Source organism: Lethenteron reissneri, chromosome 61, assembly GCF_015708825.2.
Source record: "Lethenteron reissneri isolate LAM-NWPU_2019-01 chromosome 61, ASM1570882v1, whole genome shotgun sequence".
Lineage (NCBI taxonomy): Eukaryota > Metazoa > Chordata > Hyperoartia > Petromyzontiformes > Petromyzontidae > Lethenteron > Lethenteron reissneri.
This window is the reverse complement of record NC_083839.1, coordinates 9,495,903-9,567,292: the sequence shown is the minus strand read 5'-3', so window position 1 is coordinate 9,567,292 and position 71,390 is coordinate 9,495,903. Positions and strand designations below refer to the sequence as shown.

The 71,390-nt window shown below is 48.2% G+C and overlaps 3 protein-coding genes across 4 annotated transcripts; 2 read left to right on the top strand and 1 right to left on the bottom strand.

Annotated features, from left to right (window-relative positions):
* Positions 1-11,291: 11,291 nt before the first annotated feature.
* MYD88 (MYD88 innate immune signal transduction adaptor) lies at positions 11,292-23,703 on the bottom strand. The gene is made up of 6 exons (XM_061576440.1): positions 23,545-23,703; positions 20,418-20,779; positions 19,265-19,378; positions 17,954-18,131; positions 14,187-14,278; positions 11,292-13,671 (listed from the first exon to the last, which is right to left on the bottom strand). Exons 2-6 carry the CDS (start codon positions 20,731-20,733, stop codon positions 13,520-13,522), a joined length of 852 nt encoding a protein of 283 aa, XP_061432424.1. The 5' UTR covers positions 20,734-20,779; positions 23,545-23,703; the 3' UTR covers positions 11,292-13,519.
* Positions 23,704-27,122: 3,419 nt separating this feature from the next.
* Positions 27,123-47,193, top strand: METTL1 (methyltransferase 1, tRNA methylguanosine). The gene is made up of 6 exons (XM_061576422.1): positions 27,123-27,380; positions 30,381-30,559; positions 32,367-32,551; positions 35,407-35,520; positions 36,616-36,717; positions 46,367-47,193. The coding sequence occupies exons 1-6, from the start codon at positions 27,301-27,303 to the stop codon at positions 46,493-46,495; spliced, it is 789 nt and encodes a 262-aa protein (XP_061432406.1). The 5' UTR covers positions 27,123-27,300; the 3' UTR covers positions 46,496-47,193.
* A 6,744-nt stretch (positions 47,194-53,937) lies between these two features.
* LOC133358193 (ORM1-like protein 3) lies at positions 53,938-70,348 on the top strand. Of its 2 annotated transcripts, none has more exons than XM_061576413.1 (4): positions 53,938-54,036; positions 60,184-60,445; positions 65,411-65,562; positions 66,876-70,348. In XM_061576413.1, the coding sequence occupies exons 2-4, from the start codon at positions 60,272-60,274 to the stop codon at positions 67,009-67,011; spliced, it is 462 nt and encodes a 153-aa protein (XP_061432397.1). In that variant the 5' UTR covers positions 53,938-54,036; positions 60,184-60,271; the 3' UTR covers positions 67,012-70,348. The 2 variants fall into 2 exon arrangements, with proteins under 2 accessions (XP_061432397.1, XP_061432396.1); XM_061576412.1 differs by having other exon boundaries at positions 53,938-54,225.
* Positions 70,349-71,390: the final 1,042 nt, after the last annotated feature.

Genomic DNA, 71,390 nt, shown 5'->3' with positions numbered 1-71,390 from the left:
GTGAGAGACAGAATAACAACAACACAATTCAGAAAAAGGCATGTCAAAAATGTTATAAGTTGATTTGCATTTTAATGAGGGAAATGACTTAGTACTTGGTGGCAAAACCCTTGTTGGCAATCACAGAGGTCAGACGTTTCTTGTAGTTGGCCACCAAGTTTGCACACATCTCAGGAGGGATTTTGTCCCACTCCTCTTTGCAGATCTTCTCCAAGTCATTAAGATTTCGAGGCTGACGTTTGGCAACTCGAACCTTCAGCTCCCTCCACAGATTTTCTATGGGAGTAAGGTCTGGAGACTGGCTAGGCCACTCCAGGACCTTAATGTGCTTCTTCTTGAGCCACTCCTTTGTTGCCTTGGCCGTGTGTTTTGGGTCATTGTCATGCTGGAATACCCATCCACGACCCATTTTCAATGCCCTGGCTGAGTGAAGGAGTTCTCACCCAAGATTTGACGGTACTTGGCCCCGTCCATCGTCCCTTTGATGCGGTGAAGTTGTCCTGTCCCCTTAGCAGAAAAACACCCCCAAAGCATAATGTTTCCATCTCCATGTTTGACGGTGGGGATGGTGTTCTTGGGGTCATAGGCAGCATTCCTCCTCCTCCAAACACGGCGAGTTGAGTTGATGCCAAAGAGCTCCATTTTGGTCTCATCTGACCACAACACTTTCACCCAGTTGTCCTCTGAATCATTCAGATGTTCATTGGCAAACTTCAGACGGGCATGTATATGTGCTTTCTTGAGCAGGGGGACCTTGCGGGCGCTGCAGGATTTCAGTCCTTCACGGCGTAGTGTGTTACCAACTGTTTTCTTGGTGACTATGGTCCCAGCTGCCTTGAGATCATTGACAAGATCCTCCCGTGTAGTTCTGGGCTGATTCCTCACCGTTCTCATTATCATTGCAACTCCACGAGGTGAGATCTTCCATGGAGCCCCAGGCCGAGGGAGATTGACAGTTCTTTTGTGTTTCTTACATTTGCGAATAATCGCACCAACTGTTGTCACCTTCTCATCAAGCTGCTTGGCGATGGTCTTGTAGCCCATTCCAGCCTTGTGTAGGTCTACAATCTTGTCCCTGACATCCTTGGAGAGCTCTTTGGTCTTGGCCATGGTGGAGAGTTTGGAATCTGATTGATTGATTGCTTCTGTGAAAAGGTGTCTTTTGTACAGTTAAAAGCTGAGATTAGGAGCACTCCCTTTAAGAGTGTGCTCCTAATCTCGGCTCCTTACCTGTATAAAAGACACCTGGGAGCCAGATATCTTTCTGATTGAGAGGGGTTCAAATACTTATTTCCCTCATTAAAATGCCAATAAATTTATAACATTTTTGACATGCCTTTTTCTGAATTGTGTTGTTGTTATTCTGTCTCTCACTGTTCAAATAAACCTACCATTAAAATTATAGACTGATAATTTCTTTGTCAGTGGGCAAACGTACAAAATCAGCAGGGGATCAAATACTTTTTTCCCTCACTGTACGTACATCATACCTATGTACAGGGGCTCACTTGCTCGCTTGCTGGCCCGAGTCCATGCGGCGGCGATCTGGACCCCAGTGCCCTGCTGGATCTGGCGCTGCCACATGGGTGCACGAGCGACCCCGTGGTCTCCTCCATCGTGGCGATGGAATTCCACGACACAGCTTCAGCAGCGCGCGTGTGTGTTGTGTGTTTCTGTGTGTGTCTGTGTGTTTTTTTTTCTCTAGCACGGGCTAGAGAAGAGATGGAGTGATGTGGTACACGAGGATGTGGAGCTGAGTGGACTTGCCGATGACTGGTACCAGCGGTGTCAAGATCTGCCTCTGTGGAGGAGACTCGAGAAGGACGCTACTGGGCAGTTGGAGGCAGTCGCCCTCCAACAACAACGGAGGGGGGAGGAGCAATGCCGACAACAACGAGCGGAGTGCTGCATGCTAAAGCACAGCAAGTTGGCACAGTAGGGGGCACAGGTGGTGCATCAGCCATTCATCTCAGTCATCTCAGTCAGTCGACCCGTGGCACCTGGGTCTGCCCCATGACCTCCTGCCAGCGGGCGTTCGACACTTCACGTGGCCTCAACGTGCACATAGCCTGGCACAAGCGTAGTGGTGACGTCACCGCCACTTCGTGGCGAATGGCGGTTGTTATTGTTGTTTGTGTTTCTGTGTATGTTGTATATCCTAGGTGCTCGCTAACAGCACTTGCCCCTACAGTCTGCTAAGGCTATATGGGGGATCTTCATCTTTGTTGTATATCCGTATATGTTGTGTGTCTGTGTGTGTTGTGTGTCTGTGTGTGTATCTTGTGTCTGGCAAAAACAACCCCCTACCTCCTCGCTGGTGCCGGACGGCAATGCTGTGGTGGATGTGAGCAATGGAGGGTAGGTCATTCCAAAATCGGCTATACCCCTTCATGGTGCTTGTAGCCAGCTCAGCTGCCAAATGGGGGCTCTGGACGGGTGCGAGGGGCTGGTAACCCCTCCACCTTCAATTAATTGCAACAAAATCATGGAAAAGACATCTAGCTAAGCTTGGCCCCGGGGGACAGGAGACTCGGGGTTCCTCCAGAAACAGCAAAAAGCGGGTGACCACGTGGAATGTTTGAACGTTCACTGCGGAGGAGAGGCTGCCACTCTTCTGTTGGGCCCTGGAGCAGTACTGCCTGTATCTCTGCGGTATTCAGTTGGTCCGATGGACTGGCTCTGGCTCCTGCCACCATGAGGAGTGGGCAGTCCTCGACTCGGGGCAGGAGACTTCCAGACAAAAGGGAGTGGTTCTTCTGAACAAAGGAATAAAGGAGGTGCAGGAGCATGGCAGTAAGGTGTGGGAAGCTGTACGCTCCAGGCTACCTTGGACTCGCCTTCCCATCAACTAGAGGAGAAGAGTTGTGGTGGTTACTTATGCCTCCACCGAAGACGAACATTGGTGGAGGGATGCAGGCAAAGCCGATGAGCCAGATGCCTTCTATGACCTCCTGTCACAGGTGCTGGCGAAAGTGGCCACTCGGGATAGTCATCCTGTTGGGTGACTTTAATGCCCAAGTGGGTCATGATGCTGCCATCTGGGCTGTAGTGATTGGAAGGCATGGGCCAGATCAGCTCAATAACAACGGTAGGAGATTGTTATACTTCTGTGCAGCCCGTGGGCTTGTAATTAACAACACGCTGTTCCTGCATCGGCGCATTCACACAACATCATGGATGCACGCCTGGCCCAAGCAACAACATCTGCTGGACTATATAGTGATGGAACAGCGGATGCGGGCCCATGTCCTTGACACCAGGACCTACCGTGGAGCTGATCTGCCCATTGACCATTGGCTTGTCATCTGCAAGATGCGCCTGCCATTCTTCCACTCCGGTGGTGGGTGGACATCCAGGACCCCATTCGAACCCACAGTGGCCTGATCTCAGCTAGCTGATGAAAGTTGTAAGCAATAATTGCATCATCGCTTGCAGTTGGGGTTGGCATCCTCCCTCCCTCCCCCTGATGCCGAGGGGAAATGTACGAGATTTAGGACTGTAGCTCAAGCAGCTGAAATGGCTGCTTTGGGCACATGGTCCAAACCTCTCCAGAAACCCTGGCTGACAGAGGAGGTGTTCTGGCTGTTTGAGAAAAAGCGACAGTCCTACTCCCACCATATACAGCATCCCAGATCAGAGAATGAGGAGGCTTTCCGCAGCCTTCGCTTGGAGGTTCGGAGAGCCATGCAGTGTTGCAAGGATGGGTGGTGGTCGCAGGTTGCTGAGGAGATGGAGTTTGTCTTTGTAGCCCGCGATCACAAAACACTCTTTAACTCCATCATAAAAAGTAACTTGCAGTGCCACACCAATTACCATCATTAGGGGAAAGAAAGATGATCTGATCTATAACCCCCAAGAACAGGTTTGTAGATTTACTGAGCATTTCTGAGGTCTTGGGGAAGGGGACATCTCTCAGCCTGGAAAACAAAATGGGGCAAATTGGGGATGACCGTGCTGAGGCTGCGGTGCCTCAAATATTGGAAGTAGTCACCCGCTGTGTCTGGCTGATGTGCCATCTGTTGAAGAAGTACATAAGGTGATCCAGAGTGTGAGACCAGGAAAAGCACGGGCAGAGATGATCTCCCAAGCGAAATGCTGAGGGAGGGAGGTTTATGCACAGACTGCCCTATATGACATCATAATAACAGTCTGGACCACTGGACGGCTTCTGCGTAATTGGGAGGATGCCCTGGTGGTCCCCCTCTTTAAAAAGGACTGCACAGACTATAACAACTACAGGGGCATCTCTTTCCTCAGTGTGCCGAGAAAGGTCCTGGCAAAGATTATTCAACATCGCCTTGCCAGGCACTCTGAGGAGAGGCTTGCAGAGCCCCATATGGTTTCAGGAAAGGGTGGTCCTGCACAGATGCCATATTTTCTGTCCATCTGCTACAGCAGAGGTATAGGGAATTCCTACCGGACCTACAATTCTGCTTTATTGACCTGGTCAAGGCCCGGGTAATACTACGTTGCTGGGAGTCAGAGCCATTATCTGTTCACATTGGGGTGTGACAGGGATGTCCTCTGGCTCCCACATTATTGAATATATATTTCAACCACATCATTCATGAAGCCTTTGATGGCTGTACCGGAGGAATTTCAATATGGTACAGGTACAATGGCAGACTGATCGATACCTGGGTGTGGCCAACCATGTCATGTATGGCAATGATCTGGTGATTGCTGCTCAATCAAAGGAGGAGTTGGAGGCGCTGCTGCTGAACCTGGAGCATGCCACTAAGAGATGGGCCTTACCATCAGCCCCATCTAAACTAAGCACCTGCCTGGGTATTATGGTGAATCAAACACTCCTACACCACTACTCCCAATTGGTGATGTGACAGTTGTGGAGAGAGTAGAGAGTTTACATATCTAGGCAGTGTGCTCATGACCAGCTCTGGTTTGACAGCAGAATTCTCACTCCGAATCAGCCGAGCAGCATTATCTTTTCATCGGATGTGTAACGCTGTGTGGAAGATACTTGATCTGTCGCTCCACATTAAGCTTTAGGTCTTCTCGGCCACGGCCAAACCCTTCCCTTATCTATGCTTGCGAACCGTGGACCCTCCTAATGGAAGATCTTCGCTGGTTAAAAACATGTAGGCTGGCCTGCCTATAGTCCATCCTGGGTTTAACCAGGCTGGATTGTGTGAGGAGCTCACAAATCCTTGAAAGATCTGGACAAAGTCCCATCGGCGAGCTCCTCCGGCAGGCAAGGCTGCATTGGCTGGGTCATGTAGCCCGCATGCCCGGCCACCGCATGCCTAACCAGCTTTTGTTTGGCCGCATAAAGGGGGCTAAATGGGCGCGGCATGGGCTAGATAAGAGATGGAGTGATGTGGTACAGGAAGATGTGGATCTGAGTGGACATGCCGATGACTGGTACCAGCGGTGTCAAGGTCGGCTGTTGTGGAGGAGGCTCGTGTAGGACGCTACTTGGCTTTTGGAGGCAGTCGCTCTCCAGCAACAACGGATGGCAGAAGAGCGACGATCGTAACAACTAGCGGAGTGGCGGGTAGCTAAATCACAGAAAGTTGGCACAGTAGGGGGCACAAGTTGTGGATCAGCCAGTCATATCAGTCAGGCAACCCATGGCACCTGGGTCTGCCCCATGACCTACTGGCAGCGGGCGTTTGAAACTTCACATGTCCTTAACGTGCACAAGCGCCATGGTGACGTCACCACCACTTATTGGCAAATTGCGGTTGTTGTTGTCATCGGGAGCGGGGTATAGCAGTTAGCGCGCTGTGCTATGAACCTGACAACCCAGGTTCAATCCCCATTCACGGCCAACACCAGTCACGATTATCTGAACCGGTCCTGGGCCTCCCCTAGATCGACTCAGCCTCAAACGAGTACCTAGTGTGGTGTAAATGTATCCATTAGGGAGACAAAGCAGCTGGGCGTAATGCTGGCCACGCACCGCCTTGTGTGCTGTATCGGCCTTTATAGGTGCTATTTGCTAACAGCCCACCACCCCTCAACCCCAACTCCATGCCCCACACTGCCGGTGATTGTATCGCGGCGCGACCGGGCTTTAAATGTTTAATGCGAGCGTGGATTTATGTGGTCGGCATGGTGGGGCCACGCAGTCGCAGCTGCTGTGGTGGCGGTGGTGGCGGTGGTGGCGGTGGTGGCGGTGGTGGCCTTCAGCTTCGGCAGGCCATGAACGTCGTCGAGCTGTCACAGTTTGAACCAAGCGGGCCGCCTTGACTATTTACTGAGGGTGGAATAATTATAAATTCTGATACTACTACCACGCGCAGTCTGCTACACATTGAAGATCCCTTAGCGTAGCTAGAGGACACAATCTCCAGACCTACCAACCCTACTTGCATGTATGTATGTATGTTGAACTTCTTTCGCACCGTACTTAGCCAACTGCGCTAATCGGAAGAGCAGTGTATGTATGTGTGTATGTTGAACTTCTTTTCCACCATACGAAGCCAACCACGCTAATCGGAGGTGCGGTCTTTGTATGTGTAGTGTTGTGGATTCAGGAGATGCCGGAGACAGTTCTTGGAGGCAACACTATTTATTACACCACACTCGGCAGTACAGTCCCAGAACACTCTAACTCCACTGTCTGGGGAGGTACTGCCTCCGGGCTAACTTGCCCGAACACAGGACTACACTCAGGGACCTCCGGCTATGGGTGCCTAGGGGGAGGCTATTCTAACTCGCCCTAGCCAGGGTGCGAGTTCCGACCTCTGACACACTCGACCCGGCCCTTACAAGGACGTCGGGCCAAGGGTTCCCAGGGTCGCACCACTGAGCCGCACAGAGTCCCGGCCCTGATAAGGACAGCGGGGCTAGGGGTCTCAGGGTCCTATCTAGCTGGTCTTCGGCTTCAGTCTTTAACTGGTCCCGGTCGGCTGGGGAGGTGCCCTTTTATGCCCCTTGCCCATCGAGGGGTGGGGTTGCGTGGGATCCTAGATCCTCCACAGCCCCCCCCCCCCCCCCCGTTGGTAGCGCCGAGGGGCTTAGCTGTCTGGGATCCTGAGCCCCCAGCAGCCCCTCCCCTCTTGGGCTGGTACTGCAGCCCCTCCCCTGGCGGTACGAGGTACCGCCTGCAGATGGGCCCGTCTACCACTGCCGGTAAGTGCGGCCCATCTACGGCACTACATATGTATGTTGAACGTCTGCACGCACGCAGTACCCACCGTGGAGGCCACAACTCCCGCAGGGGCGACTCCAGGGACACACGCATGCGTTCGTCTGCCTACCTAAGGGAGCCCCTCCCTCCTCCCGCAAGCACGAGATGGAAAGCACGGTCTGTATTCAAATCCAGCGAATACACACATTTTCCGTGAAACATGATGACAAGCATGGCGAGATGCAAGAACCCAGCGCCGATGCGGTGGTAGCGCTATACCACAGCCGTGACTTGCGAGCTGCAACTGCACGTGTTGGTTGTTTGCATGTGCGCCAACAAAACTGTCTTTTTTACACTTTCATTAGCCCCTATATCGTTTCCCAGATGTCTTCTGAAAGTTGCAGGGTGGGTGGGTTGTCCTGCTCACCGCCGAATCTCGGGAACTCGCAAAGCATGTTCGGCGTTAATTTTATTTAGAGACGCGCAGTAGTCGCGCCGTTGCTTTGTAAAGATATTGTTACTCACCGCAGAAAACCATAGCAACACGACCACCGCCACTCTATGACAGCTGGGGCCAGACTGCGTAGCACGCCCTCCTGCATGGCCTTATGAGAGCCTCGGTACCGATAACGTTACTGTATTTAAGTGTTTCTTCCAGTTCCTTTTCGAAGATGTACGTGTACATCATTGGAATGGAATTAGAATAAAAACTGATAACGTATGCGTACGTCATCGAAAAATGGGAAGGGTTTAATTTGACGTGAGCATTGTATACCGTCCGTTGTCTTGGGGAAATTTGACCACAAGGGATCAATTCCATCTCGGAACTGGAGGTGTTCTCAGCCAACAGAAAAGGAAACAAACCCATGGTGAAATGTCTCACAATGGTCTACATCTGTATAACGGCGTCGTGCGAGGATCATCGTTGGCTAAAAATGTAACCCGATGTCCCATACTGGTCACCGAAGCTTCTGAATGTTTGAGCTCGGATGTCTACAACACAGACGGCTCGAGGTCACCTGTAATCATGGCCTAGACAGAGGATTGAAAACTCCCATCATTTGCAAGAGGTTGAACAATTTGTGTGTTCATGGGCATCACGGCCCAAATCCCACACGTAAAATGAAAAATATGTATAGTTAGGTACATTATAGTAAAAAAAAAACGACGTCATATTACTCCACAACTGAAAGGCCTCCACAAGCTCCCTCACAAAAAGGAAATGCATCTGGATAAACGGATCCCCAGGTTAAAGTCGCTGAAGTGAATTGAGGTTCATCGCACGAAACCAGAACAAAGCTGGGCCGTGGAGTTCACAAGGGGTCACAAAAAACCTCATCATTGTGAAAGTTCCAACGAAACATAATGGTGTCCTCCTGGCTTCCATCTCTCCACCCTGAAGCTTCTGGGCAACAACCATCCTCTGAACCGCATCCACTGCACAACGCCATGGAAGCAGCAGCTGGTAGAACTTCTGTCGTGCACCGTATATATCCAACTGTGCTACACCACTGGTGGTGGGTGACTCGCCTGATGATGATGCAAAGCATGTTCGGCCGCCAAGGCCCACTCCCTGCCGTCCTACCTCCTCGAGCCGCTCGCAGCATCCGTGTGATGCCAGCGAGTACTGCAACGAGGCAGTGATAGGTAAAGTTTTCTCTCGTCCTTTTCCCTCCGACTCTCACAGCATCCGTGCGATGCCGTGAGTAGAGCTTCGAGGTATGTGGTAGGACGTGTGAGTGACTGGGCACTTAGGCAGCAGTAGGCTAGGCTCTTCTTGCAACATATTCCCCCAGGTATTGTATATTTGCGCCGCGAATAAAAGTGAGCACAGAGCCTCGATGTGGTGTCTCTGATTTATGTGTGGAGCGGCTGCGTGGGCGGACACGTGGCGAGAGTGAGGGCTGAGCCGTAGCACGAGTGCGCCTTGAAGTAATCGCTCGCAGGTGTGGCCACTCGTGTGCCGCTGCGGACTGCGTTAACGTTAGCTGTGGTGTGGGTGCGTGTTAGGATATAATCACCTGCAGGTGCGAGCGCGCTCACGCCTCTGCGTTAGCGTTAGCTGTGGTGTACGCGGGCGTGTGTGGGTTAACTCCGTGCGGCTGTAAGCCAGAAGAATGTCCCTCAGAGAGGGCGCTAGCGCGGGGGCCCCCATCATGCGGTCGGCGGGGGCCCGGCGGGAGCCGACCGACACGGTAGAGGAGGGAATGGAAGGGGCGGACGTCGCGCCCCACCTGCCCGGCGAGGGTGGTGGGGTGGACGTCGGCCCCCACAATCGTTCATTGAAACAATGGGAGACCCTATGGGAGGGCGGATCGTTTAATCGAAAAATTGTTAATCGATGGCATCGTAAACTGAGGGACCAGTGTCCTGCTATTTAAGAGAGAGGAGTGAATGTGTTTTGTCACCAGAAATGTGGGGTCAGGGAGGGGTGCTGCGGTGGTCCACGGAAATGTTTTGGCATCCACTGTCTCTGTGGGAGGTGTTGTGTCTCTGTGTTGTGTCTCTGTGGGGAGGTGTTGTGTCTCTGTGTTGTGTCTGTGTTGTGTCTCTGTGGGGTGGTGTTGTGTCTGTGGGGAGGTGTTGTGTCTCTGTGGGAGGTGTTGTGTCTCTGTGGGGAGGTGTTGTGTCTCTGTGTCTCTGTGGGGAGGTGTTGTGTCTCTGTGGGGTGGTGTTGTGTCTCTGTGGGGTGGTGTTGTGTCTGTGTCTCTGTGGGAGGTGTTGTCTCTGTGGGGAGGTGTTGTGTCTCTGTCTCTGTGGGAGGTGTTGTGTCTCTGTGGGGTGGTGTTGTGTCTCTGTGGGGAGGTGCTGTGTCTCTGTGGGGAGGTGTTGTGTCTCTGTGGGGTGGTGTTGTGTCTCTGTGGGGTGGTGTTGTGTCTCTGTGGGGAGGTGTTGTGTCTCTGTGGGGAGGTGTTGTGTCTGTGTTGTGTCTGTGGGGTGGTGTTGTGTCTCTGTGGGGTGGTGTTGTGTCTGTGGGGTGGTGTTGTGTCTCTGTGGGGTGGTGTTGTGTCTCTGTGGGGTGGTGTTGTGTCTCTGTGGAGTGGTGTTGTGTCTGTGGGGTGGTGTTGTGTCTCTGTGGGGTGGTGTTGTGTCTCTGTGGGGTGGTGTTGTGTCTCTGTGGGAGGTGTTGTGTCTCTGTGGGGTGGTGTTGTGTCTCTGTGGGGTGGTGTTGTGTCTCTGTGGGAGGTGTTGTGTCTCTGTGGGAGGTGTTGTGTCTCTGTGGGGTGGTGTTGTGTCTCTGTGGGTGGTGTTGTCTCTGTGGGGTGGTGTTGTCTGTGGGGTGGTGTTGTGTCTCTGTGGGGAGGTGTTGTGTCTCTGGGGGGTGGTGTTGTGTCTCTGTGGGGAGGTGTTGTGTCTCTGTGGGGTGGTGTTGTGTCTCTGTGGAGAGGTGTTGTGTCTCTGTGGGGTGGTGTTGTGTCTCTGGGGAGGTGTTGTGTCTCTGTGGGGTGGTGTTGTGTCTGTGACGAGGTGTTGTGTCTGTGGGGAGGTGTTGTGTCTCTGTGGGGAGGTGTGTCTCTGTGGGGTGGTGTTGTGTCTCTGGGGAGGTGCTGTCGGTGGGGGTATGCTATGAAAGACTTAGCATAGCATGTTGTTACGAGCGCTATGGCTTGAAATTTCAGAAACACATTGCTAAATAGGAAATGTGCGTGATCGTATTCTCCGATGCCTGTTACATATTTGGAGTTTGCATGTCTCTCGCTCTCTCTCCCTATGGTCGTGGATTTTTCTCCGGGTCCTCCAGTTTTTCCCTCCTCATTTCGAACCAACGTGCATTCAAGGGTATTTGGCTACTGCTAGAAATTTCCACATGAGGATGAGCCACTTCGTTGAGCTATCACTTATGCCAGGTCGCTTCTAAAAAAGAGCAATATAGCAACTCAGTAGGGCCTTACTTTGTAAAATAAGAAATTCTTTAAATAGTTTTTCAATTTCAAGCCAGGCGAATAAATGAAATTGATGCATTGACACTATTTTTCACTGTCTGTTTTAAAATAAAGTCAAGGGAATGTCTTATTATGCGGTAGCTCCATGTTTGAGAGAGGCCAGATGTGTGACTCCACAAGTTTTGGAGTGCGTCTCACTTTTTGGGAGTGCCTTCCCATCCAGAGAACGCGGTAATGAGCGTGCACACGACATCACTACAACACTCGCAGAGCATATCCCCAGCAGTAACCAAGTCAAAAGTGCTATAAGCTGAACATTTTCCCTTTATTTCATCAATAAAAAAAGAGGGCATATTTTACAGTGAACGTTTTTCCCCAATGTTCCCCACATCATGCACAACGTTTGGTCAGGTTCGCAGCGCTGGCGACGGAAAAACGATAATCCCCTACTGCAGAGGTATGCTTGTGTATTAGACACAAAGATTCCCCCCCCCCCCCCATAGCCTCACTTTTGGTGCAAGTGGTGTTAAACGAGCAACTACAAAGGGTTGGCACTGTGGCACACGAGGGGGATGGGATGCCAGAACCACTCCCCGGCCACCTTTGTCTCCCCCCAGTGGCAATGTTTACTACACACCACCACACCGGGTACTCATTTGAGGCCGAGTCGACCTAGGGGGAAAGTCCCAGGACCGACTTAGATATTCGTCACCAATGTTGTGGCCGAGGGGGGAAAACGAACTCGGATGGCCGGGGTTCGTTAGCACAGCGTGGCGTTGACTGGCTGTGCCCTACCGGCTCCCCACACGCGACACACAAGCACACACGTTCACACATTCGTACGTTGCATTCGTGAACACAATCGATAACATTCCCACGGTAGTCGAGTTTTTTTTTGGGTTAGAGCACGTCCATATAAAATGCGTTGACCTAGGGGAGTCCCAGGTCGACACGCTCTAACACACACAAAAAGTCTTATTAATAATATTGGTCGCAAAAAAGCCTCCTATGTGTTAAAAACTAGCATTCTCACGAGAACGCAGGGAACGGTACGCGATAATACGGGGAACGACTCACAAAAGTGCTTAGTTCAAAACTCCCACTGCAACACGTGCGCCCCCCCTAAACCCTCTCCGCTGCCAGACGCAGAAGTGCATGCAGACGGCTCGTGCGAATCTGTGGTGCACCGGATGAACGGTTCAACCCAGGAGGCTGCTTTGTACCTAGGTATGCAGGAATGTCGAACTACTTTCGCACTGTACGTAGCCAACAGAGCCGTTATTTTTACGGAACCTTTGATCATGCGCGCAACTCCATTGCGATTAAGACGAGTAAAGGAGCATCAACCATCATCATGGGAGCTCCGCTCATCCTCGCAGCAGCAGCGTTTGGCTGGCGATCAAACACAGACGGTCACCGCAGCGTGCACATATCATATGGGCTTCCACGGCCGATATTAGGAAGCCATTAGAATTGCAAACTTATTTTATTTAGAACTTCTTACCTCCGATTACCATGGTTGGCTAAGTACAGTGTGAAAGTAAAAAATACATACATACGTGTTTGATGAAAACAAAATATGCGTTGTGAATGACATTTTTCACCTAGTTTTTTTTTGTGAATTGAGCAGAATAACCGCTGACAGCGGCGGGTAAATGGAGAAATTTTAATTCTGCAAATCTTAAGGGGTGCAGATGCAAAGCAATCCAAAGCTAATCAACTTAATCCAAGCACTGTGCTGTTACGAGCTATTGGAAACACTACATTGGGGCAAATATTTATTTTATACATTTGAAAAAATCATCATCATTGTAAGAATATAAATTTACTCCATTTAAGAGTATGATCCTACAATACACCAACTCGTTTAGAAAATGTTATCTTAAAAAAATAACGACCCAATTCCACGCAGTAAATATCCATCAAGTCCTTGAAACAGCACGTCGCATTTGCCGATGGCATATTCTTTGGAGCGCGTGCCGACACGCATTTAACCGCCATACGGGCAGGGCAAAGCGACGAACCCCACACCACAAGCCCTAACGAGGATTATTTACACGTGGTGCCACGCTCACGGATATTTATATATTTCTTTATAAACGGGTAACAACCGAATCGTATCCAATCACCAATTCCGACAAGTTCTGACCGTGTAGCACCGCAGAACAGAGGACGCCCGACGACCTTGCAACAACGGCCCCTCTCGGCGGCTCGATCTAGAGGCTGCGACGACAGCAGCCAGAGCCTCCGTGGGCCGATCGATGCGAGGGCACCCGCGCACGTTGTGTAAATTGCGAGGGCCCACTATCCCTGCTCATTCCAACGAGGATGGAATCATCGCACGGCCGCTCACGCCCACACACACACCACCACTTCCATGCCGTGCTGCTGATGAGCTCTAAACGCAAGCCGAACGGACACCCAGGACGTGTGGAAAGTCATCGGGAGCATGGGAACATCTCACCTCCGTTACACACCTTGGGAACCCCCCCCTTCCCTTCACCCCTCGTCCTCCCCTGGCCCGAGGGGAAACCGTGGATCAGTACTTGATGGCTTTGGCCAGCCGATCCCAGAACCACTCCTTTGTGCTGATCTTGGTGTAGTCGGACATGGTAATGTGACGCAGGATTCCTGGGTAGGTCTTGGAAATCGCCTTGTACTTGACGGGAATGAGGCGCCGGCTTCGAGCGCCTGCGGAAGTAAAAAAAAAAACGGTCGAATTTTGTGAGCCGCGGGAAGATGGAAGTCTCCACTCTGGGAGAGTTGAATTTAAATTGTGCAGGAATGTTGCGTGAATCCTCGTCATTCTTCTGCACCCTCCCAGTTCCTCCCCCTCCCCCCCCATTTGCTTCTCAGCAGGGCTAGAATATTGCCGCTCGTCACGACACTGGGTTGTGGTTTAGACAAATTTCAGCACCAGCGGCCACCGATAATCGCAATAAGAACCAAACCGACTGCGAGACACCAACAGATGACTCGAGGTATGCCCCGCCTAACATTCAGAAGAGTGTGGGTACACCCGTTTCATTCTGTCCATTACGACCACAGAGCGTACAAGACCGTATGAAAGAGTCTCGAGGCCTTGACAAAACAAGCGATGGCGGATTAGCGTTCGAAATCGATGGGAGCCGTCAACTAACCCATTACCAGTGTTCCATCATCATCATCATCATCGTGCAATGCAATGTCCACATCACTGAACTCACCTGGAGCGATGCTGAGCGCGAGCTTGGTCTGGAAGTCGCACTCGCTGCTCTCAAGGAAATCATCGGAGATGATCACGACAATTTTGTTGCACCTGCAAGCAAGAGAGAGGAGCAACAGCAGCAGCGGCGCCGATGTTTAACATCACGAGCTTTCGACCCCCTGTGCCGCTGGAGGGAACTAATGGGAGGGGGGGGGCATCGTAAGACCCGATTAAAACTAATAACTAACTCTTTTACTAAACTATTTTTATTTGACCAGGTAAGGCCTGGCCACAAATGGTAGTTCAAACGAAGAGAGCTTGGATATCATCACATGGAAATTTATAGCGGCCAAATACTCGAAACACGTGATATAAAATGTGGAGGGGAAAAAAACGGAGGACTCGGAGAAAAATCCACGCGACCACAGGGAGAGAGAGACACACAAACTACAAATATACAGCAGGCGTCAGGATCGGGTCCGAACCCACAACCTCCTGCATACCGAGTCAAGTGGTTAACATCTCCTAGAAACCGTGGGGGGAAGACGCTGCCTTGCACTGCCGCTACAAACCACCACTACCCAGCCGTGGCGTTGCCCTCCCATCGCCTCGAACGCTTGGAGTAGATTGTGCGCGATCCGAGCTTAACTCTGCCACTGATCATTTTCCTACCGCGTCGTAAAACAAAACCCATGTGGACGCGTGGCTTTGCGCCAGCCAGCGGTGCCGATATGTTAACTCCCTCGTCTGGTATATAGGAGGTTGTGGGTTCAATCCTGACCCTGATGCCTGCTGTATATTTGGAGTTTGTGGTGTTTCTCTCTCTCCGTGGTCGCGTGGATGTGTCTCCAGGCACCTCCGATTTTTCCTTCCACATTTAGAATCAACATGATGCGTTTTAAGAGTATTTTTCCTGTTAGAAATGTACACACGATGATAAGCCACTTCATTGAGCTATCATTTGTGATGGCCAGGTCGCTTCTGAAAAAGAGCTACCTAGCTGCTCAGTGGGCCTTACCTGGCACAATAAATAAAATGTGTTTCGTTTATATTTTATAGCGTGCGTGGCCGTGGGGGGGACAGCGGAGTGAAACGCATGTCCAGTACGGGAGACACTGGCCGGCACCGTGGGAAAAATTTACCGATCCACCATCTCATCCTCCCTAATGCCAACATACTGGTGATGTTGTGGGGGGGTCACTTGTGAAGTCTTCCCCACACGTCTCCATGTATAGTGCATCGATGACGGGGGAGGGGTGCAGCAGAAGTGTCTACTACTAGCAGTACTATTACTAGTACCGTGTTTTCCCGCATATAACCCGCGGGGAATACCACTTTTTACAAACAAAATAAGACCCTGCGGGGTATATGGAGGTGCGGGCTATCCCAAAAATATTTTACACGTGTGACATGTCATAACTAGTTAAATTTTTTCATGGTAGGACTATCCACTAAGCAACACTTACCTTTGACTAAAGCACTGCTGAATAAACCACTCACACTAAAATTGCACATGCTATCACGTTTTAAATGGTTCGAATTGTTTGTACAATGAAACGACAATGTTTGAAGTGGGCGCACTTTGTTTACCGTAATACCTTCAGTGGCTGTAGGGGGGTGCGAAAGTTTCAGCTGAGGCTATGGATTGCAGTGGGAAGGGCCTTAACAAGCATCTGCCAGACGCGGAATCATAATTGCCGAGTCCCTTAGCCTGCTGCTATTGGCTGAGCACTATACAGTCGCGACCATGAGCTTTGTTTCAAACTTCCAATGGCTTTGTTGCCAGGAGCCAAGTGCGTTACCGTAGTGCTGTTATTGTCTGCGCAGTGCGCAATCTACCAGTGCTAAAACTGTACAGGGGTAACTACCGGTCCAGTAGCTGTAATATGATGAGGTCGAATGCTGGTAAGCCTAACAGTACGCTTACTTACTTGTCCACCAGTTATGTGTTATTTATGTATTGGATATTTACTTTTGTTACTTATTTACTGTTTTAAGTTCACTCGGGTTAGTTTGTTTTCTTTGTGCACATTATGATTTTAATGTTAACAATTGATAGTGGAATGTATTACAAAAGTAAACTTTGTATTAATGAGGGAATTAAGCTGCGGTAACGACGTTAAAGAAATGAATGTATGCGGGGTATATGGAGGTGCGGGCTATCTGAAATTTGTTTTATACAAAACGCTATTTTTGCGGAGTATATGCGTCTGCGGGTTATATGCGTATGCGGGCTATATGCGGAAAAATATCGTAGTAGGTGAGATTTCTAGTAGTAGGTACTCTACGATGCTATGATTCACCATCCCAGTAGTAGTACTTGTGTAGTGGTGATACGCGCTGGGGTAGGGATCGTGTGCCAGCGCGTAGTGATTGGCTGTGTATGTGGTGACGCGCGCTGACGGTGGAGGATCAGGGGTCAGCGCGGGGTCGTGGGTTACGTGGTGCTGATTGGCTGTGTGCCGGTGACGCGCTGAGAGGGAGTGATCGGGTGGCAGCGCGGTGTGATTGGTTGAGTAGTGTTAACACGCGCTGGGGAAAACGGATCGTAGAGATAGCGCGTCGTCATTGGTTAACTAAGGAGCGATGCTCACGTCGACGTCCGCATCAGCTCCGTCTCCCGTGAGCAGGGGCTATAAAAGGGGATGCACACAGGCGTAAAGGCAGTATGTAACCAGCGAAGAATGAAGACGGGGATCGAAGAGATAGGGCCCTGCGGTACCTAGTCCCGCTGTCCTAACGGGACCGGGACTCTGTGTAACCCAGAGGCGAATGCATTGTGTGTAGCCATAGGCATAGGGTCTACACGAGTTGAATGCATGGTGTGTAGCCAGAGGCATAGGGTCTACACGAGTCAAGTGCATTGTGTGTAGCCAGAGGCATAGAGTCTACACGAGTTATGTGGAGTGTATAGTCAAAAGAATAGAGACCACACGTTGTATTGTGACACGACAAGATTTAATAAAAGTGTGTTACCCGTCAAGAAGTTCCTGCCGTCATTTCCAATACTTCACTTGTACCTACTAGTAATACTACTATGACTAGTAGGAGGTACTGTGCCACGTCATGATCCACCATCCCATCTTTAGTAGTAGGTACTACGACTACTAGCATCGTCCGTACTACTAGTAGTAGCACCTACCATCTCACCTCTTTTCTTCGATTCAAGTACTTTAGATTTACATTCTGGTTTTCAGGAAGCAAGCCTGGGCGTGAACCAGGCTGTGCCTGCATGAGATGATTGCACTGAAGCTGCAGACGTGTGGGTCTGGCAGCTGTGTGCATGTTGAACTCCTTTTGCACAGTACATAGCCAACCGTGCTAAGAGGAGGTGCGGGGGAAGAACAAACTAACCAACAAAAATCAGTTAAAAAAATGAGTTTTCAATCGAGATGATGATTTAAAAGTGCATAGCTCTGGGGAATTCCTAATATCGGAAGGGAGAGCGTTCCAGATGGCCGCAGAAGTGCATCTGAAAGCACGCGATGAAGTGACCACCGTCTTTGTTCGATGGTTAGCCAAAAGCGGCTGCTGCTGCCGCAGCGAGTATGACCGGAGTTCGCGTGATGGTTTATGCTCCTTGACAAGATGAGTAGCAAGGTATCTTGGTTCATTGGTGGCAAGAACTTTGTGTGTACAATGAGCGTGACATTACAACATATTTGTTTGGCAACCGGAAGCCAACGCAGCTCAGCAAGCACGAGGACGGACACGACGCGTAGCCAGAGAAGTTTGTACACGCTGCCGAGAGAGCAAGCGGGTGAGCAAGCGAGGAGCGAATGGTACCGGTTCTCGATGAGCTCGCTGGAGATGGTGTAGACACACTGGCCCGGCAGCACGTCGCGGTCCATCACGCACAACTTGAGGGAGTAGGAGCTGCGCTCCAGGTGTTGAATCATCTCCTTGACGAAATCGATGTCGGCGTAGCAGTAGCAGACGAAGGCGTCGAACTTCTCCACGTACACTGAAGGCACAGAGGGCGGCGAGGCGTTGTCTCATTTGTTTTTTCATACCGGCCAGATGCTCGACACCGATGCTCACAGTTGTGTGTGTGTATGTATGCTGAACTTTTTTCGCACCGTACGTAGCCAACCGTGCTAATCGGAGGTGCGATGTATGTATATTGATCTTTTTTCGCACCGTACGTAGCCAACCGTACTAATCGGAGGTGCAGTACTAATCGTAGGTGAATATTTATATAAAAATCGCAACTCCTGAATAAGCCACAGAGAAACTCCACTTATCCGATTCAATGAGAGGGAGCTCAGGAAGGGGGGGATCTATAAGCTGCGTGTATCTAGACAAAAATACTCCTTTTGTCTCTCCCAGTGACAAAAAAAACGGTAAACAGAAAAGAGAGGTTGCTCCCCCTGGCTCACTCATCAGCTCGGAGGTGTAAGCGGAACAGAGCGGTGCGCTTCCGTGAGACCACGGGGCCAGGAGACTCGAGCGTGCGCGTCGGCTCAAACAGTCCCCGTGAAAATTACTGCCACGTCCAAGGTCCCTCCTCGTAATTGCACAAATAAAGCAAAAGCTGTGTGGGAAGTTTGCAACGAACAAATCAGGTGGCGTAGCATGGCGTGGCCTGGTGCCCCACATATAGTTCCAGAACGGGACGTTCCGAACGGGAACCGAGGCGGACGTCGGTGCGAGTTCCGAACGGGAACTACATGTAAAATGTACATGGATCAGAGGAGCTGCACAGTATCGCCGTCTATCTCTTTACGAAAGAGCAACTGGTCGAGGTAAGCAGCGAGATGTTAACGCCCTCGCCTGGTACGCAGGAGGTCGTGGGTTTGACCTCAACCCTGACGCCTACTGTATATTTGGAGTTTGCGTGTCTCTCCCCGTGGTCGTGTGGCTTTTCCTCCGGGTCCTCCGATTTTTCCCTCCCCATTTTGAATCGACATCAAGCATTATCGAGTATTTGGCTGATATAAATTTCCATACGATAAGCTGCTTTATTGGGCTATGTTATGTGCCAGGTCGCTCCTGAAAAAGAGCTAGAGCTCAGTGGGTTTTACCTGGTAAAATAAAATAAATAGTTTAGTTTTAGTTTAGCACACACTGCAGTGATGGCACCATCACAACACTGACCTTCGGGAACGTCGAGCATCGTCACACAGTCAGGAGGCTCAAAGGGCCTCGGTTCAGAGCGGGGAGGAGGACGACCACTCTTCTTCTCCGCAAGGAAACGCACGCAGTCCTGTTCTGTGAATGTGCACACACGTAAAAAATTAAGATCTCCAGTAGGCCCTCTAGTGGCATTGGGACAAAGGCTATTGGCAAGTACTTACAACATCAAGATCCTCGACATAACCTTAACAGACTGTTGGGGACATTGCTGTTAACGAGTAGCACCTATAACATCAAGATCCTCGACATAGCCTTAACAGACTGTTGGGGACATTGCTGTTAACGAGTAGCACCTATGAAGGCTGGTACGGTACACGAGGGGGTGGGTGGCCAAAACCACGCCGGCCACCCTTGTCTCCCTTGTGCCGATATTTACTACACTGCACCAGGTACTCATTTGAAGAAAGCACCTACATGCACTCACACACACACAACATGCACCTTTTCCACATACACGTTTCTGAGATTTTTGGGGGGAACCAACAATTGATCGTTCTGGCCTTGAGGTGGTGAAAATGAGAAAGGAGCTCATGGAACAATAACTACGTGAGTACGCCACTGATCCAACAGGCACCACCGGAAAAGCCTGGGTTAGAATTCTTTGCCTGAGACAACGCCTGGCCGAGCGACAAAAAGCCCACTTGTGTTGACGGGGCTTTGACGTCACTCAGTGCAGCCCCAAACTGTGAGAGCAGAGCAAGAGTCGGGAAGCAAATCGAGCCGCTGCGCAGCATCAGATGGCCGCCATGGTGGCTAGGAGATGCTAACTACCTCGCCTGGTATACAGGAGGCATGGGTTCGATCCCAACCCTGACGCCTGCTGTATATTTGGAATTTGCTTGTTTTTCCCTGTGCCTCTCTGAGTTTGCATGTTCTCTCTCCCTGTGGTTGCATGGATTTTTCTCAGGGGATCCTCCATTTGTTTTCCCTCCACGTTTACAAACATGCCTTTAGGAGTATTTGGCTGCTTCTAAATTTCCACACAACGATAATCCACTTCGATGAGCTGTTATTTGTGATGGCCAGGTCGACTTCTGAAGAGCTACTTAGCAGCTCAGTGGGGCCTTACACTTGATATAATTTTATTTTTATTTTAGTTAACTGAGGAAATCACCGATGGCCGCCTGCAGGTCAGTGATGACGTCATGGCGCTCCAGCTTGAGCAACGCGTCCAGCAGGGCGCCAACCGTGCTGTTGTCACGGGACGTGCAGTCGTCCAGCAGTTTCCACGTCGGGTCGGGACAGCGGTCCATGTTCCTGATGTGCAGGTAGTCGAAGCCCAACTCCTCGGCCAGGCGCTCCCAGTTAGCGCTGCCCAGCAGCACGGGGTTGAGGAAGAGCGCCAGCTGCTTGCGCACCGTCGTGTTGAGGGCCCGCAGGGGCACCTCATGAAAGTTAACGGCGCTGGAGCGTGGCTTAGCGCACGCCATGGTGTCCCCGGTACCTCCGCCCTCGTTCAGTTCGACAGGTGTCGGACTGCAGAGTGAGGGGGGAAAGTTGGTGAGCCACTGGGAGCAGACGCACGCAGAACATGGTACACCACAAAGACAAAGGTTCCTCCCCCCCCACCCCTTAAGAGACTATAGGGGGCACAAGTGCTGTTGGCGAGTAGCACCTATGAAGGCCAGCAAGGCACACAAAGGGTTGGGTGGATAGCTACACGCCCGACCGCTTTGTCTCCCCAGTGGCGAGATTTACTACACACCACACCGGGTACTCATTTGAGGCTGAGTTCGACCTAGGAGAGGCCCAGTACCAGTTCAGATAATCGTCACTGGTGTTGGCCATGAGCGAGAGTTGAAACCGGGTCACCGGCTTCGTAGCACGGCGTGCCGACCGCGACGCCACCGCTCCCCCAGCACACGACGCACACACATAGCCATGCACATATAGTTACACACGTGTACGTACAACACACACACAACTTAAAAACTGGGATTATAAATATATTATTGGTTGAGCGCACCGAATGCACAAAACGCTGATTAGTGCCACAAGCTGCAGGTGGCCGACACCTCGGCTAACCAATCACAGGGAAACTACTTCCTAAAATATTTTGAGGCTTCAAAGTGCGATCAAAACTATTTTAAAACTAAACAAATGTTTTATTTTACCAGATAAAGCCCACTGAGCTATGTAGCTATTTTTCAGAAGCGATCTGGCCATCACAAATGATAGCTCAACGAAGTGGCGACTTATCCCGTGGAAATTTATAGCAGCCAAATACTGTAAACGCACATTGATCCCGAATGTGGAAGGGAAAAACCAGAGGACCCGGAGAAATATCCACGTGACCAAAAGGAGAAAGAACATGCAAACTCCAAATATACAGCAGGCATTGTCAAGGTCAGGATCGAACCCACGACCTCCTGTATACCAAGCGAGGTAATTAACATCTTCTAGCTAACATGGCAACCTAATTAGGGGTCAACCTCACCACCTTGTCCCATGAGGCCATACTGGGGCTGAGGGGTTTCTCCATACCCGTATAACTCATAGCAATGCTCAGCAAGTCAGTACGATCCCAACTTGGGGGGTAGAGTTCAGATTGGCACCAGTAAAATTCCTGCCTCTTTCGATTGCTGTTCGCAGCAACCCCAAAAATGCCGTTGCTGGCATCATCGTCCTCTATTACCTCTATCTCAAGAACGTGGACCGTCTCCATCTGGTCCGACATCAATTACCGCAATTTATAATGGAGGCCACGGACTGCGCCATGGAGCTTTTATCGGTAAACAAGCTACTGTATTTACCGGGTAATTATTCGCGCTACCTTTACCCTACCGGGTAATTCTTCTGAGCTACCTTTACCCTACCCTTTACCTTACCCCTTGGCATATCGAAATCTTTACCTTTACCCTTTTGCCCGGTAAAAAAGGTAATTTACCTTACCTTGCCGAGGCCTATCTGGAGGCTGTCAAGATGGCCTTTAATAAACTGTTGGGCAAGTTCTGTTGGCAAGTAGCACCTATGAAGGCCGGCACGGCACACGAAGGGGGTGTCCAACACCACGCCCGGCCGCCTTTGTCTCCCCAAGTGGCGATGTTTACTACACACCGCACCGGGTACCCGTTTGGGGCTGAATTCGACCTAGGGGAGGCCTTGTACCAATTCGCATCGTACGTAGCCAACCGTGCTGACAAAGGCACATACAATAAAACCTTGGATTGCGAGCATAATTCGTTCCGGAAACGTGTTTGTAATCCAAAACACTCGTATATCAAAGCACTCGTATATCAGTTGTGATCACATGATGCTCGGCAGACAAAGCGTATACGTACTACTCGTATTGCAAGACCTCGCTCGTTTATCAAATTAATATATATTTTAAAAATGTGCTCGTCTTGCAAAACACTCGCAGACCAAGTTACTCGCAATCCAAGGTTTTATACACATTCAGTAACAAACGTATAAATATACACGCATCCACCTATTGCAGTACAGTATATACGCAGGAAATCCATCAGAATAAAAATTTTGAAATGTTTGGTCAATTAATTTAATGTTTTGCGTGCACAAACGCCGACTCTATTACACTGCGATTAGCACTGTGGGCTACGTACGGTGCGAAAGAAGTTCAACATACATACACTGTAACTAACTTACAAAGAATAAGTCACGCAGAATTACACACCCGAAGGCGAACACAGGTTAACATGACAGACAAGTAGCACTCGGAAAAGGACAAAGATCCCCCGTACAGCCTTAGCTGTTAGCGAGTAGCACCTATGAAGGACGGTACGACACACGAGGGGTGCGTGGCCAACACCACGCCCGGCCGCCTTTGTCTCCCCAGTGGCGATGGTCACACCGCACCAGGTACTCATTTAAGGCGGAGTCGACCTGGAGGAGGCCCAGACCCGGTTAATTTACTCAAATACAAAGATACCCGCTGATTATCCTTAATAGACTGTTGTGGAAAGTTGCTATTAGCGAGGAGCAAGTAGCAGCACCTCCCGCAGGCCAGAGCGGCACGCGACGGCGCGGGCGCGTGGCCAGCACCACGCCCGGCCGCCTTTCGTCTCCCCGAGAGGCAACGTTTCGCACACCGCACCAGTGACTGACTCATTTGAGGCCGAGCCGACCTTGGGGAGGCCCCGGGCACCCGTCCGTCCACGCGCGCAACGCCAGCCGCCAACACGGGCGGATCAGCGCGGTAATGGCGCCTTGGGCCCTGCCGTTTGGACTCTCACCGGCCTAGTGGGTGGGCCCCATCACACCGTACCTGGGAGATAAATTACCTTAGTAAGGTGGGGAGGGGGGCAAGGAAGTGTTATCCCAGTAGAGCAGAGCCGGGGGGAGCCCGGGGGGAGCCCGGTGGGAGCCGCAATGAGCCGCAGCTTCCAACGCCGTCTCGTCGCGATCGCTGCCTGGACCCGCGACTCTTCCGGGGAGCTCCTGGCTCTGACGTCATATGCAAATGAGGATGGGGAGGTTCCCCCCCGCCCCCTCCCCCGACCCCTCCCCCGCCCCCCTCCCCCGGCCCCTCCCCCGCCCCCCTACCCCTCCCCCCTACCCCTCCCCCCTCCCCCGGCCCCCCGGCCCCCCGCCCCCTCCCCCGCCCCCTCCCCCGGCCCCTCCCCCCTCCCCCGCCCCCCGCCCCCCTACCCCGCCCCCGGCCCCCCCGCCTCCGACCCCCGCGTGGTGAAGTATGGACACAAGTCCATAATAAAGTATTCTTTGGTTCTTTCGGTAAAGTCACGTAGATAGATATTTTCTATTTTATTTTCTATCTACGTGACTTTACCGAAAGAGCCAAATAATATTAATTCCTGCAGTCACGACCGTTTTAAGTCAAAATCCATTATTTTGGCCTATTTAATAAGGTTTTGTCACTTAAATGAAACGTGCACAATTTGTGACTACCTCATCAAACACACACACACACGCACTGTTTGTGCGTGCGTGTGTGTGTTGGAGAGTAAAACCCAGGCAGACGTTTACAAATCGAGTACCGGAGCGTGACGTTTCGCCGCTGGTGATTACAAGCGTCTCCCACGAGCCTCGCGCCTTCAAATGGGCGCAGACGACGAGGGCTTTAAACCGCGTGGGGATCCCCACAGGCAACGTTGACGCAGGGTGGATGGGACTGCTGCATGAGTCACAAGCAGGCTGAGTCACTCGTCAAAGTACTCAAATGTGTACTCTCCAACACGCCGGTGTGCTCAAGTAGTAACTAAATGGCACGTTTAGTTTACGTGACAAACCTTTACTAACTCGACTTTTGCTCGTCCAAGGACGGGTGTATTGCAGTAAATCTGAACCTTGCAAGCGAAAAGCAGACCGCAACGTGATATGCATTGCATCAATTCGTGTGCAGTTTGTAAGGCCGCGGTGACACAGACCTATTGCATGTGAAGGTGATGATCCCTTGTTCATCCCGACGTCTTTTTTACTTCGATGTCTCAACAGCAGCGTGACGGAGACCGCGTGACGTGAGGGTTCTGCCTTGTGAGTGAGGGCTGCGAATGGACGCCGAGGAGGGGGGAGGAGGCGCCTCGCCCCCCCCCCATGTGGAGTGACGTCACCCGCTAATTAGGAAGTCACCTATTAATGATTATTGATGTGGGGGGCTGTTCGATGTGGAGTGACGTCACCTGCTCATGATATTAAATGAGTGGTGGGGGGGTGTCCATTTGGAGGACGTCACCTGCTCATGATTATTAATGAAGGGGGTCTGGTCTATGTGGAGGGACGTCACGAGCGTTAAGGACAGATTGGGTGGTTATAGTATCTATTGGGCTGTGTCGGGTGGTGGTGGGTTAACGACACATTTATATTTACGCGATCTAACCCAAAAACAAACCTTTATTAAATCTTGACTTAAAGCTTTCGTGACTGCAGGAATTCATATTCTTTGGGTCTTTCGGTAAAGTCACGTAGATATGTTCAAAGAAAATAACAAAAAACGACGTTTCGATCGCAATACAAGTGCTTACATTTGTAGCGATGCTCTACTATTCTATTCTTGCTAAGGAGATACACGCGAATGTCGAGGTCTGCTGAGAGAGTCCGTGTGGCTTGCTATATGCATGTATATGTATGCTGAACTTCTTTCGCACCCGACGTATATTATCGTGCTAATTGGAGGTGCGGGTGAAGGACAACAAACTAAACACAATAAGCAGTTCTAAAGAAATTAGTTTTTCATCTTGATTATTTATGTGCATAGCTCCAGTGGCTTCCTAATATCAGAAAGAAGAACGCCGGCTTGTGCCCGCCCTCACAGTCGGGAATATTTGCGGAATACACCACGCCGCCATTGACCGAGCAACCCAACGTTGCTACCAGCTCCCTCAGCAGGAATGTGTTCCCGTTGATTTCAGATGTTGATTCCATTGGTTTCCATGCAACAGGTCCACCCATACTCTGCAATGTACCAATGTACTATCAATTTGCTTGTAGCACAAACGAGTTAATCGAATTACAATGTTTTTTTATGTTATCGAAGGGGTGTGTATTCCTTAACAGCTGCTCGTTTAAAAATTGTTAATCGGAATAAAAAAAATCTTACATTTGTATTATCATCAGGGTCGGTGGTGTAACGTGCGTCTCTAACTCACATCCACTCCCGTCTCTCTGACCTCCATCGTTTACGTTAGAAAGAAGAGTCGTTGCCCGAAACGTCGGCTGTAATATATTTGTACCTGTTAAAGGCATACTGCTCTTGGCACGGAACGTGTTCGCTGCTTTTGCGTCACTGCCAATGCATCAGCAGCAGCATTGAGTCACTGCCAATGCATCAGCAGCAGCATGGGTCACTGCCAATGCATCAGCAGCAGCATTGAGTCACTGCCAATGCATCAGCAGCAGCATGGGTCACTGCCAATGCATCAGCAGCAGCATGGGTCACTGCCAATGCATCAGCAGCAGCATGGGTCACTGCAGCAGCAGCATGAGTCACTGCGTTGGTGTATGTCGAGAGACTGAGTGGGAGAGTTGGTTGCAAACCTGAAGCCAAGGAACATTCGTGCTGGGTACAACCACATTGGCAAATCAGATTTGTAACTTTGATCCTCGCCCATGTATCATCGATGGTTCAATTTTAATGTTCCATTGTATTGTGTTGTTGTCTTGGTGTGGTCTGGAACTGTTGTAGGTTTTTTCTGCCTTGCCCCAAGCTTGCATTTAGTGTTAGAAACATCTACAGAAACGTATGTACTTTAATATGCAATGTGTACTTCCAGTATATACTTAATTTATGTTGATTTCGAATGATGTAAGATTTCGCGACCAATATCATCCATAATATAGGTTTTTTTTGGGGTTAGATCGCGTAAATATAAATGTGTCGTTGATTCAAGAGCTGAATGGCTCACAGGGCTATACCTAATAAATGAACTTGAACTTGAAACCCACCACCATCCGATACAGCGAAACGTCGTACTCGGATTGTAAATGTTGTGGATTTGCACTCCAACACAAGTAACGAATTGGCACGTTCTGTTTACGTGACAAACCTTACTAATTGGCTGTGTCAGGTGGGGCGGGTTTAACGACACGTTCATATTCACGCGATCTTACCCCCAACAAATGATGGATTGTAGCGGCTTGCTCGCCTTTGTTGCACTCTGATCGTTATTTTCGTGTGTAATTATTTGTTGCTGTTACGCGCCGACCCCCGTGAACGAGTACTTCGCAGCTCATCGGATTTCTCCCTCCTACTGCCGCAGCCTAAATTACAAAAAATGTTAAGACTTTACCGATTCTGATTGATTACACGGTACGCAGTTTAATCGCGTAGTGCCACAATCGTAAGCCGGCTTCCGCGCGCCGCTATTACGAATCGCGCTTTGACGGCGGCCCTTGCGCGGTCCGTAGCGCGGCGCGCACGTGGTTGTGTGGCGCTGCCGTGGTGGCTCGTGGTGTTTGGTGGTGATTCGTGGTGTTTGGTGGCGGTTCGTGGTGTTTGGTGGTGATTCGTAGTAGTTCGTGGGAATTTGTTTGAGTTGCATTCTTAGACAGTTAAATTGTTGAGCTTCGCATCCGCGGTCCCGATGGCGGTGTCCGCGCCGCAGAAGCGCTTCTACAGGCAGCGCGCTCACTCCAACCCGATGGCCGATCACACATTTGAGTAGTAAGTGCCCGGCGTCGCCGGAGGCTTTCTTCGTTTTTCCTGGTTCCTAGGCGCGGCGCTACAACCCACCCTCGCTTTATACAGCCCCTAGTTTGCGGCCTTTATTTTGTCGCAAATAATACGATTGAGTTTGAATAACTGCTGGATGGAAAATAATGTCTACGTACAAAATATATAAGGCGAATGTGAAATGTACGCGTGTGTGTTCAGAAGCACGTGGACTGGTGGTGTGATGGGCGGCGAAATGTTGACTATGTCGCCTAGTATACAGGAGGTCGTGGGTTTGATCCCTACTTTGACACCTGTACATCATATTTGGAGTTTGCGTTTCTCTCTCCCCGTGGTCGCGTGGATTTTTTTCTTAGTGTTTTGCTGCGATACATGTCCTCATGATAAGCCACTTCGTTAGAGCTGTCATTTGTTGCCAGGTTGCTTCTGAAAAAGAGCTACATAGCTCAGTGGCGCCTTTACTGTTAAAAAAAAAAAAGTTTAGTTAACGTGAGAAGTGGGGCGGTGGTGTAGCGATCCGAGTTCGATTGGCTCTCACGACCAACAACCAGCGACGAATATCTGAACCAGTGCTCTGGGTCTTCTCCCCTAGATCGACTCGGCCTGTAATGAGTACCTCTGGCAATGTGTAACATCGCCACTAGGGGGAGAAAGGCAGCTGGTCGTGGAGCTGGCCACCCAACCCCCTGCATAGGTTCTCGCTTACAGGTCTTGCCCCAACAGCTTGGTCAAGGCTAGGGGGGGCGGGAGGGGTTCTTTGTCTTGTTTTAAGGGTCCACTGCGTGGACTGAGCCAATGCCATACAGTATTCTGTCACCAAACTTCTGAGCCCCATTATTACATGATCTCGGCTGCATGAGACTATTTAGTTTTGGGTTATTGACACTAAACCTGCAGGTTATGACACTGCAGTTTCTCCAGGCTGATAGAAATGGAACATCCCAACCCAAAAGGACAAGTTTTAAACAGCGGGGACCCACTGCCAAATTGGGACCTTTGGCTTAGAAACTCATTCGTGTGTTTGGGTGACAGAGGATGGCACTTGAACTCATTGGCAGTACTACACCGGTGGTACACGGTATATAAATACAACAAATAATTTTCGCAAGAAATATAAATTTTTCAGCGATTCGCAACCCCGGTCATAAATATTGCGGGGTGGTGGTGGTGACGTGTCAAATTAGTTATGATGTCAAAGTAATCGGAATACGAATGTTATAACGAGCGGGTGAACACGAAGCTTCACGGTATGTTGCTGTATAGCAGCACCCAGCCCTGATGATAATTGACTGCTCCTTGTTCGAAAGACAGATTTGACTCGTGCCCTAGACTTGGTCAGACGGTTCCTCGATTCATTTCCAGAATAATTTCTTAGCGGACGATGGCATCAAAGGATTATGAATCGTGGTGTCACCACACGTTCCAATTGGACAGTAGCTGCTGAATCTAAGATAACTTCTGATGGAGAGTCTGCAGCTCACTCAAGGGCAACAGTGACATCGTCAGACTGTTTTATGAGGACCGGTGTGTGTTGTTATGCTGCACTAGTGTACTGCCAATACGTCCATTTGTTCAACCCACACAGTGTACCCCTCATACACATCCTCACTCTTGCAAAAGAGACAGTCCAGATCTCTTGACTTCACACCTGGTTAAACTAAACAAACTGACTCTGCATCCCTTTACATCGCCAGTCCACGTACGTTTCATATTTAGCTGTCAGACTCTTCTCTCCATTATTCGAATAAAGTTTAATGGAGTGCACCTATTCGCAGTAAACACCATGTTTAATGCTATCCAACTCAGGTAAAACTCTTTGGTTCTATCAGTAAAGTCAAGTAGAAATAAAATAAAGTAAATAATAGAATACGATGTTTCGATTGCAACACAAGCAATCGTCATCAGGTAGAACTAAATTTGAGAGAGAGACAAAACACAGACACGGAGACACATAGACAGACATACAAGCAAAGAGAGACAACACAGAGACACAGAGAGAGACACAACATAGATGCACAGAGACCCAATGCCTCTGTGTCGAGGCCTTAAATAGCGAGAGAGGGGGCACGGGGCAGAGAGAGAGGTGGGTCTGCTGAAGCAGAGAAATTAGCATGTGAATGAGAGAGCTGTGTGGAAATCCACCCCGCGGCGGCCGGAGGAGAGAAAGACCCAACAAGCCTGGTAAATTTTAGAGATAGTTGTGTGGAAACCACCCCGAAGCGGCCGTGGGAGAGAAAGAGCGAATGGACCTATGAGAGCCTGGTAAATTTTAGAGAGAGAGAAATAGGCAGTTTGAGAAAACAAACTTAGCAGACATTTTTTTTGGGCAATGTAATGCAATGCAACACAGAGAGTCGGCTAACACAGTTAACACATAGCCTGGTTGATTACCTTGTCCAAAGATTGCTAATTTAGAGAGGGGGGGGGGGGGCAGAGAGAGAGGTGGGTCTGCTGGAGCAGATAAATTAGCATGTTAATGAGAGAGCTGTGTGGAAATCCACCCTGCGGCGGATGGGGAGAGAAAGACCCAACGAGCCTTGTAAATTTTAGAGAGAGTTGTGTGGAAATCAGGTAAAACTATTTAATGCCGTAGAAAGCTCAGCTTGTCTGTAACCGGGGGTGGGCACCATGATAACCAGCAACAGCGATCCGATATGAGCACAGCTTCAGTATTGGGTTGTGTTGCGGTCAGGGATTTTAGCTGAGGGGAAAGCCAGCCAAATTGCCGTCTCCCGCCCTGATGCATCTATTAATCCCATAAGTGATAACTTAATTCCGTTAATTACAAATTTAGTGAAAAAAATATAATTTAATGTATCATCGCAGCATAAGTATGACATATAGCATCCTGCATGCCTGGTTCGAGCGCTACTGCTATTATTAAATTATGTTACATCATGATCAATCCCGACCCTGACGCCTGTATATTTGGGGCTTGAACTCAATGGACAATGAACTTAATGGATCTGACGTCTTGATTTTCTTCCCCAGCCCCGTGAACCCTGAGGCGATGGACTGGTCAGTTCATTACCCAGAATTCTTCACATTGCCAAAGGTAGCAGCCAAGGAAGAGCACGGAGGCATGCCAGCTGCCGTAGCGGAGGCAGAGAAGTGGCTACAGCCCCAGGTGGAATTTGCAGACATTGGATGTGGCTACGGTGGACTGCTGGGTAAGATGCGATTTCTCACCATACCTCGCCTCACTACTCACGCCTTGCACCGAAGCTCACGGTAGAATCATACGCAGCAGCGTAACTCAAAATCTGCTTCGGACACCGAGGTCTCGAACTGTTACAGCCTCACGTCAATATACACTACACTATACACAACATGATACACTACATTACTATACACGACACTATACTGTTACAGCCTCACGTCGGTTCGCTGTTGTCACCCGTTCGGTGTGGAACTTTCTATATCCCTTTGCACATCCGCAACATCAAACGTACACTGACTTTCAAGAAACGTCGAAAGGCCTCTATCTGTTTGGTCAGGCTTTCGAGCAGCTTTGAGCTTAGCTCTGCCCCTCTTGAGTTGTTTACTTGTTTGCAAAATATGGCACGTTATTCATGTCAATATTATTTGATTAAGCGTAGACTTCAGAAAACACAGGACCTGTTTAGCTGTGCAAGTTTAATTGGGGCGCTATGGTGGTAAGATGTTAACTCCTCGCCTGGTATGCAGGAGGCCATGGGTTCAATCCTGACCCTGATGCCTGTATCTTTGGAGTTTTGCATGGTCTCCCTGTGGTCGGTGTTTCCCTCCACAGTTAGAATCAACGTGCATTTAGAGTATTTGGCTGCTGTACATTTCCACATTCTAAGCCACTTGGTTGAGCTATCATTTGTGATAACTAGGTCACTTCTGAAAAATAACTATATAGCTGTGGGCCTTACTGGGTAAATTAAAGTATATAGTTTAGTATATAATTAAAAGTGTATAGTTTAATACTTTTGTAGTGACATCGCTGGATGTCATCATGTTGTGGGTGCAGTACCGGCCCGAGAGGGGCATGGTGTGCGTGGAGTGACATTGCTGGATGGCACCATACTGTAAGTGCAGTGTCGGCCCTAGAGGGCACGGTGTGTGTGTGTGCCGACCTAAGGGGAAGGTCGGGTAAGGCCATGACACTCTGGTTGACCCGGGAGGACACGTGACCGGTTTGAATGACAGGGGGGCCCCCAAGAGGGGGTTAGGACGGTCACGTGATTCAAACCCAGGTTTTTGTTTTATTTTATTTATTTTTATTAATGTTGATGTTTTACCTACGTGACTTTACCGAAAAAACTTAAGAATATGAACCCAGGTTCTTCCTGACGGGTCTGGAAGGGGGGGGGGCGTGGCCAACGGCGGAGCCGGCCACGCCAAAGAGAATCTGAGCCGAGTCCCGAGAGGGATCTTGGTTGTCCGTCCCAGGGAAGAAACCCTTCGTTTACGATCTCCATTCTGCGAGTCTTCCAGCACGTGGACCCAGGCAGTATGTTGTTGGTCCCGGGTCTGGAGTTAATAGTTACTCGGTAACCAGTGTAGTTCGCCAGGGTGGTCACCACCCTAGGTCGTTGTCTTGTTAAAGGTGAAGTCACCCCGTTGTGTTGGAACTAAATAAATGCGCTGCCTCCAAGTCTAAGAGTGCGACTCAGTTGAACCCACTACACTTTTAACTATGTTGCTAACCTGTCTTAATCTGTCTTGACCTTCGATTTATGCTCATTGGTATGATTGTACAGGTCAGGTTTTATTCATTGGGCCGTGTTTGGTGGAGCAGTTAATCGAAGCTTTCTTATTGGCTTATGGCCAGAGTTTTGCTGAATTTGGACGTATATATATTTATCTTTCGCACCATACGTAGTCAATCATGCTAATTGAAAGTTGCGGGGGAGGAACAATAAACACAAAAAGCAGTTCTAAACAAATTCGTTTTCAAATTATATTTAAAGTGCATCGATATGTCTGTACGTGCACGTGCATTCCCAGTGGAGTTGTCTCAGCTCTTCCCACGCACGCTCATCCTGGGCATGGAGATCCGTGTGAAGGTGTCGGACTACGTGCGCGACCGCATCACCGCCCTGCGCACCGCCCAGCCCGGCCACTATGGCAACATCGCCTGCATCCGCACCAACGCGATGAAGTACCTGCCAAACTTCTTCCGCAAGGGACAGGTGATGGAAGTACCTTACTGCTGCTATTGCTTGACTGGCCATCGAACATAGACGGTCACCGCATCGCGCGCTTCCAAATTCGCTTCTGCGGCTGTCTGGACTGCTCTTCCTTCCGATTTTAGGAATCCACCGGAAAACTAATTTCTTTCTAACTGGCAATTTGTGTTTAGTTTGTCCTTCCCCCGCACCTCCAATTAGCAGAGTTGGCTATGTACAGTGCGAAAGAAGTTCAACGTACATACAAACATGAAAAGTTCAACGTACATACATGATAAGTTTAACCTTCATACATATGTAGTGACTAACTCGGAGACACTAAGAGTTGGAGGCACTTCTTTATTAACAAGCACCATAGGGATTAACATTTTTATAATAAGTTCATCTATGATCAGCGACCGTTACTCAGTCAGGACAGTTGGTAGGCTGTCTGACTGATGACGCCCCGAGATGGTGAAGACGGAGACGACGACAAGAAGGATGGTGATGACGACGAGAAGAATGGTGAAGACTTCAGCAGCACGACGGGGATCCCACTCCATATGACAGCCCTGAGGTCCCCTACAGGGGCCCCTCTTATATTGTCAGCGTGGCCTGGCTCTGCCCCCCACCACGCCCCCTTTCTGGAGCCTACCAACAGTTCTTGGTGTACCCCTTCTGTGACCTTTCCCCGTGATCCCCCTCTGGAGTATAACCTGGCCTGCTGATGTCAGGGCTGCTGTAAGCCGCAGATCCCCTTCCCTGCCAGCAGGCAGCGCTATGCTGCTACATTACTATTCTATGCCACTACACATACATTAGAAATTCAATATACACACGTGAGAAGTTCAACGTACATACCGAACCGTACCCAACTACGTCACCACATTTCTCTGGTTCTCTTATCATTATACTGGCTACTGGTCTTGAAACGAGTAGAGTTTAAGAACCTACTTTTTAAAGCCTTGCATGGGCTGGCACTAACCACCATATATTCATGAGCTAATCCATCCGTGCACCCCCTCATGGTTTTTAAGATCTGCAAACTCTGCTCTTCTGTGCATACCTTGATCCCGGCTGTGTTTCTGGGGTGAGCGGGCATTTGTTGTGTCTGCGCCTCGGTTGTGGAATTCCCTACCGTTGGAAATTCATTTAACCGCGTTTAAAAACACATTTTCTTAAGTTCGTTTATTCTATTTAGCTCTACCTCCCCTCTTGACCTATCCTTAACCTTAATCTTACAAGGCGCCTTGAGACATTAGTGGAAGGCGCCTTACAATTAAATGTAAATTATTATTACATACATGATAAGTTCAACATACATACATGAGAAGTTCAAAGTACATAGATAAAGGCCACGATGTGGTGGGGCAGTTTTATGGCAGTTGTCACCCGACAAAGCATTTACTGTAAGCAATTATGACTCCGGTGCGGGTGTAGTTTCCCCCTTCCTTGTGGTGTGTGGCGCACACACTCGGTCGGAGACGAGGTATTTGCAGGAAGCACCATCTCTATTATCTCGTTCACACCACCAACTCCGGCCTCCTCTCTCATGACCATGCTGCCATACAGCCTGGCCCAGACACGACCCTGTCCGCGTTTCACCGACGGTGTTGACCGAGACAACCAACTACTCTCCGGCCACGCGATGATCGGGCGAAGGTGGCGGCGACGACGACAGCGACGACGAGACGAGTCCACTCCCAGAACCGGCAGCCCGGAGCTCTCGCTCTCTTCTGCTTTTATTCTCCTCGGCTCGGCTTGGCTCCGCCCTAGCTGCGCCTCCCTTCTCGAACCCATCAGAGGGTTCCAGGGTACTTCCTATGTGGTCTACCGTGACCCTTGACCCAGTTCCTCTGCCCTGCCGGCACGCACAGCCGTGTATATGCTGGACGGCGGGTGTGCTGAGTGTCCACCGCGGTTGTTGCTGCTGGACAGCAGTCGGCGCTGTCACTATTTTGGCATATTAAACAGGTTGTGAGCAACATGGGACCTCCTTTGCCGGTACCAAAATATGAGAACAGGTTTTCCGCTTTTTTTCTGGCAATAAAACAGGTGTTAAGATGTTAAAACACCAATCTGAAACCTTTTACAATGAATCATGTCTGCATTAACCACAATACTTGTGGTCAGAATGCAAACAAAAAGCATACTCTGATAATATGTGCATTGTCTTTGAAACTGATTGGTCCACACCAGAGACACCGGTTTTTCAAAATTTCCATAAAATCATTATTTAAAATAACCTGTTTTTGCACATTCTTGGATGACATGTTTTAGGTGTTGGGTTTCTGTTTTTTGTGTTTTAAATTAGTTAACTATGTGAAATTGGCATAAATAAACATACAAATAGATGAAAATATTCTACTTTAGAACGTTACAGTATTTACTATAGCGTACTTACCACTAGAATCTAGAAGATTCCGCATGGGGTGATGTATATACGTGCAGTTTTTTCATAGTTTAAGTTGTATGTCGTGTATAATGTACTGCATATAATAACGACATTGAAATAAAGCAGACCTACTTTTTTTGTCATGCACAAAAAGTAGGTCTGGACTGGTTACAGCCTTTCAGGCGGTTTCGCCGGATCGGCCCAGGACCACCAGATTATGTTGGAAGCCTGATAATCCCGTGCCGGATAATCGATGATCAACTGAATTCTAAAAGCTCTTGCAATCAAACATTGGTGGGAGTGATGATTGCCCTAAAATTGTCCTCGTGATTTGACAGCTCGCTGCGGATGACAAAGGATTCCACGTATACTCCCAGCCTGTGAAACATTTGAGACAAGACTTATATTGTTACTTAGCGAAGTGGCACGTTGGTTAGCGTGTTAACCTGCTTCTGCTCTCTGCACCCCTCACCCCCCCTGACAGCTGAGCAAGATGTTCTTCCTGTTCCCGGACCCCCACTTCAAGAAGACCAAGCACAAGTGGCGAATCATCAGCCCGACACTGCTCGCTGAATACGCATACATCTTGCGACCTGGGGTAATACTGAAACTAAATAAAAAAAGTAAATTATTTAATACAATGTCAAAATGTTTATTTTGGAGGAATCCGATGAGCTATAAAGTAATTTTTCCAAAGATGTTCATTTAAAGGTCCACTGAGATGTATAGCTCTTTTCTAGAAGCAACCTGGTGACATTTGATAGCTGAACTAAGTGGCTTATCATCACGTGGAAATTCATAGCTGCCAAATTACTCTTAAATACCTCCTCCATCATACCATGTCCAAGTGTTTACATGTGTGTGTAAGTATAGTGCAAAATAAGTTCAACATACAGATATACAGTAGAACCTTGGATTGCGAGTAACTTGGTCTGCGAGTGTTTTGCAAGACGAGAATTTTTTTGGGATAAATTTTTACTTGATAAACGAGCGAGGTCTTGCAATACGAGTAGTACGTACAGTATACGCTTTGTCTGCCGAGCGTCACGTGATCACAACTGAGCCGATGGTTCTTCTCTCTCGCTGCGGGATTGTGGGTAATCATCTCCCATGCTCAGTCTCAGTCGGTGTGCCTCACTCGTATAGTCAACATTCGTGTGAGCGTATACTGTTTACTATAGTGTTGTGACCGCGTGTGTGTGTGTGTGCGTAAAGCATTTTTTTATTTTGTGTCCAAAGTGTAGTGACTGTTGTTTAGTAACTGTACTGCAACAATAGCCCCCTCCTCCTCTCCTTTCTCTCGTCTCCCTCACACCTGCCAAGATTAAAATTTAATTTATACATTTGATTACTTTCTATTTAATTTAAATAATAAAAATCTAAAAAGGTATTTTGTATTAATCATTTTTATATGAATTTTTTTTTTTTGGTTGTGGAACGAATCACCTGAGTTTCCATTATTTCTTATGGGGAAATTCGCTTTGATATACGAGTACTTTGGATTACAAGCACATTTCCGGAACAAAGGTTTTACTGTACGTACGTGTTTGTCTCTGTTGCGATGAGAAAGAATAGATTTCAGAAGGAATAGGCTGTTAGTAGTACACAGCAGCAACAATACAATTTGGACATATACGTTTATATTGTGCCCCATTGCACACAATGGTGTGTGTGTGCGGATTTTGCCCCCCAGGGTCTGGTCTACACCATCACGGATGTGCATGAGGTCCACCGGTGGATGCTCAAGCATTTTGAGGAACACCCACTCTTCCATCACGTTCCCCTCGATGAGTTGGTGAGCGAGCGCTGTTGGGGTCTCCTCGGGTGTCCGTTCTTTATCGCACGCGTTTGTGCACTTGTCTGCGTGTTTATGTGTGCATGTTTGTACATTCAATGTTTGGAATACTGTCCACTACAGTAGTACATTATGGTAGTGTAAAGTAGCTTGTGGTTAAATCTTGACTTAAAGCTTTCATGACTGCAGGAATTCATATTCTTTGGGTCTTTCGGTAAAGTCACGTAGATAGGTTCAAAGAAAATAACCAAAAACTACGACGTTTCGATCGCAACACAAGCGGTGGTCATTAGGAAAAGGGGGTTAGCCTCTAAAGGCAAACTGTTTATAAAGGTTTAAAATGGGCATAGCCAGTGTCAGCAGCATGGGCGGGGTAGCTTATGTTAATGTAAGGGATTCAAAATGGTGTGCCCCAGCATGTGGGGCGGTGTAAGAGGTGATTGTAGTAGTGGGCAGTGATGGTCCTGGTGGTGGGCTTCCACCAATTAAAGGGCTGCCAGGTCTAAAATGGAAACATTACAGCCAGTTATGGCTTTAACTGGTTGATAACGTCCTTTCAGTGATTACTGAGTTTGTACCCATCTTCTTGGTTGAGAAGATGGGATGTCTGTATATATGGATGGCTTCATGAACAAATCTTTGTTGATAGCCAGTGGGTTCACAAAGTTCCTTTGTCTTCGAGAAATATATTTCTTGTGAGCCCACCGCATTAAAACAATGATCAGCCATGGCTGAGGTATCGGTCCTACCGTGTTTTAGATCTGCCTTATGTTCACGAACACGGTCCGAGAAATGTCGCTTAGTTTCCCCAAATCTAACTATTGCCGCAGACACAGCTTAGTTTGTAGACGCCGGGGTATTGCATGTCAGGGATCACATCCATCACAGATGGGATCAGATCACAAATTGTATGTACCGTGTTAAATTGAACCTGGATCTTGTATTTGCTCATGATTTTGGAGATCTTTTTGGTGACCCCCTGCTATGTATGGCAAGGTGATGGTTTTGATTGGGTCATCAGATGGTTCTTTCCCAACGGTTGGGGTGATAGCATTACGGATTGTGTAGTCTGAATATCCATTCATCTTGAGAGCTTGGTGTACGTGTTCCAGTTCACTGGCTAGGTGATGACGGTCGGAAATACATTGAGCTCTGTGGTGTAGAGTTTTGATGTGGGAATTCTTCTGGGATGGATGGTGGTGGGAGTCAGGTTTTAAGTAGGCATCCGTATGGGTTGCTTTCCTGTAGACAGAGTGGCCCATTGAGCCATCTGGTCTCTTCGAATTAAACATCCAAGAATGGTAGCTTGCCATCCTTTTCCACCTTCATGGTGAATTTGATGGCTGGGTGTATGGAATTGATGTGGTTGAGGAATTAGTTCAGAGCTGGCAGGCCATGTGGTGAGATGACGAACGTGTCATCTATGTACCTTTTCCACAGGAACGGACATAGAGTGGATGCCTGGATGGCGTCTGTCTCAAATTTTTCCAAGAAAACATTGGCTATAACCGGAGATAAGTGAGAACCCATTGGGGTACCTTAAACTTGTTTGTAGAAAGTTCTAATCCAAGTAAAGTAAGTATTGGTGAGGCAGTGTCTAACCAGGGCCGGTACATCAGCATTCAGTCCTTGTTGGACCGAATCTTCAATGATTGCAATGGTGTCAGGCACAGGAACTTTGGTAAACAAAGAGACTACATCAAAACTAACGAGCAAATCACCTGGAGATAGTGAGATGTCCTTAATTAACGATAGCAAGTGAACTGAGTTAAGTACAGCTGAGGCAGTCTTACCAGTGAATGGTTGTAAGGTCTCAGACAGAAATCGGGCCAGTTTGTAGGTGGGTGAGTCAATGGTGGAGACGATAGGATGGAGTGGTGTACCTTCTTTATGGATTTTTTGTAAGCCATACAATCTGGGTGGTCTAGCAGCAGAGGGTTTTAAGGAAAACCGCTTGGTTGGTTGGTTCGATTTAAAGATGTCGAATCAGTGATGATATTGTTGGTTTTCGTAACGTGGCTGTTAGTGGGATCTCTTTTAATTTTTGTATCGCTATCTTCATTAAATAGATCCTGAATTTTGTTATTGTATGTGGTTTTGCCCATGCTGACCGTGACGTTGCCCTTGTCGGCTGAGAGGATGATGATGTCATCCCTCTTTTTTTATTGAAACAGCTCAAAACGCTCATCCTTACTGATGTTGCTGATAGGTGTCTTAGCATTTTTGAGGATTGCAGCGATTTTCGATCTTGCCACGTTTACAATGATATCATCCACTGGGATGTGTTAAGGGGTGACTGCGAAATTCAACCCTTTAGCTAGAACCGATTTTGGGCTGTCGGAAATTAGACTTACTTTGATTGATAACAATCTTGTCAATGTCTACCTTTTTTACGTGTGGATCTGGCTTCTTCTTGGAAAGGAAGTTGAACTCAGAAATCAGGTTATCTTTGCATTAATCTAACATTGAGGCGGCTGAAGAGGCTGTCATGTTATCTACATGTTCCCAATCAGATGTAGACATTTTTTCCGTCAATGTTAAGTGTGATTTAAAGAGAGTCGTCCAAAATGGAGGACGCTGGCTGCACTGTTCACGCAGTGCAGCTTATCAGCCGCCCTGGGTCCATTTCCTGCCAGCGTCGTCCTCACAAGGCACCTCTTCCACCTCTATCAGTGAGTGGGAGCTTAGCAAGCTTCAGCATCGCAAGTGGGAGCTCGACGTGTTCCATTCACTGCTCAACACCACCAGCGAGTGGGAACGTGATGCAGACTGTCCACTGCTCAACACGGGAGAGTGGGTTTGCCTGCTGCCCAGCACCACCAGTGAATGGGAGCTCGACGAGATTCGTCCACCCTGCTGCTTCACCTGCGAGCTGGAGCATAGCCCGTGGTCAGCTACTCCACTTGACCTCGTGTTCTTCTGCCCGCTCCATTGTACGCGCCACGTACGTGGTCGTGTCCGCCCGTGTACGTGCTCAACGAGTGTTCACGTAGGCGTGTACGCACCCGCCACGTGCGTGGAAGCGCGTGCTGACGGCGTGTATCTTGGACACCACTACCTGGACTTGCTTCTCCGGGCAGCACAGCCGCTGATCGGAGTCCACCCGAATCGTGCCCCCCCCCCAACACCACCACCCATACAGCATGGGCTGATATAATAGGGCTTCGACATGCACCATCTCTTCATCACCTGCACCTGGAATCCGCACTCCTGAGAACGCTCTCTGGCCTCGGGCTTCTTCGCAGTCAATGTCAGAGACTGTATCGGCACCATGGTTGCAGAGGTGGTAGGGGCCGCTGTTCACAGGTCAACCTTCAACCAGCTATTTCCTCTGATCTCTCGACGCCGTGCCTCTTCGGATCTTCTTCCAAAGATTGCTAAATTTGAGAGAACGTAATCAACCAGGTAGGGTGTTGAATGTTGTGTTAGCCGACTCTCTGTGTTGTATTGCATTATATATCTAAGTTTACTAGGTTTGTTTTCTCATTCATTCTTACCTGATGACGGTTGCTTGTGTTGCAATAGAAACGTCGTATTCTATTATTATTTAATTTATTTTCTTTCTACGTGACTTTACCGAAAGAACCAAAGAGAGTTATCCTTGCCTCACGTTCCCCCTACATTGAAGAACGCATCAAAACAGCTACCAGAAAACCACACATCCTTTGGAAAACCCTAAAGGATCTTCTACATCCTGGTAGCAACATGGTCCCTCACCTTAGTGATCCCCTGGCCTCACTGAAACTTGCCACCTCTTTCAAAACTTACTTCACCAACAAGCTGATCACCATCGCAAACTCCTGCACGTCTTCCCTCATATCGCACCATCGTACCCCGCTCCCATTTTCTGAAATTGTAAGCACTCACCCAGACACCTTTCTAACCATGTTCAAGCCGGTGTCTTCAACAGACATTTTCCCTTTGATTCAATCACTTCACATGAAGTCATCTCCACTCGACGTCCTCCCAGGTTCCTTGTTCAAGCAATGTGCTCCAGAACTCGCCATCATGATCAGGAACATCACAAATGCTTCATTCGCTATGATGTGTTTTCTGTCCAACCTCAAATCTGGCCTGGTTTCCTCCCTATTAAAGAAATCAAGTCTCGACCCTGATGACCCGTCTAGCTATCGTCCCATCACTAATCTCTCGAACCTCTCTAAACTCCTCGAAAGACTCACCCTCGCCCAGCTAAAACCCCACATCACCTCCTCCCCAAACTTCTGCTCCTTCCAGTCAGCTTACTCTCAAAACTACTCCACAGAAACAGCATTCACCAGAGTGCTCGATGACATTTTAATGATGATTGACTCCGGCTCCATCGTTGCTCTTGTAAGTCTGGACATTTCATCAGCCTTTGACACCGTCAACCACTCGCTCCTTACTTCCCTCCTGAAATATGACTTCAGTATATGTGACTCAGCACTCAAGTGGATACTGTCATACCTTTCTGATCAGCAATCCTCAGTCAGGGTGGGCTCGTCCACATCTCCTGAAACAAAAGCGTTATGTGGCATCCCCCAGGGCTCCGTCCTCGGTCCCCTGCTGTTCACAGCCTACACTTCCCCGATTGGCTGCCTCGTCACAAGCTTCGGTGTCAAGCACCACTCATATGCGGACGACACTATTCTGTTCACCGCCATCAATTCTACCAATCCGTCTGGATTTGAGAGGCTCTCGGAATGCACCATTGCCCTACAACAGTGGTTCTCCGCACACAACCTTGCCCTTAATCCATCAAAGTCAGTGGCCATCATGTTAGGTACCAGGCAACGTCTCAACTCATCCGCGCTCCCAACACACATACACATCTTTGGTCACAGCATCAGGTTCACCGATCACTTCAGCTACCTCGGTGTAATTCTAGATTCAACTTTATCCTTCGACCATCAAACAAATCATATCATCAGTTCATGTAACTTTCACCTGAAGGCTCTCAGACACCTACGTTCTCTCATCTTCACTGAAACTGCCAACACATTGGCATGTTGCATAGTTGGGTCTCGCCTCGACTATTGCAACTCTGTCCTCGTCCGGTCCTCCTCTGGCAACCTCAAAAAACTTCAAAGACTACAAAATAACCTGGCACGCATCGCCATTGGCCGCACTCATCCCCGTCTCGACTCATTCGCTTGTCTCCATGCCCTCCACTGGCTACCCATTGCCAGCAGGGTCACATACAAGACCGCCTGCCTCTGCCACCATGCCTTCACATCTGCCTGCCTCCCATACCTCTCTTCATTATTGACGACCTGCAGCACAGCACACGGCTGATGCCTTCGCAGTGCGACTCACGACCTCCTCTTGGAATGAAGATCTAGGATGGTCACTTCGATGCACCGCTTATCGGTGGCTGCCCCAACAGTCTTGAACGCAATCCCTCTGCACATTCGCAGCATCACCTCAATCATCTCCTCAAGAGACACTTAAAAACTCACCTCTACAACCACGCTTTCGAGTGACTGAGCTTGGCTCTGCACCTCTGAGTTGCGGCCGTTACGTCCGCAAATTTGCGCGCGTTATGAATTGCATTAGCATTATTATAATAAAAATATCTAGTTCAAATCGGAGCAATCTTATTCTCTCTGGGATCAGGGCCAAGTCTGCCCTGAACAAGATCCGTTTAGCATTAGGAGATGTGACAGCAGTCAGTGTTAAGGAGATGTGACAGCAGTCAGTGTAAAGGAGATGTGACAGCAGCAGATGTCAATGTAAAGGCGATTGGTATTACCTTAGTGTCGCGGCATCTCTTCAGAAAAGTGAGTGACTCGATCAGATGAGCCTTCTTGTCTCGAAGTTTGTTAAAAGATCTTATAGTTGTGTGGAAACACTCCCCCGTAGAGGTGGTTAAATATTGACTTAAAGCTTTTGTGACTGCAGGAATTCATATTATTTGGGTATTTCGGTAAAGTCGTTCGGTAAAGTCAAGTCTAGTATTGAGTGTCCAGGCAGTCCTCGACTTACAAACACCTCCACTTATGCACACCTGCACTTACTAACACCCCGGCCTACGAACACCTGCACTTAGGAACACCCGTACTTATGAACACCCGCACTTACGAACTGGCTTCCATTAAACATTTTTTTCACATTGACTTAAAACACGAACTGGCACTTGCAAACTGTACCATGGAAATATTTTGTTCGGTGGAGCGATCCTCCGTGAGATGTGGTGAGTCGGCCTCACGCTGGGAGTGAATGTTTGTCTTTGTGCACATATGCACATGTGTGTGTAAAAGTGAATGCGTAGGGAGTGGTAGTGCAGCGGTTAGTGTGCTGTGCTACCAACCTGGCGACCAGAGTTCGATTCTTGCTCACGATGTGTTTTCTGTCCAACCTCAATGTCTAGATTGCAAACTAATTGCAAACTAGAACTGCTTTTTTGCTTTTAATTTGTTGTCCTTCCTCCGCATGATTCGACTACGTATGGTGCAAAAGAAGTTCAACATCCGTACATAGGTAGATGGGTTCCAGTAGGTGCCTGCTGCGCTTAGATGCAACAGCTGCTGCTCTTATGCCACTGCATGTCATGACAGGGGACCTGGCCAGTTCAACGTTTTTATGGGTGCAAAAGGTGTCGATGTGTCCAAGGGTCTAAGATCCAGTTGAGTTGTTTAGATTATGGCGTCAGTTAATCGTGAATGAAGGCCATGGGAGGTTAGAAGCTTAGAGAGATGGGATGGTGGATTGTAACGTGGTACAGGACCTGAATTTAAACAGAGGATGTGCATCTATACTGTACAACCATCGGTGTGAAAAGTACATTTATATTATTGATAAACTAAGATAGACTAAGATATATTATTTTACCTTGTCATTATAGTATACGTACAGGCAGTCCCCGGGTTATCGAACACCCCACTTATGGAAATCAGACTATACGGAAATGCTCCCACAAATCATGTAAAAAAAAATGCAATATGCGTAAATGTTTGTGTTATTTACATAAGCGCAAATAGGGTAGAGCGGTGAGGTTGCGGATGAATACCACGGAGATAGGTGTAACACTTCGCTACACCAAAATGCCGCCTTCACCGAGCCCGAGCTTCACTAGGATTGAGGCAAATTGATTATTTTGTAGCGTTACGGAATTGTTTGTTTTGTATGCTTTGAACTATATATATCCATGTTTATATTGGTAGTTTTCTTCATTTTAAGTTTATTTAATACGTTATTTACTGTATGTACTGTGTGTATTTGTGTGTGTAGACTAGGCTACTCCACCTGTCTTTGTGTGCATGTGTAGTGACTGACTCAGAGACACTAAGATTAGGAGGCACTCTGTTTATTAACATGGCCTGACAGTAACATTAGCAACTACGGTTCCCAGTCAGGACAGCTGGTAGACTGCCTGACTGGCGACGCGGAGACGGTGAAGACGGCGACGACGGCGAAGACTCCAGCAGCACGACGGGATCCCACTCCAGACAACAGCCAAGAGGTCCCCTCCCGGGGCCCCTCGTACTGTCAGCGTGGCCTGGCTCCGCCCCTAGCCACGCCCCCTTCTGGAACCTACTAGCGGGTTCTCGATGTGCCCCTTGCGTAACCTTTCCCCTAGATGCCTCTCTGGTCTATCACGTGGCCTGCTGTCAGTGAGGGCTGCTTTAAGCTGCAGATCCCCTTCCCTGCCAGCAGCCAGCGTGATGCTGCTCCGTGACCGATTTTATGTCACTACACATGTATGTGTGAGAGTATGTGAAGTTTAGGGCTAGACTAATTCACGGTAAACCAACATTCGGAAGGGACTGCTTTCTGTTAACAATATAAAAATGTTTCGTGGTATTCATAAACAATTGGATACAGTATTTGTTCCATTAGTTTCATTATGGGTATTGTTAAGGTAGATATTCGATGAAAGAATGATAGGAAGTGCAGAGCGTATGCACAGTGATACGATGCAGGTAGCGATAAAAAACAGACGACAGCGCGAAACAGCAGAGAGAAAATGGTAAGGGAGACACAATTATTTCCGGCTATGGGATTCTATCTTGATTTCGGGGGAAAATTTTTCAGTTTCAGATATATGGAAAATTCGGGTTACGGATCCTTCTCGGGAACCTAACCCTTCCGTAATCCGGGAACTGCCTGTACAGGCGACCCCCTACGACCTAATTGGTTCCTGGACGATGTTCGCAAGTCAAGCCGTCGTAAGTCGAATCCTTATTTCCCATATGCGCAATGTTATAAATTGATCACGAAAATAAATAAAAAATAACCCTAACAGACATTTATTGTAACTTAACATAACTTTTACAAACATTTATTAAGTATAAACAAACACATTTGAAAATTCGGAAGTACTTCTCTGCATGTGCGTCACATTTTCTATTCTCAGACAGTGAAAGACGAAAAAAATGTGTAGAACATTTACAAAAAGTGAAGCGCGTTGCGAAAGAGATACTGCGTTCGCTCTAGATGCAGCCGCAAACTGTCGGGTTATACTGTACATACGCAAACGGCAGAAGAGCAAAGCAGCGCCATCAGGCGACGAGTCTGCGCATGCCATGCGTAGACTCGTTGCCAATCAACTCGGCGTCGGTGGCAGTCGTTAGGCAGTCGTAGACACGAGTATTGGTCGTTACTGTTGGGGGTCTTACGATAAGAAAGGTCGTAAGTCGGGAGTCACCTGTTTTATGATTAGTTGTTAATCATATTTAAAAAAAATTACACTTATGCAAACATAGTCGCGTGGGGAATATTAATAGAGTGTGTGGTCACATGGAAGAGACGACAGCAAGTCATGGATGCTAACGCTTGGTCGCCATCTGGCACATTAATGTTTGCCGTGCAGCACAAAAAAAACTACTGGGTCTTAAAGGTAGTACGTTAAGGCGAGGTACCACATTACGTAAAGAGGGACTGGGTATCGGTGAGTTGAGTACGTTGTAGAGAGAGTACGTAAAGTGGGAGGGCATAAATCTGGGGGTTACTGCAGTTATTAAAGAATTCTAGAATCGCTCCGATCAGCACGTTTGGCTACATACGATGAGAAAGAAGTTCAACATACACACTGCCCATAGACTGAGCATTGCCCATAAACTAACACTACTCATACACTCAACACTGCCCATAGATTAACACGTAGGCTCTCGCGACCAATATCACTTATAATATAGGTTTTTTTGGGTTAGATCGTATAAATATATACATGTGTCGTTAAACCCTCCACCACCCGACACAGCCAACTAGTAAGGGTTGTCACGTAAACAGAATGTGGCCAATTCGTCACTAGTACACACCGGTGTGTTGGAGAGCAAATCCACAACAGAGTAGTTTCACACGGTATAACTTTGCCAAAAAGTCAAAACGACTCCTGCCCAAAAGTGCAGCGAAACATGCCAACCGCCACGCGTTGCGTAATAAATTGTTGTCACACCCGACGTGATTATCACGTGTCCCCTCCGTACTGTATTGGCCATTACCTCGTTGATCCGTTTCACCATTGCCTCCCCCGAGTCGTCTGCATTGCTGTACTTAGCTGGCACTACTTAACGCAAGTTTTCAATCGAACCATTGTTGTTGTTGCTGATGCGGTGCGACCGTTAACTTGGCCCCGTTTGGTCTTGCTTGTAATTTTTTTTCATTAGCTTTGGAGCAAAACTAAACTCAACTTGTGCTGCGCCATCCTTGTCTGTTCGATTGCGGCCAGGAGGACGACGTCATCGTGAGCCAGCTGGGAGAGTGCACCGAGGAGGGGAAGAAGGTGACACGCAACGGAGGAGAAAAATTCACGGCCGTCTTCCGGCGCATCGCAGAGACTCGGCCTTTGGGCTCCTGACCTTGCTGGGCTCTAGTTGACCTTGCCGGGCTCCTCTTGACCTTGCCGGGCTCCTCTTGACCTTGCCGGGCTCCTCTTGACCTTGACAGGCGACCCTTGGCCTTGCCTGGCGTTGCCGTTTAACCCGGTGAACTTATTACACAATCCACAGTCGGTGCCTTGCTGATAAGAGACCGGCAGTGTTGATACTGATTGACATTCAATATTTGGTTCGTTGTCCACGTTAATTCTGAACGAAACGTTCCACACACAATAAGTGCACAGTGCAATGTGGGTAAAACAGCTACAGGGCGACTTTAACTTGTGCAAATCTGCACGGGCATGACTTTTGAACTTGGCTTTTGAACATGGCTGCTGATTTCAGACACGAGTTAGCTGTCGTTAGTCATTGAATCTAGAACACCTCACACCAGGAATGTAATTCTAGTTTTAAGATGGATACCTGGTGCACTGCAAGTATTTGAACGTTTCTTTTGTACCTATACTTAATTTTTCGTACAATTGTCAACGTCTCCGTGTATCATGGTTTACATGGTTGTGTTATGTTGCCTTGGTGCAGGGGACAGGTTGCCAAATGTTTTAATTAATGGGATCGAAGTTCTGTTTGGATCATGTCTCTCTTGGCCTTATTCATATATATTTCGTGTACATTTACAAAGCGTGTCTTAATTTAATAAGGAGTAAAGGCGTTTTTTTTTTGTTAACTGTGAACGTACATTTATTGTGGCTGCTGTGGGAATCTATGTGTGCTCAGCCAGTCCATACCCAAGCAGCTTGTGTTTGGCCGGATAGAGGGGGGCTGAACGGGCACGACGTGGGCTGGAGCAGAGATGGACTGATGCGGTACGGGAGGATGTGGAGCTGAGTGGTGTAAAAATCAGCCTTTATGGAGTAGGCTCGTGAATGATGCTACTGGGCAGTTGGAGGCAGTCGCCCTCCAACAACAATGGAGGGCAGAGGAGCAATGGAGGGCAGAGGAGCAACGGAGCCAGTAATCTCAATCGGCCAACCCATGGCACCTGGGTCTGTCCCGTGACCTGTCAGGGAGCCTTCCACACTTCACGTGGCCTCAAAGTGCACCTGGCTTGACACAGGCGCCGTGGTGACGTCACTGTCAGTTTGTGGCGAATGGCGGGTATTGGTGTGGTGCGGGATTATTTCATTGGAAAACGTCCTTGACTTTGGCAACGCTTAACTGCTTGATCCCCACTGTGGCACTTTGACACTTTTTTAACATTGCATCTCTTTTTTTGTATAAACACTCCCCCCCCCCCCCCCCCGTTTATTCCTAGTCGGGACAAACATCGACAATGTAGGGCAGGGGTCCTCAAACTTTTTAAACAGGGGGCCAGTTCACTGTCCCTCAGACCGTTGGAGGGCCGGACTATAGTTAAAAAAAACTATGAACAAATTCCTATGCACACTGCATATATCTTATTTTGAAGTGAAGAAACAAAACGGGAACAAATACAATATTTAAAATGAAGAACAAGTAAAGTTAAATCAACAAACTTGCCAGTATTTCAATGGGAACTATGGGCCTGCTTTTGGCTAATGAGATGGTCAATGTCCGGTTCCATATTTGTCACTGCAAGTCGTAACAAGTGATGCAAGTGTGTATCCGTTAGTCTAGATCTGGTTGGAGATTTCAAATGTTTCATTCTGGTACAAGTCTGTTCACAGACATAAGTGCTGCCAAAGATGGTTGCCATTTTGAGTGCATGGTTCCTGAGATGAGGATATGTCTCAGAGGGGAGAGATGCATAGAAATTATGAAGGCTGCTTGACTTGAATGCGTCTTTCAGAGAGTCACAATTCTGCAGTTCAGCCAGTTCCATTTGGTAAATTGTATTCACATTTTCAATGTCAATAGAAAATGGGTTACGGAAAAGCTGTATGTCCTGTTCATGGAGATGAAGCTCTTTAAATCGAAATTGGAACTCCTTTTGCAATTTTTCCAATGAATCCACACATGTTTTGTTTGGGAATGCAACCAATGGTTTTTCTGCTAACAGATTTTGAGTTGTGGGGAGATGGCAGAAGTTTTCCTCCTTCACTTGTTTGATGAGGAGGCCTTATTTTACTTCAAATGCTTTGACATGTGATTGCATATCACAGATGAGCTTCCCCTTTCCTTGAAGTTGCACATTGAAACTGTTGAGTAGCTCTGTTACATCTGCCAGAAAGGCAAGGTGCCATTTCCATTCTGCATCATTGAGCTCTGGTACTTCTTTGTTTTTTGAAAGCAGAAAAGCTGTAATCTGTGGAAGTAAGTCATTGAAACGTTTCAAAACTCTCCCTCGACTCAGCCAACGGACTTCTGTGTGGTACAGAACATCTTCATAGTCAACATTTAGCTCAGACAGAAATTCCTGAAATTGTCTGTGGTTTAGTGCATGAGCTCTAATGAAGTTAACACAAGATACCACAATTTTCATAACAGAGTCCCACTTCAGTGATTTACTACACAGCGCTTGTTGGTGGATGAGGCAGTGTATGGCTATTGGATGAGAATGGTTATGTTTGTCCATCTCTTGGTTAATGCGAGCAATTACTCCTTTCTTAGACCCCACCATGCTAGGAGCACCATCAGTTGTCACACTGGCTAGTTTAGCCCAGTTCAGCTCCAAACCATTCACAGTTTGGCAAACCTTTTCATAGATATCCTCTCCTGTAGTTGTTCCTTTGATACTTTGCAGTGCAGCAAGCTCTTCTGTGACTTCGAAATAGTCATTCGTCCCACGAATAAAAATTAGAAGTCGTGCAGAATCACGAACATCATTGCTTTCGTCGAGTGCCAAGGAAAAATAGGAAAGTTTTTTTGTGGAGTTTTGCAAATGCTGATGCAAATTGTCTCCCATTTCTTCAATCCTCCGTGTAATTGTAGGTCCTGAAAGACTCACTGTACTAAATAAATCGGCCTTCTCTGGACACATCTCTTTGGCAACAGAAAGAAGGAATTCTTTAACAAATTCTCCCTCCACGAATGGTCTGCCAGTGCACACTATTAGCTTGGCAACTTGAAAACTTGCTCGCAGTGATGAAATATTTAGCTGCTTCTGCTTCACAAAAGTATTTTGCTGAGTTGTTAATGTATTTTTCATTTTTAATATTTTATCTTTTCTCACTTCGACCAAACAATCATATTTATCTTTATGTTGAGTTTCATAGTGTCGACGTAAATTGTATTCTTTGAACACATACACTATATTCTGGCATATCAGACACACAGCTCTTTCCTTGTACTGCATGAAAAAGTAATCATAAGTCCACTGTTCTTTGAATATCCTACACTCCGAGTAAATTTTTCTCTTTCTTGACATCATTGTTTCCTAGGGAGTCAAAATTGATATTAGTAAAATACCAATATATATACAGCGCTACAAAAACAATTTACCAGCAATAACTTTGCCCACACAGAGACATACAGACTGCACTGCCCATCAATGCAGTCTGATTGGGGGGAACTCCGCCCCCTCTCCCTCTTCCACCAATGACCGTCCTTCTCATGCAGAAAAAAGTAACAGACAGGCAGCGGCGGCAAAAACACCCGGCGGGCCGGATAAATGTCCTCGGCGGGCCGCATGTGGCCCGCGGGCCGTAGTTTGAGGACCCCTGATGTAGGGCCACGGGACCTTGGGCAATTCTTGGCTCCGGCTCTGGTTTTCCAATCGCCCTCTGAAATGAATAAAGAAGCGTGGGGGGATACGTTCCGGAGGTACTCGTGAGTAGCACATTTTTTGCGGATAATGATATTACCCCAACGAGTTATCTGCAGCAACGGCTTTTGGCTGCTAACCGTCGAACAAAGACGGTCACCACATCGCGCGCTTTGAGATGTGCTGCTGCGGCCGTCTGGAATGCTATTCCTTCCGATATTAGGAAGCCACTGGAGCTATGTACTTTGAAATCATCTAGATTGACAAACTCATTTCTTTAGAACTGATTTTTGTTTTAGTTGTCCTTCCCACGCACCTCTGATTAGCATAGTTGGCTACGTACGATGCGATAGAAGTTCAACATACACACGTTCCTACTCCCATGACAACAGGCTGTCATCGGTTGAACAGGCCATGCCTTGCCGATGTTTCATCAAGTAAAGCCGAGCATTTGTTAAATGTGACGCGTTGATTTCAGCGGCTCCCAATTTGCCGACTGACAAAGAGGTGAATTGACTGCCACTTTGTGGGTCACTCTCGCATCTGCATACTCGCAGATGATCGGTGAGCGTAGAACTGAGTGACCACGTCCGGGTGACTCGGAGTGCGATTGGGGGGAAGAATTTGCCACCACATGGCCATAGGTCCGGAGAGACTGGGGCTTGAAGAATCTAGTGACTCGCACACAACCCACGATCTGGTGGTGGCTAGGAGATGTTAACTACATCGCCTGGTATGTAGGAGCTGCTGGGTTCGATCCCGACTCTGACGCCTGCTGTATACAGTAATTGGAGTTTGCATGTCTCTCTCCCCGTGGTCGCGTGGATTTTTCTCCGAGTCCAGTTTTTCCCTCCACATTTAGAATCAACATCACGTGTTTGGAGTATTTGGCTGCTATACATTTTCACATAAACCACTTCGTTGAGCTATCATTTGTGGCCAGGTCGCTTGAGGGGTGTGTCGATCCTATTATGCGAAAGTATATAATTCTTCTTGGTTCTTTTGGTAAAGTCCCATAGAAGGGAAATAATAAAATAATAAAAATTAAACAATAAAATAATTCTCACGACATATATAATTCATAGAGGCCGCTGGCTACTGGAGTTCCATTGTCCTCGGTAGTTGTATCAGAATGAGAATCTTTATTTTATCTGAATCTTAGCCTGGAGAAATCCGATGAGCTCCGAAGCTCTTTGTTCACATGTCCATTAATTTTTCACATGTCCAGTATCAATATTTGGGTTTGTGCTCGAGGGTAACCTCCACCGTGAATTAAATTAAAACAAATTTTTGTTTACAATGCGAATGGTAAGTTATGAAGCATTTATAGGATGGAAAATGCAAAGTTACGAAGGCTGGGAACGCATCCTCGTTGAACTAACGTTATAAGTTATTCGACATACGAAGTTTCGATATACGAAGCTGCAGGGACGACGCAGCTAATGTCGTGTGTCCATGTTGCGTGTCTGGTTTGTTGTAAATGTGGAGTTATCTTAACTTGAAAGATCTGGTGATGCTGCTGCGTTGGCAGTAGTACAACTACAAGCCAACACGTGTCATGTCAAGAACAACATGAACAAATTATAGGTTTTACCCTTTCTGGCAATAAAACAGGTGTTCAGATGTTCATTCACCAAATTGAAACATTTTGCAAGGAATCAGGTTCGCTCTTGATTTGAAGATTTCGTGACTGCAGGAATCCATACTCTTTGGTTCTTTCGGTAAGGTCACGTAGATATAAATAAAATAAATCCCGACTTTTCGATCGCAACACAAGCGGTCGTCCTCAGGCGGAAAAATATAATCCAGTAATGTAACTGATCTCGCCAACTTTTCCCCACGCACCGCTTCACATTTCCCACCACCTTGGTTCTTTCGGTAAAGTCACGTAGAAGGGAAATAAAATAATAAAATAAAACAATAAAATAATTCTCACGGCTTTTCGGCCACAACGCAAGCAGCCGTCCTCAGGTGAAGACCAGGTCTGTCGGGGAGACAGCGTCTGAATGAAACACCACCACGCTTGGAGCGTATATTTAAGCTGGGTTGGAAGGGGAAGAGCGCCTTGACAAAGTACTAAACTCTACTGACCTGGTATCGACAATCAAGGAAATTTCCCTGTCCCCAGACGACCTGCTTGTCAGTTTTGATGTGGTTTCCTTATTCACCAAAGTTCCTGTATCTGACACCATCGCAATCATTGAAGACTTGGTTCATCAAGGACGGAATACTGGGGTACCCCCCCTGGTGAGACACTGCTTAAGCAATACATACTTCACCTGGAATGGAACTTTCTACAAACAAACTGAGGGCACCCCAATGGGCTCCCCCCTATCTCCGGTTGTAGCCAACGTGTTCATGGAGAAATTTGTGACTGATGCCATCCAGACTGCCAATCTACGCCCGACCTTATGGAAGAGGTACGTAGATGACACTTTTGTCAACTGGCCACATGGCCGGCCTGCTCTAGACCAATTCCTCGACCACATCAATTCCATACACCCAGCCATCAGATTCACCATGGAAGTCGAAAAAGAATGCAAGCTACCCTTTTTGGATGTCCTAATTAAAAGGAGACCTGATGGTTCAATGAGCCACTCTGTCTACAGGAAAGCCACTAATATGGATGCTTACCTAAAACCGGATTCCCACCACCATCCATCCCAGAAGAATTCCCTCATCAAGATTCTATACCATAGAGCCCAATGCATCTCCGACCAGGAACACCTTGCCAGTGAACTCAAACACGTACGCCAAGCTCTTAAGGCTAATGGTTACTCCGACTACACAATCCGCAAAGCCATCACTCCAACCATCAAGAAGGATCCTTTTGAGGAGCCTTTCAAAACCATCACCTTACCCTACATTGCTGGGGTCACAAAAAAGATCTCCAAAATCCTGATTAAACACAAGATCCAGGTCCAATTCAACACTTTGATTTGTGGCAAAAAGGTCCCATGTAACAAATACCCGGTATGTGGCCTTATGAGAAAAATGAATAGGCGACGTTTCAGGCAATCACCCATCTTCATAGCACATACATAACCTACCACGAATGTGAGATATTAATGCGCTATGATGAAGGGTCATTGCCCGAAACGTCGGCTATTATGATGTTTATGTTAAGGCCACAGTGAAATTAGCGAATTTTGCCCCCGCTTGCCGGGTTCGTTCCTCTTGAGAATCGATTCTCGGATTGCTCGGATCTCCCGAAAGCGCTGTAGAATCGATCGAATCGATGCGTGGGTGACTTGGGGGCGGGACCCGCTGGCTGAACCAAGCCTCGAAAACCTCGCGGGGGGAGGGGGGGAGGGGCCAAAACCTCGCGGGGGGAGGGGGGGAGGGGCCAAAACCTCGCGGGGGGAGGGGGGGAGGGGCCAAAACCTCGCGGGGGGAGGGGGGAGGGGCCAAAACCTCGCGGGGGGAGGGGGGGGCCAAAACCTCGCGGGGGGAGCGGGGGAGGGGCCAAAATCTCGCGGGGGGAGGGGCCAAAATCTCGCGGGGGGAGGGGGAGGGGGGCCAAAACCTCGCGGGGGGAGGGGGGGAGGGGCCAAAATCTCGCGAGAGCTCGCGCGAGAAATGCGGAAGCAACCCCCGCAAATAATTTGATTTCGCAGTCTGCATAAGCCGCGATCTCCATTGGTCGCCGGTTGGGGCGGGGTCAGCTTCACGACAAGTTCGCTTTCCTATTGGTCGATAGATTCCAGAGGGGGGGCGGGGCGGTTGGCGGCGACCAATAGGGCGCGAGGACTTTGCGAGCCACCGATAATGTGTGCTGGGAAATGTGAAGCAGGTGCGTGGGGAAAAGTTGGCGAATTGATTCGGGAAGTGGAGTTGAGAGTGAGGCGCAAACAGCAACAGCAGCAGCAGTAAACAAACACGGTACTTCTACACTTGGCACAGCCACGTAACAGCAAGCAGTCGGTTGGGACGGTGCCAAGCTAGGTGCACCTTCGCGCTCTCGCCATCAAAGGAACTCTTCCCCCGGCGCTGGTGACGGCAGCGAACTCGGCGACTCGAGACGACGCAGCCCCCGTGTGGCCCACGCGGGCTGCCGGGGGGCCAAGTGCGGTGAGCGAGTTCAAGGGTAGAGTGGGTGGTGAGTGGGTAGAGTGGATAGTGAGTGGGTAGCAGGGAAGAGTTGGTGGTGAGTGGGTAGAGTGAGTAGAGTGGATAGTGAGTGGGTAGCAGGGAAGAGTTGGTGGTGAGTGAGGAGTGGGTACAGAGAGTTAAGTGGTTGTAGAGTGGGTTCTAGAGTGGGTAGTGAGTGGGTATAGTTGAACACCCCTCCAGAATCAGAAGCGTGTTTTTGCACAGCTGTCCAGTACAAAATTAAGGCTGAGTCGACCTCGGGGAGGTCCTGGACCAGGTACCGGCGTTGTCGGCCGTGACCGGGATTCGCGAATATTCGCGGAAGAACACCACACACACAACAAGACAAAGATCCCCTGTGTAGCCTTAACAGACTGTTGGGGCAAGTGCTGTTAGCGAGCACCTTTGAGGGCCGCCACTGCACATGAGGGGGGTCGGTGGCCAACACCACGCCCGGCCGCCTTTGTCTCCCTAGTGGCGATGTTCACACATCGCACCGGGTGCTCATTTGAGGCTGGGTCGGATTAGGTGAGGCCCAGGACCGGTGCAGATAATCATCATCACCGGTGTTGGCCGTGAGCGGGAATCCAACTCGGGTCGCTGGGTTCGTAACGCCGCGCGCTGACCACTGCGCCACCGTTCTCCACACACACAGTCACACACACACAGTTACACACACATTCACACAGTTACACACACAGACACCCACACACAGTCACACACACACAGTTACACACACAGTTACAGACACCCACACAGCCACACACACACATTCACACAGTTACACACACAGTTACACACACACAGTTACACACACACAGACACCCACACAGTCACACACACATAGCCACACACACACAGACACCCACACACAGTCACACACACACAGTTACACACACAGTTACACACACAGACACCCACACACAGTCACACACACACAGTTACACACACAGTTACAGACACCCACACAGCCACACACACACATTCACACAGTTACACACACAGTTACACACACACAGACACCCACACAGTCACACACACATAGCCACACACACACAGACACCCACACACAGTCACACACACACAGTTACACACACAGTTACAGACACCCACACAGCCACACACACACATTCACACAGTTACACACACACAGTTACACACACACAGACACCCACACAGTCACACACACATAGCCACACACACACAGACACCCACACACAGTCACACACACACAGTTACACACACAGTTACACACACAGTTACACACACAGACACCCACACAGCCACAACAACAAGACAAAGACCCCCATATAGCCTGGAACAGACTGTTGGGGCAAGTGCTGTTAGCGAGCACCTATGAAGGCCAGCCACACACACACATTCACACACACAGTTACACACACACAGTCACATACAGACACCCACACACCAGTGGCGGCTGGTGATATTTATTTTTGGGGGGGCGCATTTTTTTTATTTTATTGAGGGGGGCAAATAAATATAAAGCAGTACCAAAAACCATTTTGACTACTTGAATATAAATTTTGATGATCTTTATTTACATTTCAGACCAAAAGAAGTACCAAAAAGCATGTTTCCTACTTGAACATAAATGTTTCTCTTTTATATACATTTCAGACCAAAGTACCAAAAAGCATGTTTCCTACTTGAACATAAATGTTTCTCTTTTATATACATTTCAGACCAAAGTACCAAAAAGCATGTTTCCTACTTGAACATAAAAACGTTAGTTTCATGCTATTATCAATATGGCTGCAGCTACTTTCATGACGTTTGCATTTGTCAGAGAGATGTTTGAGGTCTCTTACCCCCGTCGTTGTCCACAAAACTTCAGTGCCGACACTTTGAAATAAAAGACAGGGAAAACAAAAAAGAGAATTGCTAACATCACATCCAGCCAGCCACCTCCGTTTCTCATAACAAGCGCGGGTGAAGCTTCGTGTGTAGCTTCGTCCTCTGTCACTGGCCTGCTGCTGGATTTGTAAATCGGGTTGGTCCGGTCCGAGATCCTTTATCTTTTTTATTTCTTCCAGCGAAAGCCTTGTGAAAGGGTTTTTTTGTAAATAAATTACAGAATTTGGATGAACTGCTGCCATTGTTTACACAAAAAATTTGATCAGCCTAGCAAGTGTCAAAGTGGTGTCGCCTTCGCACTCGCAGTAGTGGCCTACAGCGTAAATTTGAATGACAGGTGACGAGAACCAATCAGATTGGATAAAATAACATGTATCCAATTCTGATTGGCCAGGGACGCAACGACTTGCGCCCCGAGGAGAATCTTTAAGAAACCAATTAGAGACCAGCTTCAGGTCACATGCTGTCCGAAAATGTAAAGTCTCACATAGACATCCATTTGTCCGGCGCCCCGCATGAAACACATTGAAAAACATAGAAAATAGTTGACCGATTAAAGCCAGTTTTTATTAAATGCTGATGCTTTTCTTACTACCAGCCGGCACATCGTATGAAAAAAATATTTTATTTATGTATTTTTATATACATTTTGCATATGTATATTTCTTGAATATTGATGGGGGCGGCGCCCCTGCGCCCTCTATTGACGAGCCGCCACTGCCACACACAGTCACACACAAAGATAAAGATCCCCCGTATAGCCTTAACAGACTGTAGGGGCAAGTGCTGTTAGCGAGCACCTATGAAGGCCGGAACGGTACACGAGGGGGTGGGTGGCCAGCACCACGCCCGACCGCCTTTGTCTCCCCAGTGGCGATGTTTACACACCGCACCAGGTACTCATTTAAGGCTGAGTCGACCTAGGGGAGGCCCAGGACCGGTTCAGATAATCGTCACTGGTGTTAGCCGTGAGCGGGAATCGAACCCGGGTCGCCAGGTTCATAGCGCAGCGCGCTAACCGCTACACTACCGCTCCCCACAAAGTCACACACACACACAGTTACACACACAGTTACACACATTCACACAGTTACACACAGTTACACACGTACACAGGCATCCAACACACCCCCACGCACACTGTACGCCCATTTTATGACCAAGTCACAGACAAGCCAGAGTCGTGGCACTGTGTGGCCATGGAACTAAAACTATGGAACCATTTAGTGAACCCATAGAAACTCGCAGAGATACCTCGTGGCACACATACATGAAATGCAGTGGTACGACTGTGTGGCCATGCAACCCAGGATGAACAAGCGACACGACACGAACTTCTCAGCGTGGCTAGCAACAGCAGAATATCTCAAGATTCGCATTTAGCTCGTGAACATATTTTACATTACTCAAGCATAAAATATCTCCGATGCTTCGTAACATTATTTGACCTTGTTTTTTGGTTCTAACGAGATGTGTCAAACTGCCCGGATAGTAACCTCGTGTTGTTGACGTCGATTGGCCAGGAGATGGCAGCAGAGTTGTGGATTTGTGTTGAGTCTGTGCGGCAGCTCTGAGTGTCCACGCGGTGAGGTTTTTATTTTAGATTTCCTTCCACACGAAGCACCACTTATTGCAATTGACCAGGCATTCCCATCCTCTAGGAACCTTCTAAAAACAAAGTCTTAGAGACGACTTGCTGAGGCTTTCCTCAAATTTGGTAATTTTTCACCCGGTAAAGGGCATCATATTTAGCGATTGCAAACGCACAAAGCCAAAACAAAGATTCCCTTATAGCCTTCACAGACTGTTGGGGCAAGTGCTGTTAGCGACCCGCACCGATGAAAAACACACACCCGTACAGTCGTGGTCAACCAGACAGAAGGGCACATGGGTGTTTGAAATGCGACTTGGCTGAGAGTGCGTTCTGCCCGATTTGTATGGGTGAAGTTGGACCAAATTTGACAGTAAACCTCGCAGAACTATCCACGAGCTCGGCTCAATTGTTGGGAGTGCCTGACGCCGTGAAAGTGAAAGGACCATCTTCATATAATATATAAGTTTTATATATTCACCTGTTTCTGTTTAACTTGGCCTTGTTAGGGTTTCGGCCTTCCGAAATTTATACGAAGTGTGAGTTCTGTACGCAATGGCGTCCTGTGATTTTTGTAGTTAACATAATTTGACGCACGGTAGACTCGATTATCCGCGTGCGGTTTAGCTGATGAACTGTGCACCTGAGATTTTGACATGAATGAATAACTCGTGGATTTTCCCTTAAGCCCAAATTAATCATCTAAAAACACTTATACACATTATTCTTGGAAATGTTTATTACAAGTCATGTGCTTAAACCGAAGAAATATGTGCTTCGGTTAATCCGAAATCCACGTGATCGGCCCTACAGTACAGTAGTTGCCATATTTTTACAACAGTGGGCAGAGTTTGATGTTGATTGGCGTGGCTCTTCTGCTGTCCACTTAGTGGGCCACGTGTTAACACTGAGCACGCGCATCGACCGTGGGTATTCGTTCTAAATCGAAGAGTAACAATCGAAATCGTCAGTTGTGCTTCATTTTGAGTAAGTTATCCGATAATTTTGTGAGTTTTAATTTACTAAACTGTGCGATTGCAGATAAACTTATAGATAATGTATACTTATATCAGTGGTTTTTGGAATGGAGATCCGCGGAAAATGTATATTTTAGGATTATCTGCGATTTTGAATTATCCACGGTCGCCCTCCCCATCATTAGCGCAGATAATCGAGATTCTGCTGTATCTAAAGTTTGTGGTATCACAGAAAAGTTTTATCCATACCTGTTTCGACTCGACTAAAGTCTGCCAAAGAAATTACCTGCAGTTACTTTGTCGACTTCATTTAAGGCCACGCCAATGCTGATGCCATCCATTGAAATGCAAACCCGTGTCGGGGTATTTTGCTTATCTAAACATATTCCATTCTAACTCACACACACACATCCTGGGGAAGATGAATGAAACGTCAAGTTTGATCGAAGACCCCCTGTGTATTTTGTGCGTCGTGTTCTCGCTCTCTGATGCCAACTCAGCTCACCCTTGTGCCACACCGTTCCTCTTCCGTGAGTGCTATTCATTTTCTGTTGTGGTGCTGACAGACAAACGTCACTGATCGTTGTTTTAATGATGAGCACAGTGCGATTCTAATCCCGCACCTCCGATTAGCACAGTTGGCTACGTACAGTGCGAAAGAAGTTCAACATACTTACACAACATACACAGACAAACATATCAACAACAACAACCGCCATTCGCCACTAAGTGGCGGTGACGTCACCACGACGCTTGTGCCAGGCCAAGTGCATCTTGAGGCCACGTGAAGTGTCGAACGCCCGCTGGCAGGAGGTCACGGGGCAGACCCAGGTGTCACGGGTCGACTGACCGAGATGACCAAGATGATTGGCTGATGCACCACCTGTGCCCCCTACTGTACCAACTTGCTATGCTTTAGCCACCCGGCGCTCCGCTCGTTGTTGTGAGCGTCGCTCCTCCGCCCTCTGTTGTTGTTGGAGGGCGACTGCCTCCAACTGCCCAGTAGCGTTCTTCACGAGCCTCCTCCACAGAGGCCGATCTTGACACCGCTGGTACCAGTCATCGGCAAGTCCACTCAGCTCCACGTTCTCCTGTACCACATCACTCCATCTCTTCTCTAGCCCGTGCCGCGCCCGTTTAGCCCCCTCGATCCAGCCGAACAAAAGCTGTTTAGGCATGCGGTGGCTGGGCATGCGGGCTACATGACCCAGCCAACGCAGCCTTGCCTGCCGGAGGAGCTCACCGATGGGGCTTTGCCCAGATCTTTCAATGATTTGTGAGCTCCTCACACAATCCAGCCTGGTTAAACCCAGGATGGATCGTAGGCAGGCCAGCCTAAATGTTTCCAACCGGCGAAGATGCTCCATTAGGAGGTCCATGTTTCGCAAGCGTAGAGAAGGGAAGGAATGACATATACAAACAGACACACACGCGTACGAATCTGTAACATTTTGCCGCATTTCCCCGTGCCATCGCTGTGCTCTGCGTCGACAGCGAAAGCAGCGCACGGCAGCAGCGGCAGTAGCGGCGGCAGCAGCGCTCGACCAGCGCCCCCCTGGGGGGCCCCACCACCGCCGTCGCGATGAACGTCGGCGTGGCGCACAGCGAGGTGAACCCCAACACGCGCGTCATGAACAGCCGCGGCATGTGGCTCTCGTACGTGCTGGCCGTGCTCCTGCTGCACGTCGTGCTGCTCTCCATCCCCTTCGTCAGCGTCCCAGTCGTGTGGACGCTCACCAACGTCATCCACAACGTGGTGAGGAGGTCCGCGGACCGCTGATGATTACAGGCCGGCTGATTGAGAACTTATTTATTTACCACGGCTTTTTATGTCCGGATAGAGGTTTTTTGATGGGTTAGATCGCGTGAATATAAATGGTGTCGTCAAACCCGCAAACACACCCGATGCAGCCCAATTAGCAAGGTTTGTTACGTAAACAAAACGTGACAATTAGTGATTAGTTCCACACTAACCAATTGTTTGTTGGAGAGTAAACCCACACAATATTTACAATTCGAGTACCGTGATGTTTCGCCGGTAATTACAACTCAGCCTCATCAGGTGTGAAGACCACTTTGTTGAGTTGACATTTTCTTTTTGTGTTTATTTTGTCATCCTTCACTGCCTGTCCGCCTGCCCGTACCTCCGATGAGCGCGGTTGGCTGCGTACGATGCAAAATAAGTTCAGTATATATTCCATTATGGGAAAATCGCGTTATAATTAATAATATATATAATATAGGGGGTAAAGCACAGTCCGCAATAATGCTTGAGATGTGTATGCAGCCTGAACAAAGACTGACATGCGTGGGTAGCATATAGAAGCATCCAGCAGCATCCCAATTCCTTGTGCGACGATGCTATGTCGAGGCAGCTGTACAAGCATTATTCCTACTCGCGCGACAAAGTTCCGTTCACTCCATGCATTATATCCAATTCGTGTTATAAAATTTGTTCCCCAATCTTGATTTGAGGCTTTCGTGACTGCAGGAATCCATACTTTTTGGTTATTTTAGTAAAGTCACGTAGGTAGAAGAATAAAATTAAAATAAACATAATATATTAAATTAATCCAGCAGTGGACCTGCTGGATGAATTTTTATTTATGAGGATGACCTCTTGTGTTGCGATCGAAACGTCGTGATATATTATTTTTTTAATTAGATTTTTCTACTTACGTGACTTTACCGAAAGAACCAAAGAGAATATGTTCCCCAATAAATTAATCGTATTATACTGGTAGGAACCTCCTGGTTACACCAGCCCACAGGGGATTATTGTGTCCGTCCGTCGTGCATCCAACAATGGGAGAGGTGGGGCTGGGTGGAGAGGGGAGGGTGGGGAGGGGCTGGGTGTGGAGGGTAGGGAGGGGCTGGGATGGGAGGGTGGGGAGGGGCTGGGTGGGGAGGGGCTGGTCACCCCGTGGTGCCCTGATCAACGTTTAACCTACTCACGCCGGCTTGTGCCCGCCCTCACAGTCGGCCATATTTGCGGAACACCACGCCGCCATTGACCGAACAACCCAACGTTCTTACCAGCTCCCTCCGCAGGAATGTGATAAATATAAAATTAAAACACCCGGCGTTATAGGAGAACAGTTTGTACATACGTACGTGTGAAACGCAATGAAGTTTGGGTTTAGGTAGAGTGTAAAATGTAGCTGCCATTCAGATGAATGAGGATGCATCGGAGACTAAACTTTGAAGCATGCAAGAGGTAAACAGAGCTGGGAACTCGTCACACTTGGCAGGCCGAGGTGGAGAGACCTGTGCTGTGACACGGTGTCCACTGGAGTGGCGCATGTGTGGTCTGTGCAGGAGAACAGGGTGCCACGGTGGCTATTAGATGTTAACTACCTCGCCTGGTAGCAGGAAGTCATGCGTTTTATCCAAAACCTGACGCCTGCTGTTGTTTATTTGGAGTTTGCGTGTCTCTCTCCCTGTGGTCACATGGATTTTTGTCCGCATCCTCCGGGTTTTCTCCATCACATTTAGAATTTAGCCACTTCGTTGAGCTATCATTTATGATCGCCAAGTCGCTTCTGAAAAGAGCTATATAGTTCAGTGGGCCTTACCTGGAAAAATTTTAATTGTTTCCAGTTTTTTTTCCATTGTTTTAAGAGAATGCGTCGCAAAGCAAGTGCTTTGAGATTTAAAGTTTAACCCATATGCTGCGTTTCTTTGGGCGGAAACTAGACCAACTCAGATTCTAAAGCAGACTTGAGTTGCGACAGGTGGCTGAATCCACCTGCGGATTAACTTTTTGCGAGTGAGCCGTTGAATATGGCACGAAGAATTGAAGGCATCTCGCATGAGTGGTTTTAGAAGCTGGGTTGCAGTTTATACACGCTTGTGATCCAGTGCGGGTCTGTGGATCGAGCAGATTTACGAAACTTCCACCAAAGCTGATGGAGCTGTGGCTTGGAGGCGGCAGCAGTGCAGCGGGTAGGTGTGTGGTGGCGTAGCGGTTAGCACGCTGCGCTACGAACCCGAGTTTCGATTCCCGCTCACGGCCAACATCAGTGATGATAATCTGAATCGGTCCTGTGCCTCCCCTAGGTCGACTCAGCCTCAAATTAGTACCTGGTGCGGTGTGCAAACATTGCTACTGGTGAGACAAAGGCGGCCGGGTGTGGTGCTGGCCACCCATCCCTTAGTGTGCCATGGCAGCCTTCATAGATGCTCACTAACAGCACTTGCCCCAACAGTCTGTTATAAGCTATAGGGGAGATCTCTTGTGTTCCAAAGATGTCTTTAACAGACACCTCATGAGAGTCCAATATTAATGTGGAACACATGGGAGGAAATATCAGCCAACCGTAAGCAGTGAAGTGTCTGTCGCCGACTCATTCAAGAGGGTTGAAGAAGAAAGGGCAAAAGCCCTATCATCATCAACACCAGCAGCAGCAATGCCACAACACAAATCTCATTCAGTAGACGAGCAGCAACTCCTTTCCCACAGTGCGGCTGATGCTTCTGCTCAAGGGCTGGGCCGCTGCTGGCTCTTCTGCGCAGTCATCATCATTTGCGATGGACAGCCGAAGAAAAAGAGAGAACCTGTCTTTGTAATTCTCTCATGTGGGTTTTCTGTAGCTGCTTAAATTCCCTGCTCCCCTGAGAAAACTATTCTGGAACAAGCAATTCAGCCCATATTCCCATGCAAGGATCTTCCCCTTTCGCAGGAGTCTTGAATCTCTGAGGATGAACAAATTGCAGTCCATTCCCCTATCATGTGTGTTGTTTTCATAACGCGATTTGGATATGCAGTGAGGGAAAAAAGTATTTGATCCCCTGCTGATTTTGTACGTTTGTTCACTGACAAAGAAATTATCAGTCTATAATTTTAATGGTAGGTTTATTTGAACAGTGCGAGACCGAATAACAACAACAAAATCCAGAGAAACGCATGTCAAAAATGTTATTAATTGATTTGCATTTTAATGAGGGAAATAAGTATTTGACCCCTCTGCAAGACATGACAGTATTTGGTGGCAAAACCCTTGTTTGCAATCACAGAGGTCAGACGTTTCTTGTAATTGGCCACCAGCTTTGCACACATCTCAGGAGGGATTTTGTACCACTCCTCTTTGCAAATCTTCTCCAAATCATTAAGGTTTCGAGGCTGACGTTGGGCAACTCGAACCTTTAGCTCCCTCCACAAATTTTCTATGGGATTAAGGTCTGGAGACTGGCTAGGCCACTCCAGGACCTTAATGTGCTTTTTCTTGAGCCACTCCTTTGTTGCCTTGGCCGTGTGTTTTGGGTCATTGTCATGCTGGAATACCCATCCACGACCCATTTTCAATGCCCTGGCTGAGGGAAGGAGTTCTCACCCAAGATTTGACGGTACATGGCCCCGTCCATCGTCCCTTCGATGCGGTGAAGTTGTCTTGTCCCCTTAGCAGAAAAACACCCCCAAAGCATAATGTTTCCACCTCCATGTTTGACAGTGGGGATGGTGTTCTTGGGGTCATAGGCAGCATTCCTCCTCCTCCAAACACAGCGAGTTGAGTTGATGCTAAAGAGCTCCATTTTGGTCTCATCTGACCACAACACTTTAACCTAGTTGTCCTCTGAATCATTCAGATGTTCATTGGCAAACTTCAGACGGGCATGTATATGTGCTTTATTGAGCAGGGGGACGTTGCGGGCGTTGCAGGATTTCAGTCCTTCACGGCGTAGTGTGTTACCAACTGTTTTCTTGGTGACTATGGTCCCAGCTACCTTGAGATCATTGACAAGATCCTCCCGTGTAGTTCTGGGCTGATTCCTCACCGTTCTCATGATCATTGCAACTCCACGAGGTGAGATCTTGCATGGACCCCCAGGCCGATGGAGATTGACAGTTCTTTTGTGTTTCTTCCATTTGCGAATAATCGCACCAACTGTTGTCGCCTTCTCACCAAGCTGCCTGGCAATGGTCTTGTAGCCCATTCCAGCCTTGTGTACGTCTACAATCTTGTCCCTGACATCCTTGGAGAGCTCTTTGGTCTTTGCCATGGTGGAGAGTTTGGAATCTGATTTATTGATTTCTTCTGAGATTGTGCTCCTAATCTCAGCTCGTTACCTGTATAAAAGACACCTGGGAGCCAGAAATCTTTCTGTTTGAGAGGGGGTCAAATACTTATTTCCCTTATTAAAATGCAAATAAATTGATAACATTTTTGACATGCGTTTTTCTGGATTGTTTTGTTGTTATTCTGTCTCTCACTGTTCAAATAAACCTACCATTAAAATTATAGACTGATCATTTCTTTGTCAGTGGGCAAACGTACAAAATCAGCAGGGGATCAAATACTTTTTTCCCTCTTGTATAACGCGATTAATGTATTGGGGAACACATTTTTGCATAACGTGGATGCGAATTGGATCTATAACGCGATCGAGTGAATGGAACGAAGTCACGCGATTAGGAATAAGCAGTCATACGGCTGCCTCGGCGTAGCATCACACAAGGCATTGGGATGCTGCTGGATAGTTCTAGACGCTACCCACACACCTCAGTCTTTGTTCAGGCCTGCGTTGTGCATCTCTCGCATTATTGCGGACCGTGCTTTACATCAGTTATCATAACTGGATTTTTGTTTCCATAACGCGGTGTTCTTCAGGAGTGCAGCTACTACCGTGGCGTTATAGGAGAACTGACCATACGTTTGTGAAGGTGCACACCTGTTCACGACAATGACAATGATGGAGTGGCTGTGTGCTTGTCACGTTGCAGGGAATGTATTTGTTCCTCCACACACTGAAAGGCACCCCCTTTGAGACTCCGGACCAGGGCCGGGCACGCCTCCTCACCTACTGGGAGCAGATGGACCATGGCTTCCAGTACACTGCCTCCAGGAAGTTCCTCACCATCAGCCCTATTGTCCTGTGAGTTTTTGAGCCCCCCCAAGAGAGTTTTGTACAATCACACGCAGGCCTCTTAAGAGGCCATCACTTCGCTATGTAACCTTATTGGGTGTACCGTAGTAGTCCCTCGATTAACAGTGACATCAGTTGAAGGTTTTTCGGTTAACGTTTTGCCTCCCATAGGATCCCATGGTTACGACTGACGTTAACGTTGTGACTTATGTTGACCTGTTTACATTGTGCACGCGGGGGGGGGGGGCAATATCGGCCAAACCGAGCGCTCGTAAGTTAGGCTGAGCCACGACCTCAGCCAATCAGTGACGCCCATCTATGAGCGTTTAGACCTTGCCTGGCTTTGTTTACATTACGGTTTCTGTTTTGGTAGTGGAAAAACGGCTCTCTTGCAGACTTGATGATGTTTGCTTATTTTTCAACTTATAAGTGAATTCAACTTAACAGTTATTTCGATTAACAGTAGTTTTAATGGAACGTATTACAAAAATATTAACGGAGGGACTGCTTGAGTCTAAAACATCAACTGTCGCTCAGAGATTTCATATAATCACACACAGGCCGGTTAGAGGCTATCGGTTAACCATGTAACCATATTAGTTCTAGTATAAACATTCACACAATTACCCTTTTGCGTAAACTACATAAACTGCATTCAACGTTACGTGTTGCCTCTTGCTATGGTCCAGAACGGTCTCTTCAGTATTTACAAACTCCACCCAATCTGCATGATGTAAAAAAGCTAACGCTTGTTAAAATCTCTAAAACGGGGGTTTAAAGTTTGGCTCTGCCTTCTTCTCACCTGATGGGAATCGCCGCCGAGTTGTGGTGGTGGTGCACTCCACCTTTGAAAGTATCAACTATTTACACTAAATATTTGTTTTTATTTTACCATGTAAGGCGGCCCACTAAGCTGCTATATAGCTATATTTCAGAAGTGACCTGGGCATCGCAAAATTATAGCTCCATGAAGCCGCTTATCATCATCATGTGGAAATTTATAGCAGCAGCCAAATACTCTAAACATGCGTGACTTTGCTTGTAAATGTAGAGGGGAAAATAAACGGAGGACCCGGAGAAAAATCCACGTGTTAAAGTCAGGGCACGTTCTCAAACTTGCAATTCGATGTAGATTTCTGCAATTCGATGTTTTAATTTTTTGTATTTGTTACCGGGCTGCTCGCCACCTCGGAAGCGATACCGGTTCCCACGATGCCGTGCGGCTGGGGTAATTAAAATTCAAAACCTCCGCGCGAATGACATTTTTTTGGTTTTTGCCGTTGGGGGGCGGGGGTGTGCGGCTGATCCGATCGTGTTTGCAGGTACTTCCTGGCGAGCTTCTACACCAAATACGAGGTGGCTCACTTTGCGGTGAACACCGTCTCCCTGCTCAGTGTCCTCATCCCCAAGCTGCCCCAGCTGCACGGAGTGCGCTTCTTGGGCATCAACAAGTACTGAGGGGGGGACGCGGAGGCGTGCCCCAGCTGGTTCAGCAAGCCCCAGCTGGTTTGGCACGCGTACCCCTCGTGTGCTTTTCCGCCACCAAGTGTTGCTGGGCATTGTCGCTCATCAGTGGTGGGGTACGGGGGGGGGTGGTGCGGACACAATACGTGCGCGCGCCGATACGTTCGCCGTGCGTCTCGTGTCGTTCTTTGCTCGTCCACACTTGCCCCGGTGTCCCCTGCCCGTCTTCCCCCTGGAGACTGATTTTGCCCTTTGTTGCGAGCATCTACATGTCTCTTTTGTGTCCTCGTCAGGGGTTTTATTTGTGTGTGTGTGAATTTGTACACGCATCCTTCCGCGTGCGTTTGTTCGCGTGCATGCACGTGCGTGTTCGCGGGCTTTATTCGTTTTGCGGCGGGGTAAAAATTTGCCGCCCGCTTCGGGTCTCCGCCCATGTAAGGGAAATGCGCGCCATATGGCCATATGACTTTGCGCGGAGCGCCCCTACACCACACTGCCCATGTGTGCACGGCTGCAGGCGTTGGATGTTGCATTCGGGAGAGCTCGGGGGGCTGGGGTGGGGGGGTGTAATGGCTAGCTAGCACGCACGTAGCAACGCGAGTCCTCTGGCTCGGGTGCGAGGCTCTCGGAGCGCCCCCTTGTTGGCGCTGCAGATTTTCGAAACCTGTCCGGACAGGGCCCCCCACTTCGCCCCCCCCCCCCCCAGCCTGCTCACCTTGCCAGGGGGGGTTCACTTTCACGTGGCTCTCGCTTCGTGCGATCTTGCATGGGGGCGGTTGGGAGCTGGGCAAAATGTTCAGTTTTGTGTGAGCAAGGGCCCCCGCTATGGGAGTTTGTAAGCAGTGGCTCAGGAGAGTCCAGTGACGAATGTCAACCGCTGTAAACTTTTGACGAAATGTATCATGTGGCGGTATATGTACCGGTGCAGCGTAACATAACCGGGTTGCTCTTAAAACAGTTCTGACATCAAATTTTAACGAACATTTCCGTCTTCCGGCCGCTTCGGCATCACGTGAACTGATGTTGATGCACCACCACCACCCCGTAGGATTTTTTGATCGGGGTTCACGAAGTGCGGGGAAAAGAAAAAAGTAATTGTGATTTTATTTATTTATGGCGCAGCTCCGGTGTAGTACTGCCCTATATGTTCAAATGTGGCTTAATATCGATGCGTCGAGCTATCAAAATAAATGACAATAAATGCAGATTTTATTCATAAACCCAAATTTTTGCCGCGATCGATTTCCTGGCCAAGTTATGAAAGGATGCATATGAAAGGTTGACTTGACCTCAGACGAGAAGCTTGAGCTTAAACCCGGGAGCTGAGTAAAGCAGCGTTAGCACCCCTGGCACAGTCCTGAGCCTCCTGTACCCCTGGCACAGTCGCCTCTACAGCTGGGTGCTGTTGACAATGCAGGTGCATTGGTTAACTCATCACATTGTGATGAGTTAATTGAACATTGTATTTTGACTTAAAACTTTCGTGACTGCAGGAATTCATATTATTTGGTTCTTTCGGTAAAGTCACGTTGATATAAAAATAATAATAAAAAATGAAGTAAATAAAAATATTCACTTCATTATTATTTTTCTTGTATCTACGTGACTTTACTGAAAGAACTAAAGAATATCATCACATTGTAGATTTAAATTATCTATTGTGAATGTTTGGCTCATGAAAAAATATGATCATTGTAATAAAACTGCCCCTTAAATAAAAAAAACCCCATAACTTCAACGAGTGAACAATGTAATATGCTGCACTTACACACGTAATGCTTGATGGTTACACTTGAATATCACGTTTGACATGCAACAGTGTTTGTGCTTCCGCAAAATTTTAATTGCCATTTGATTCGCGCGATGCTGCTGCTGCTTGGCCCGGTGAGCGTGAATGCAGTTGCCAGTAAAGCCCTGCCTTGCACCAGATTTACGTCTTGCCCAAACGTGTCACGGTTTTCTCCATTGTGCCAGTAGGCATTGGCAAATCGTGTTTTTATTGCCAAAAAAATGCGCGTTGTATGTACGTTGAACTTCTTTACACCGTACGTAGCCAACCGTGACAATTGGAGGTGCGAGGGAGAAGGATATCGGTGCAACAAACTGGCGGCGCGCGAATCGAGTTTTACGCGAGATTGCGGGCAGGTGCCAGTGCTAAGAACGACGATAGCACCAGTAGCCACTTCGTGCAGTCGCCAAGAAGCTCCGCCTGCTTCTTTTCAGCTAAGTCTCAGGGTAACGTGATTCATCCACTTCAGAATTCGGTGGGTGGGCGAAACAACAAATGCGTGGCACTACGGACGTGTTGGCAGACGCTTCGATATTAGGACAGCCACTGGAGATATCTACTTTCAAATAATCTAGATTGAAAACTCATTTCTTCAGAACTGCTTCTTGTGTTTGGTTTGTTATCCCCCCCGCCCCGCACCTCCAATTTGCATGTGATTGGCACGGTTGGCTACGTACGGTGCGAAAGAAGTTCAACATTTGTATGTGCATACATACAGAGCGCCGTCGCGTAAAATAAACGTTTCGCTCCGGGTCGGGACTGGTGTGATACAGTCACCCTGTTCGCCGAGGCTTCCGGTGATTAACATCAGGGACCATTGGGGCTCATGAGGAATGGAACAGGTTGAATTGGATCACGACATTAAATCATTACAATTCTTTTTTTTGTACTCGGAAATGTTGATTTGATTACTTGTGGGACACATTACGTACAGCAATCGAAGCTCTCAGGTTTATCTTGTAAATGGGAAAAATGGAAAAATAAGCGTCGGTGGGGATTACCGGCTGCGTTGTTGCGTGACGGTTGTTCCAGATTGAAAACGAATTCGCTCTGCTTTCTTTGCGTGACTTCAAATGCACTGCGGAAAGAATAAAACGCGCCCAGAGTTCCGTTTTGTACGTGGACCAAAAAAAAGAAACAAAAACCCCCCCGCATCGTCATAAGTTGATTCAAATCAATTTGAGTTTTTATGTTGCTTGACAAATGAAGTGAAGTGTAAAATCTTTTCCCCATGTTTGTATTCACCGCGTTGCCTCGCAAAGCGACTGACGCGAAACTCACGGTGGACATCCTGAGAATCAAACTTTGTTATCGAAACGGTCGTAGTAATTTATTTACACCGAATTCTGTATTTTTTTATTTTATTTCTGCTTAAATCCTGTGCTTACTACCAATGTAGAAATTGTCACAAAAAGCTAAATTTTTACTCCTGTGCCCAAGTACCTGGATCGATGTCCAAATGCCTTACTGTTATCGATATTGTTTATGGTGAATACTTTTCTGGTTCATGGCTTACTTTAAATAAACGTTGCATAAACTGGGTTGTGTGTTTGTCCTAAATGCCCTTGACTCGTGAACGCGAGTCCTGGATGACTGGCTGGCTTGCTGGCTTTGCTGACCCCGTGCCTGTACTAGACATCTGTGGGGAAACAAAAAAAAGATCTTCATTGCTCATCAGATTCCTCCTGCAGTCAAAACATTACGATTCCCAATGAGAGCTGCGTTCACCTGCGTTCACCTGCGTTCCACAGTGCAGCCTTATGTCCCTACTGCGTTCACCTGCGTTCCGCACCGCAGCCGTGTGTCCCCGCTGCATTGAGACGCTTACGAACCCTTAGAGATGTCTCTCAGGCTTAAGGGGGTGGGTGCCCTGCCTTTGCCCGGTGCTTGCGCTACCTACAGCTGCGAGTATTGCTTTTTTGTAATTGGGTGCAATTGTGAACAATAGCCATATCAGTCTTTACTACATCTCATCGGCATAATCATTGGTTCACTACAGCTCAAAGACTCAATCCCTACAAAGCGTGGGGTGAAGTTGGGAGATGTCCCATGTGTGAGCTTGGCATTTGAAGGCCTGAACACCAGAATCGGTGATTTCGCCTACAATGTGTTCATCAGGGAGGCAATTATGTATCCGGACAGCAGAGTGAAGCAGAAGGGAGCTTCTGTCCAGGGAGCAATGTTCTGGCAACTGGGGGAACAAGGGCGTGACTTGGAAGGTTCGTGAATAATCGGGTGGTACGGCGTCTTTCATATAGGGGTGGTAGCATGGCCTGAAGGTCTGTGGGGAGGCAATGTTTGGTGTGCGTTTTGTACCAGGGATTGTGACAGCAGCAGCTTGTCGACGGTGATGACGAGTTGTGTGCTGGCCGTGGGCTTCATCAACACCAATTATTTTCAGTGCCTTCTTCTGGATGTTGTCGACAAGGTTTAGGTGAGTTGGTCGGTCGGGCGTTCATATAGCACTCCATGACACTGCGGACATGAGTTTTGTAGACTGGCTCGGCCCCCTGTGTCAAGTTTTGTTGGCCACCTTTCTCAGTGCACCCAGTCTCTGTCCTGCTCTGAAGGAGATGTTGGTGAG

Coding starts and splice junctions, on each gene's coding strand:
- MYD88 (XM_061576440.1), bottom strand. CDS start 20,733: ATGGCGTGCGCTAAGCCACGCTCCAGCGCCGTTAACTTTCATGAGGTG. Junction 19,379..20,417: donor TGACCTGCAGGCGGCCATCG/GTGATTTCCTCA, acceptor GCACATTCACAG/AACAGGACTGCGTGCGTTTC. Junction 18,132..19,264: donor GATGCTCGACGTTCCCGAAG/GTCAGTGTTGTG, acceptor CTGTGCCTTCAG/TGTACGTGGAGAAGTTCGAC.
- LOC133358193 (XM_061576413.1), top strand. CDS start 60,272: ATGAACGTCGGCGTGGCGCACAGCGAGGTGAACCCCAACACGCGCGTC. Junction 60,446..65,410: donor CCAACGTCATCCACAACGTG/GTGAGGAGGTCC, acceptor GTCACGTTGCAG/GGAATGTATTTGTTCCTCCA. Junction 65,563..66,875: donor ACCATCAGCCCTATTGTCCT/GTGAGTTTTTGA, acceptor TCGTGTTTGCAG/GTACTTCCTGGCGAGCTTCT.
- METTL1 (XM_061576422.1), top strand. CDS start 27,301: ATGGCGGTGTCCGCGCCGCAGAAGCGCTTCTACAGGCAGCGCGCTCAC. Junction 27,381..30,380: donor GCCGATCACACATTTGAGTA/GTAAGTGCCCGG, acceptor TTTCTTCCCCAG/CCCCGTGAACCCTGAGGCGA. Junction 35,521..36,615: donor CATACATCTTGCGACCTGGG/GTAATACTGAAA, acceptor TTTGCCCCCCAG/GGTCTGGTCTACACCATCAC.